Source organism: Hyperolius riggenbachi, chromosome 5 (assembly GCF_040937935.1).
Source record: "Hyperolius riggenbachi isolate aHypRig1 chromosome 5, aHypRig1.pri, whole genome shotgun sequence".
In the NCBI taxonomy this organism is placed as follows: domain Eukaryota; kingdom Metazoa; phylum Chordata; class Amphibia; order Anura; family Hyperoliidae; genus Hyperolius; species Hyperolius riggenbachi.
In genome coordinates, this window is record NC_090650.1 from 400,563,499 (window position 1) to 400,635,587 (window position 72,089).

Here is a 72,089-nt window from a genome sequence, read left to right on the forward strand (position 1 = left end):
ATCATTCGTATGCGTCAAAACGTACGCTATATACTGAATTGGCTACTCTTAGAAAAGGGGAGTTTTTACATTAGTAATTACGCATAAAATTACGCGTAAGTCTTCGTAAAATTACGCATACCTAGCAATTACGGTAGGCAGCGTAATTACGATACCACTTTACTGCTTACGCGTAAATTTGCATTGAATTACGATGCGTAATTACGCTCATGCGTAATTTCGGCCCAGCACTGGTGAAAAGTGCTTAATGCAAGTTTTAGCGTGAAAACGGTTATCACGCGCAAACATTCGCATTCGCGCGATAACGCAAATTTTACCGTTTTGCGTTCGCACTATAAATGTGCGTTATGGTGCAAGCGCAAAGTTTAACGCGCAATACATTTGCGTAATCGCGTGAACGTGAATTTCACAGCCGTGATAACAGTTATCACGGCTTTGTGAATCAAGCCCAGAATGTGTTAACTTGTGACTTACAGCATTCAGCATCAACAGTAAGATCAGTAAAATATGTTGGTTTTACAATATGATCAAAAGAATTTGAAGGGATGCTGTACGTTCCCTGCTGACTGATGGCAAGAATGTATGCTGCTAAGATGGCGATAGCTAAAATAAGAAAAATAAGTCTGTACACTCCACTGGCACTATACAGTAGTCCCTGTCTGCCTGCCCCACACAGACTCCTTCAGCACCAGATAGTATTCAGTAAATCTTTTATTAAAGGACCACTATGGCAAAAAAATGTAAATACATGTACACTCATACAAATAAGTCTGTACTGTCCAGAATAAAATGCACTGTAAATTACTTTTCTCCTGTGCTGTCAGTAGTTAGTAGAAATCTGACGGAACTGACAGCTTTTTGACTAGTCCATCTCCCCATGGGGGATTTTCAGTAGTTCATGTATTCTTTACAAAAGCACTCCCTGGAGAGGATCTAGGCAAAGATGCAGGCCGTCCTCTCTACCAGTTTGCACACTATTCTGGCAGTTGGACGGAGCAACTGTCATTCGCCAAGTGCTTTTGAAAATAAAGAAAACCCTGAGAATCCCCCATGAGAAGATGGACTAGTCCAAAACCTGTTGATTCTGTCAGATTCCTACTACCTACTGTAAGTGACAGCAACATAGGAGAAAGGTAATTTATGCCTCATTTTACTCTGGGAGAAAAGTAATTTTTAGTTATGTGTTTTCATATATTTTACATTTATAATTTTTTTCATTATAGTGGTCCTTTAAGTTTGACTATCATGTGACGGAGCAGCCCCTTCCACCGTGACAGTCTGGGTACCTCCAGGTCCGCTTCGTGCCTTCATCTACTGTGTGTTCTCCACACTCCCAAATACGTTTTCCGGCTATAGTTTCAGAAATCCTTTTATTTCAGATTTTTCTCTTTGACGGGAAAATCTGCCTTTGTGTGAGCGGAGAGCCTCCGGGCATTCTCAGATAAGCAGCTTTCTTCTTACTTAATCTAATTAGGGGCCGGATACCGCTTCCTATCCAAATGTTCCTCCTCTGTGACAGGTTCCCTTTAATACACTCTGCAGATAAGCTGCTTTGTTAGGGGGGAAAGAAAAGCGCGGAGTAACCCTCGTCCTCTCGCCCTCCTCTGTACTGGAGCCTTGGTTGGTGGATAAAGCTTGTGGTTGTCATGACTACATCAATCTCTGGAGCTAAATGTGGCTACCTCGGCCAATAATGAAGCTATGTTTGAAATGCGATCCTTCGCAGTAAGAGCTCCGACAGACCGGCAGGATGTTGCGTGTCAACACAAATAAAAGAAGCATCTCTCTCCCTCCTTCTCTGGTTCTCTTTCTCCCACTCTCTTCCTTTGTTACTCTCTTTCGCCCTTTTCTTTCTTTCCATATATCGTACTCTGTCGTAAAAAAAAAAAATTCAGATCCAAATGGGCTACATTGGCAGGACAAATTACATTTTGCCGTAGCTCGGGAAAAAAACGAAGCAGGTGGTTTTGGTTTACGGCGCTCAGCACCAAACGCCGAAACTAGGGACCGCCATAGCAGTAATGCTATAGTGCGTGGGGCGCATAAGGGTAATTCGGAGTTTCGGCTATCACTGGACCCCGAATTAAATAGTATTTTACACTACCAGGGATTTTAGCCGCAGCAGGGTGAGCTGTTGTTATTTGGCTCACCCTGTGTATACGTACGCCAAAAGAAAATTTGGTTAATATTAGGGATGGTCAGACATTTCCGCTGGATCTAAAATTTCCAATTTTCCGATCAAAAATCAGCTTTCTAATTGGAAAATCAGAAACGGCATAGGTAAAGCAGATTTCCACAAAAATTTTAGGCTAATCACAGCCCTCAGAAGGATTCCACCAATCAGAGAGTGCAGAATTTTCAAAATGGAAATCGGATTACTGTGGTAATATAAAGCAATCAAAAGACTCGGATACTACTGAGTATTTTTGAGTTTTTTGATTGGCCTAAAATTTTTGTGGTTTTCCGATTCTCACGGTAAATCGTTGCATTCTCTGATTGGTCTAATACTACCGAGTATTTCCTATTTTCCGTTTTCCGATTTACCAGGAAAAATCAGAAATACTCAGTAGTATTGAATCAATCAGAGGATGCGGTAATTCACTGTGAAAATCGGAAAACCACGGAAATTTTAGGCCAATCATAAGACACGACAATACACGATTTCAGCATTCTCAGATTGTTTAAATGCTTCCAAGTACAGTGGGTTGCAAAAGTATTTGATTCCCTTGAAGTTTTCCACATTTTGTCACATTACTGCCACAAACATGAATCAATTTTATTGGAATTCCACATGAAAGACCAATACAAAGTGGTGTACACATGAGAAGTGGAACGAAAATCATACATGATTCCAAACATTTTTTACAAATTAATAACTGCAAAGTGTGGTGTGCGTAATTATTCAGCCCCCTTTGGTCTGAGTGCAGTCAGTTGCCCATAGACATTGCCTGACGAGTGCTAATGACTAAATAGAGTGCAATCTAATGTCAGTACAAATACAGCTGCTCTGTGACGACCCCAGAGGGTGTCTAGGAGAATACTGGGAGCAACAACACCATGAAGTCCAAAGAACACACCAGACAGGTCAGGGATAAAGTTATTGAGAAATTTAAAGCAGGCTTAGGCTACATAAAGACTTCCAAAGCCTTGAACATCCCACGGAGCACTGTTCAAGTGATCATTCAGAAATGGAAGGAGTATGGCACAGCTGTAAACCTAACAAGACAAGGCCGTCCACCTAAACTCACAGGCCGAACAAGGAGAGCACTAATCAGAAATGCAGTCAAGAGGCCCATTGTGACTCTGGACGAGCTGCAGAGATCTACAGCTCAGGTGGGGGAATCTATCCATAGGACAACTATTAGTCGTGCACTGCACGAAGTTGGCCTTTATGGAAGAGTGGCAAGAAGAAAGCCATTGTTAACAGAAAAGCAAAGGAAGTCCCGTTTGCAGTTTGCCACAAGCCATGTGGGGGACACAGCAACCATGTGGAAGAAGGTGCTCTGGTCGGATGAGACCAAAATGGAACTTTTTGGCCAAAATGCAGAACGTATGTGTGGCGGAAAACTAACACTGCACATCACTCTGAACACACCATCCCCACTGTCAAATATGGTGGTGGCAGCATCATGGCATCATGCTCTGGGGGTGCTTCTCTTCAGCAGTGACAGGGAAGCTGGTCAGAGCTGATGGGAAGATGGATGAAGCCAAATACAGGGCAATCTTGGAAGAAAGCCTCTTGGAGTCTGCAAAAGACTTGAGACTGGGGCGGAGGTTCACCTTCCAGCAGGACAACAACCCTAAACATAAAGCCAGGGCAACAATGGAATGGTTTAAAACAAAACATATCCATGTGTTAGAATGGCCCAGTCAAAGTCCAGATCTAAATCCAATCGAGAATCTGTGGCAAGATCTGAAAACTGCTGTTCACAAACGCTGTCCATCTAATCTGACTGAGCTGTTTTGCAAAGAAGAATGGGCAAGGATTTCAGTCTCTAGATGTGCAAAGCTGGTAGAGACATACCCTAAAAGACTGGCAGCTGTAATTGCAGCAAAAGGTGGTTCTACAAAGTATTGACTCAGGGGGCTGAATAATTACGCACCCCCCCCCCCCCCCTTTTGCAGTTATTTATTTGTAAAAAAAATGTTTGGAATAATGTATGATTTTTGTTCCACTTCTCACATGTACACCACTTTGTATTGGTCTTTCCCGTGGAATTCCAGTAAAATTGATTCATGTTTGTGGCAGTAATGTGACAAAATGTGGAAAACTTCAAGGGGGCCGAATACTTTTGCAAGCCACTGTATTTAGCCGATTAACTGTTTACAAGTACCATATATTGCACTTAAAGGGAAGGTTCAGGGAGGGGATTAAAAAAATAAAAAATAAATTTCCACTTACCTGGGGCTTCCTCCAGCCCGTGGCAGGCAGGAGGTGCCCTCGCCGCCGCTCCGCAGGCTCCCGGTGGTCTCCGGTGCCCGACCCGACCTGGCCAGGCCGGCTGCCAGGTCGGGCTCTTCTGCGCTCCATTTCCTGGCACTTCTGCGTCCCACGCCGGCGCGCTGACGTCATCGGACGTCCGCCGGGCTGTACTGCACATGCGCAGAACTACTGCGCCTGCGCAGTACAGCCCGGCGGACGTCCGATGACGTCAGCGCGCCGGCGTGGGATGCAGAAGTGCCAGAAAATGGAGCGCAGAAGAGCCCGACCTGGCAGCCGGCCTGGCCAGGTCGGGTCGGGCACCGGAGACCACCGGGAGCCTGCGGAGCGGCGGCGAGGGCACCTCCTGCCTGCCACGGGCTGGAGGAAGCCCCAGGTAAGTGGAAATTTATTTTTATTTTTTTAATCCCCTCCCTGAACCTTCCCTTTAAGTAAAGTATTGGTTTTAAAAGGAATATGTAATATTTTGCGGATGTCCTTTTGAAAACAATACATTTACAGAATTGGCAAATTGCATTACCAACGGTATACCGCAGAAACGAAAATTGGCATTTACAAAATCGGAATTTCCAACCATATGGGCAATATAAAAGATTTGAGGCTCAACATGTAAAAGGAGAAATAGATGTAGGCTGGGTAAGTAGTCTATAACATTAAAGTTAATTTATGCGTCTCTCAGTCTATAACATTAGAGTTAATTTATGCTTCTCTCTGTCTATGGCATGCTGTGAAGGGGGTGAAGCAATAATGTCTGCAGAGTCCTTTGCTCTGAGCTGAATGTAGATTCTTTTCTTCCAAGGAGCTGAAATCTGGGATGAAGTCCAACAGCTTCTTGAAGTGGGTGTGTCTGATTGTTGTATGCTATGGTCCATGCAACAGGAAGTGGGCCTCATCATCCAGGGCCCCCTGATCACAGGGCTGCCACAGTCTGTTCCAGGGCTGCCATCAAACCTTTTGGGCCTCCCTACTAGGAAAACTTCCTTGGGTTTTTTTCCCCCCACATAGGCTGGTTTTACATCTATTTTTTGCATTGCGGTGGGATGCTATGCCCATGCAGCATCTCACTGCAACGTAAAACAAATGATAAACATATGGCCCTGCAGCAGAGTGCACTGACAGGGTCATATGCATAGTGCTGCCCCCTGCTCAGTGACGTACTCTCTGCTAGGCTAGAACTTCTCTCCCGCCACGGCACCACCTGCCACCGATAGCGAGTATGGCCAGTAAAACACCCCTCCTCCCTCTTACTCAACCATACCAGCAGGGCCGGAGCTACCATAGGAAAAAATGGGCAATTGCCCCAGGGCCCCAGAGCCTGTAGGGGCCCCAAGGTGTCCCTCCTCCAACTTTCCCAGGGACTCTGTAGAGTCTTTGGCAGAGTAGCGTCTCATCTGTGCTGGCGGGCAGGTGAGACACTACACTGACATAGACACTGCAGAGGTCCTAGGGAGCACAGTTAAGTTGGGAGGTGATTGTGGGAGGGTCAGCACACAGCTAAGGGGCCCAGGAGGGAAACTTGGCGTTTTAACAAAGGGCCCCTAATGACGCTTTTTGGTCAGGGGGTGTCTGTTGAGGGGCCCCGAGGCTAATTTTGCCCTAGGGCCCAATTGTTACTTAAACTGGCCCTGCATACAAGGCTACATCCCATACACATAGGGGTGGTACCTTGTCAACATCACTTAAAGGGAATAGGAAGTGAAAATAAAAAAATGATATAATGGCCTCAATTCATGCGGTAATGCAGAAAACAGCGCTTTCCACGCACTTAGGAAAATGTCAATTCATAAAGGCTGTTACCACATGGCAAGCTGAAATTACCAAGCAGTGAAGTAAATTACCGACTTGTGCGGTAAACACCTCAAGTCAACACATGTCAGTAAATGTCTATTTATTTAGATTAAAGCCAGAAACATTACTGGTAGCTCTGATGTGTCGGAAACTGTGCGGGAGCCGTGACTCACAGAAGCAGAGAGGAATAACCCATGATGGGCAGCACGGTGGCGTAGTGGTTAGCGCTCTTGCCTTGCAACGCTGGGTTCCCGGTTCGAATCCCAGCAAGGTCAACATCTGCAAGGAGTTTGTATGTTCTCCCCGTGTCTGCGTGGGTTTCCTCTGGGCACTCTGGTTTCCTCCCACATCCCAAAAACATACAGATAAGTTAATTGGCTTCCCCCTAAATTGGCCCTAGACTATGATACATGCACTACACGATACATACATAGACATATGACTATGGTAGGGACTAGATTGTGAGCCCCTCTGAGGGACAGTTAGTGACAATATACTCTGCACAGCGCTGCATAATATGTCGGCGCTATATAAATACTTAAATAAATAAATACAAATAAATGACTGACAGGAGCAAAGAGCCAATAGAAACATCCTTGTCTCCTGCAAGTCCCGCTGATAGGCTGCAATGCCTTCTCGGGAGGAACAAGTCTCTACCCCTTAGGCAGCCGAAGAGAGAGAGAGACAGAACAAAAGAGGTTTCCCCTGCAGCCCTTCAGACGTTTAACCCTTTAGGTTCCTGTTTCAAGATGCAGAGGAGCCAGGGCCAGCGCTTCCACAGAGGCAAAGAGGGCAATTGCCCCAGGGCCCCAGAACCTGAAAGGGTCCCTCAAGGTGTTTTGCCTCCTCTCCAGCTATTGTGATTCTACTCATGTCTGCATGGAATGAGGAAAAGATGACGTCCAGAGCATAGAGCACGATGCTCCCTTCTGTGTCCTGTCTGGATCAGATAAGACTCTGCTATGTGTACACTCTGCATTTGTAGGGTAAAAGAGAAGGGGAATAATGGGGACCCCAACAATGCTTTTGGGGACATATGACGGACACCTACTGATATTGTGTGACTGGTGGTTGCGGCCTGGCAGCCAGGTCAGGGGTGCAGTGTGGTAAATTTGCCATGGGAGGTGGGTAGAGTTGAGCTGAAATTTTCGAAATTTCGCATTACTATAATTACGCATGCGAAATTCGCGATTACGATGCGAAATTGCGGTAGCGTAATTGCCATTAAAATCGTAATTGAAAATACCGTAAGCGTAATTTTCAATGCGAAATTTCGCGTTTCGTTCATGCCGTAATTTCGCATTAAACGCTACCGTAATTTCGCGTTAAACCGTAACGCTCCGTATAATCTAAAAAAGCCGCCGACTTTAAGGGTTAATAGCAAAGTCCCCTTAAATGCTAAGAGCCTCAAATTTGGAGAATATATTAAGGAGATCAGGAGGAATAAGAGGAAAAATTTTTTTTTCAAAAAGACCTTATAGTTTTTGAGAAAATCGATGTTAAAGTTTCAAAGGAAAAATGTAAACATTTAAAAACCCGCCGACTTTAACGGTTAATAGCAAAGCCTGCTTAAAGTTTAGGAACACCAAATTCCCAGGGTATATTAAGGGGATCAGTGGGAATAAGAGGAATAAGAGGTCCCCCCTCCCAGACCTCTTTAACCCCTTGTCCCCCATGCAGGCTGGGATAGCCAGAATGCGGAGCACCGGCCGCGTGGGGCTCCGCACCCTGACTATACCAGCCCGCATGGTCCATGGATTGGGGGGGTCTCGGAAGGGGAGGGGCAGCCAAGCTTTCCCCTCCCCCTCCGAGCCCTTGTCCAATCCAAGGACAAGGGGCTCTTCTCCACCTCCGATGGGCGGTGGAGGTGGAGGCCGCGATTTCCTGGGGGGGAGGTTCATGGTGGAATCTGGGAGTCCCCTTTAAAAAGGGGTCCCCCAGATGCCCACCCCCCCTCCCAGGAGAAATGAGTATAGAGGTACTTGTACCCCTTACCCATTTCCTTTAAGAGTTAAAAGTAAATAAACACACAGACACTTAGAAAAAGTATTTTAATTGAACAAAAAACATAACCACGAAAAAAGTCCTTTAATATTCTTAATTAACCATTAATACTTACCTGTCCCTTTAAAAGCCAGTTCCCACGCAATATCCTCGGAAATATACTAAACAGTTACAATATAACAAAGTTATTACAATGTAACAACTTTGTTACATTGTAACTACGCCGCACCCGACGCCACTCGCCGCTCAGCCGCCGCACCCGCACGCACCCGACAGAGCTCTGAGCTATATAGCTCAGAGCTCCCTAAGCATCTTTGTATTTGGGCTCCAAGGAGCCCCATTGGTCCTTAGCAGACCAATGGGGTTCCTTTAAATCAGAAGGAACCCCATTGGTCTGCTAAGGACCAATGGGGCTCCTTGGAGCCCAAATACAAAGATGCTAAGAGAGCTCTGAGCTATATAGCTCAGAGCTCTGTCGGGTGCGTGCGGGACGCTAAGTCCCCGCCGCCTCCCGCTGTCCACCCCGCCTCTCCCACATGTCACCCACATGTCACTCACATGTGGGTGACATGTGGGTGACAGATGTGGGCGGGGTGGACAGCGGGAGCCGGCGGGGACTTAGCGTCCCGCACGCACCCGACAGAGCTCTGAGCTATATAGCTCAGAGCTCTCTTAGCATCTTTGTATTTGGGCTCCAAGGAGCCCCATTGGTCCTTAGCAGACCAATGGGGTTCCTTCTGATTTAAAGGAACCCCATTGGTCTGCTAAGGACCAATGGGGCTCCTTGGAGCCCAAATACAAAGATGCTTAGGGAGCTCTGAGCTATATAGCTCAGAGCTCTGTCGGGTGCGTGCGGGTGCGGCGGCTGAGCGGCGAGTGACGTCGGGTGCGCGTAGTTACAATGTAACAAAGTTGTTACATTGTAATAACTTTGTTATATTGTAACTGTTTAGTATATTTCCGAGGATATTGCGTGGGAACTGGCTTTTAAAGGGACAGGTAAGTATTAATGGTTAATTAAGAATATTAAAGGACTTTTTTCGTGGTTATGTTTTTTGTTCAATTAAAATACTTTTTCTAAGTGTCTGTGTGTTTATTTACTTTTAACTCTTAAAGGAAATGGGTAAGGGGTACAAGTACCTCTATACTCATTTCTCCTGGGAGGGGGGGTGGGCATCTGGGGGACCCCTTTTTAAAGGGGACTCCCAGATTCCACCATGAACCTCCCCCCCAGGAAATCGCGGCCTCCACCTCCACCGCCCATCGGAGGTGGAGAAGAGCCCCTTGTCCTTGGATTGGACAAGGGCTCGGAGGGGGAGGGGAAAGCTTGGCTGACCCTCCCCTTCCGAGACCCCCCCAATCCATGGACCATGCGGGCTGGTATAGTCAGGGTGCGGAGCCCCACGCGGCCGGTGCTCCGCATTCTGGCTATCCCAGCCTGCATGGGGGACAAGGGGTTAAAGAGGTCTGGGAGGGGGGACCCCACGTCGTTTTTTTTTTATATTTCCCACACTCAGAACGAAGTAAGTAAAACTCTTCCCACTTGGGGGAATCTATGAAAATAATACACTATTGTTACCTGTGCAAAAAAAACTGACATTTTCCGAATTTAAAAGACATTTTCGCCCTTGAAACTTAAAAATCGATTTTCTCAAAAACTATAAGGTCTTTTTGAAAAAATTTTTTTCCTCTTATTCCTCCTGATCTCCTTAATATACCCTGAGAATTTGGTGTTCCTAAACTTTAAGCAGGCTTTGCTATTAACCGTTAAAGTCGGCGGGTTTTTAAATGTTTACATTTTTCCTTTGAAACTTTAACATCGATTTTCTCAAAAACTATAAGGTCTTTTTGAAAAAAAATTTTTTCCTCTTATTCCTCCTGATCTCCTTAATATATTCTCCAAATTTGAGGCTCTTAGCATTTAAGGGGGCTTTGCTATTAACCCTTAAAGTCGGCGGCTTTTTTATACTATACGGAGCGTTACGGTTTAACGCGAAATTAGGGTAGCGTTTAATGCGAAATTACGGCATGAACCCACTGTAATGCGAAAATTACGCGAAAATTACGCTTACGCGAAATTTCGCGAAATCCTTCTTTATTACGATTATGTACTTACGGCCATAATCGTAATTACACTAATTACGCGAAATTTCGCGAAATCGTAATTAGGTCATTACGCTCATCTCTAGAGGTGGGCCAGTGCTAGGGGGGTCACCCAAGTTACTTTTGCCACGGGGCCCCATTGTATCTAGAACCGTTGTAATATGCAGAGATGCAGCCCGGAAGCAGCCTTCCTCGCTGAGTATCACGCATGCTCAGTGGGAAGTTAGAGATTATTTACCTGAAATATCTCCGCTTCCGCAACATGTACACTCCCAAAATTTTCAGTGTGGGGAGGGGACCCCCGGATCTAGCTCTGTGCCGAACTGCAGCCCCCGAGCCCCGCTGGTTCCTGAAATAGATTACAGAAAATCTATCTCAGGAACCAGCGGGGTTCTGGGGCTGTAATTCGGCACAGAGCTAGATCAGGGGGAATGGGGGGCCTCCCTACCCTGAAAAGGGGCCCTCGCTATCCTGAAAAATTCGGGAGTGTACACGGTGCGGAGGCGGAGATATTTAGGACGTTTTACGTGGCAGCACAATTAAATGGGATGCAGGCTCCTACTGTGCATGCGGGGCTGCACAACGTGCGGGGCTGCACTATCTGTCATTACACCGGCCCTGAGAGGAGCTAGTGGGGAAATCACCTAAGCATGGCATGTTTAATGCTTCTTGGAAGTTCAACTAAACTGTGGCAATAAAGTAAAATGCTAAGAAAGACTAATGAACAGATTCAGAGGGAGCAGAAGAAGTATAACAAACGTACATAAAGGGATGTCGGGATGCCTCTTACTATTGTCACTGCACAGGACAACATGTAACAAAACAGAGACAACTCCACACTCTCCTGCTGTTACCAAACAGGTTTTTGTGAATTAAGGACACTTTTTTTGCTAACTTACCAAACTTCTACCGCAGCTGTGAATCTTTATAAATTAACAAACAAAAGTCTAAACTATCGAATGCAGTATTTTTTACCAACATGATTTTTTCTATCGCACAGCCCTTATGAATGAAGGCCAATGAACTGTATGTGTAGTACAGCTAAGAAATAGAGTATTAGTAGTAATGTTAGTAGCAAAAGTAGGAGTCTCATATTGTTTCCCATACAGGAAGAGTTAAGAAACTTAAGTTATTATCTATGCAAAAGAGCTTCTCTGAGCTCTCTGACCCAACTATGGTCAGAGAAAGTCAGATTTTCTTTTCAGATTTTCATTATCTCTGCTCTGTTTCATAGTTTAACCATTTCAGCCCGTGGGGATTCTAAATGCATCTTCACAGGAATATTAAGAAGAAAATGGAAAACATTTATTATTTCTCCGTTTTCAGGCATTATAGCTTTAAAATAATACATGCTACCATAATTAAAACCTATGTATTCTATTTGCCCATTTGTCCCGGTTACTACACCATTTAAATTATGTCCCTATAACAATGTATGGCGCCAATATTTTATTTAGAAATCAAGGTGCATTTTTTCAGTTTTGCGTCCATCACTATTTACAAGCTTATAATTTAAAAAATGTTCTTAATATACCCTTTTCACAAGCATATTAAAAAATTAACTATTTATTATTATTATTTTTTTAACTGTAATTTTTTCATTAAGGTAAGGAGGTAAACAGTTAATTTGAAATGTAATAATGTGGGTTTATTTTATTAAAAAAATGTATGTAGATGCACTTTTACTATTTGGCCACAAGATGGCCACAGTGAATTTTTTTATAGCCCTGGAAGCGAAGTGCTCGCTTCCAGGAAGCATATGGAGGACGGGAAACTTTTCTTTTGCTCAGAAAGACCACGGCCTCTGATAAGAAGCCGTCGGTTTTTCTGCCAGGGATTTAGATCAATGAATGGAAACTAATCACGTCCAGGTGGCAGGAATGGTTAAAATAGTTTAAAATACAGTGTAGTTTGTAAACTGCAAATATTAGAGAATTATGCAATGTTATAACTTAGATAAAAATGAGAATATTTTCTTTGCTACTAATATTCTATTAATTATATGTACTACACATACAATTCATTATATCATAAGTTATATCATACCAGATTATACAACCACATGCATGTAAGAAATCCACGACCGTCTGACTGCAGTTCAACCGCAGCCAGCCATAGGTGAATTCATGACAACATCCTGGGCTACTCTGAACTGTAGTGTGCTTGCAAACAGCAAAGACTCTCATGGCAAATGCAAAAACCAAGCAACCAAATGCAGGCAGAAATATCAAAGCTGCTCGGCTCAGCTCCTCTGCAACCAGCAGGAGGGTTCCTTACATTCATGTTTAGTAAAGGACAGAGGCATAACTACAACCCATTGATGTCCCAGGAAAAAGTAGCATGGGGACCATCACATATCCAGCATAAAACACTAGCCCTACCCCATGAGTGTGACCATGATAAATGACCCCATCCATTCCCTTCAGGCATCAGAATCTGTTCCCCTGGCACCCCATTCACATTTTGCAGAGTAGCACATCGGAGCATTATGTTTACCTGCTCCAGTGCAGCATTGTGTCTCCTCTGTGCTTCCTGGAAGCTGCACATTCAATGCTGCACACCACTGACTTACATGGCATGCATAGAGAAATGGAGACATGTATGGAGCATAGAACGTGCAGCTGTAGAAAAGAACAGAGATCTGATGCAACGCTGGAGCAGGTACATATTACAGTGCTCCACTACTCTAGTTTGCAGAAGCGGGAAGGAGCGGGACTCCATAACCACCCCTTCCCCCTCACGGTCAAGGGGTTATAGATACGCCCCTGGTGAAGGTGTTGATGGAGCAGAGTAGTCTGTACACGCAGATAGGTACCCAGTATAACCAGTTAGAACTCTTTTACTGAAGAAAAACATGCAGAGATAAAACATACACCACCATCGGGTAATGCAGCTTACTTAGAAGAGAGAGGAACACAAGGTGAATACAGGAACTAACAATACCATAGAGGTCATCATCACATTTTACAGACAGTGACATCTTGTGGTTGTTTTACTATACTGTTGTTTAAGTAATATTCCTCTTGATACTTTCAACAGGTTTTAGGTTTGGAGAAACCAAAGGACAATGCTCTGTAATGGAAAGGGCACAAGGTTGGGTAAGTTAAACAATCTCCAAACAGAGAATGTCTAAAGAAAAGTCTGAAAGCAAAGTATTGACTAAAAAATATGAAGTTACTCTCTGTAATCTTGACAACGGGCCTGGAAAGAATGAAGGAAAATTGACTGAAATGCAGCAGAGTTTCCATCTGATGCAGCTGACGTTGCTGCAGGTGTGCCAACCTTCTGTAATTTAACAACAGTGCTGACATCGGCCCATTGGAGGTTTTTGCTGATGCAGATCTGAAATATAAGAGAATGTGATCTGAAAATAGAAAGAAACAAAAAAAGATACGTCCTTGTAGACAGAAAATAATGCATTGTGCAGTGATATATAGCATCCTAGCACAGCCGCTAATGCAACTGTACTGTTCCAAGAGATCTCTCCCTGCCATGTCTGCCTGAAGTGTCAAGAGGACATCTATTACCCATAAAGCCTCGTACACAATCTAAATGGCAGTGGGGTAACTACAATTCATAGGGGACATCTACAGTGGCTTGCAAAAGTATTCGGCCCCCTTGAAGTTTTCCACATTTTGTCACATTACTGCCACAAACATGAATCAATTTTATTGGAATACCACGTGAAAGACCAATACAAAGTGGTGTACAGGTGAGAAGTGGATCGAAAATCATACATCATTCCAAACATTTTTTACAAATAAATAACTGCAAAGTGGGGTGTTCATAATTATTCAGCCCCCTGAGTCAATACTTTGTAGAACCACCCTTTGCTGCAATTACAGCTGCCAGTCTTTTAGGGTATGTCTCTACCAGCTTTGCACATCTAGAGACTGAAATCCTTGCCGATTCTTCTTTGCAAAACAGCTCCTGCTCAGTCAGATTAGATGGACAGCATTTGTGAACAGCAGTTTTCAGATTTTGCCACAGATTCTCGATTGGATTTAGATCTGGACTTTGACTGGGCCATTCTAACACACAGATATGTTTTGTTTTAAACCATTCCATTGTTGCCCTGGCTTTATGTTTAGGGTCGTTGTCCTGCTGGAAGGTGAACCTCCGCCCCAGTCTCAAGTCTTTTGCAGTCTCCAAGAGGTTTTCTTCCAAGTTTGCCCTGTATTTGGCTCCATACATCTTCCCATCAACTCTGACCAGCTTTCCTGTCCCTGCTGAAGAGATGCACCCCCCGAGCATTAAGCTGCCACCACCATATTTGACAGTGGGGATGGTGTGTTCAGAGTGATGTGCAGTGTTAGTTTTCTGCCACACATAGCGTTTTGCATTTTGGCCAAAAAGTTCCATTTTGGTCTCATCTGACCACAGCACCTTCTTCCACATGTTTGCTGTGTCCCCCACATGGCTTGTGGCAAACAGCAAACGGGACTTCTTATGCTTTCTGTTAACAATGCCTTTCTTCTTGCCACTCTTCCATAAAGGCCAACTTTGTACAGTGTATGACTAATAGTTGTCCTATGGACAGAGTCTCCCACCTGAGCTGTAGATCTCTGCAGCTCGTCCAGAGTCACCATGGGCCTCTTGATTGCATTTCTGATCAGCGCTCTCCTTGTTCGGCCTGTGAGTTTAGGTGGACAGCCTTGTCTTGGTAGGTTTACAGCTGTGCCATACTCCTTCCATTTCTAAATGATCGCTTGAACAGTGCTCCGTGGGATGTTCAAGGCTTTGGAAATCTCTTTGTAGCCTAAGCTTGCTTTACATTTCTCAATAACTTGATCCCTGACCTGTCTTGTGTGTTCTTTGGACTGTGGTATTGCTCCCAATATTCCCTTAGACAACCTCTGAGGCCCTCACAGAGCAGGTCTATTTGTACTGACATTAGATTACTCACAGGTGCACTATATTTAGTCATTAGCACTCATCAGGCAATGTCTATAGGCAACTGACTGCACTCAGCTCAAAGGGGGCCGAATAATTATGCACACACCACAGTTATTTATTTGTAAAAAATGTTTGGAATCATGTATGATTTCGTTCCACTTCTCATGTGTACACCACTTTGTGTTGGTCTTTCATGTGGAATTCCAATAAAATTGATTCATGTTTGTGGCAGTAATATGACAAATGTGGAAAACTTCAAGGGGGCCGAATACTTTTGCAACCCACTGTATTACCTATAAAGCCTCGTACATAACCTAGATGGCAGTGGGGTAACTACAATTCATAGGGCCCCCCAGCGAAACTTTGGTGGGGCCCACCAATGCTCACACCCCTTCCCTTGCCTCCCCTTGGTGATCTTTACAGCCTTGGGGCCCATCTCACAATGGTCATAAAACACACTTGGCCATTGTGATCTTTACATCCATAACAAGTGTAGCCACAAAATCACCTGATCTGAAGTATAGTCCCCTGTATCTGAGGAAGGGAAGGTTAGTATTCCCCCCTCCTCCCCCTGACAGCTCTGTCCCCCCCCCCCCCCCTGTAATCCCAGGGGCTGTGCTTTCCTCTAGTTACACCCTTGCTAGATTGTTCTTGGCTTAGGCAGTTGGTTGGGGCCACATATGCTGAGAATCTATCATCGTAAGAGAACAGAGGCGCCAGCAGGATAAAAGGTAATAAAAATTTTAAAATTTGCTGGGAGGCGGTGGTGAACTTACCTCTGGAAAGCAGACTCAAAATACTGTCTGAATTAAACAAATACATTTATTATTGGTTCCCCAAAAGATGCAACACGTTTCGCAGGCACAGCCCGCTTCATCAGGCAATAAGATAGGGGACAAGCAGCAGCTCGTCAGTAGCACGAATAGCGTAGCGCCTCTGGGAATCTAGTATGTGTACGGCAGCCCTGATTCTTCGCTGAGAGGTCCAGAGTGCAGGATCATGTCGACCGGGAAGTGGCCAAACCTATTGTTCCCCTACTCACCCTGCCCACTCAAAGCTTCTCCATTGTGCAGTGGAAACTAATTACAAAAGCTCCCGGGGCTCGTACTCTTCACTTCCTGTAGCTGCTTTACTGAATCTGCCTTGTATGACTCCCGATGCATGCATGCGACTCGATGCAGGTCAGGTGACACAAGGACACAACAGAACAGCAGGAAGCTGTGGAAGTGAAGAAGACCGGACCATTTATACGTGGTTTCTGTTGTGCACTCTTCTTCAGAATGATAGAGGCACACCCCCATACGGGGGCACAACTATAAATCATGCCCCCCCCAGCAAAACTTTGATGGGGCCCCCCAAGGTTTACACCCTTTCACTTGCCAACCCCCTGTGACTCTCACAGCCTGGGGCCCATCTCACAAGGGTCACAAAACAAGTGTGGCCAGCTGGCCATCATGATTTTCACACCCATAACAAGTATAGCCAAAAATACACCTGATCTGAAGGATGGACCCATTTATTAGAGGGTGTAGGTGGTGCTCCCTTACAGCTCTGGGCCCTCCTGCAGTCGCAGGGACTGCTCCCCTCTAGTTACGCCATTGCCCCCATAATTCCCCCCATTGACCTCAACCTTAGTTGAGACTTCCACATGGTTGAGTTCCAGGTAACCGGCAGGACTTTACTGTATTCCACACAACAGGCGTATGAAAAGAAACTTTTGCCTGAACTATGGCCTTAAAGAGTAACTGTCAGGCTGCAGAAGCTAATTTAAACCTCTATTCTCCTGTGTTAAACAGTTTAGAAGGAAGCTCAAAAGCCATTAGTGAAGATAAACATTTCAGTTACCTTTGATGTGTGCTTATCTTAAAGTCTGTTATAGACCCATAAAGACGCAAGCCGCAGCTAAACTGCAAAGCATTCTGGGGCCCTCCCCTCGGCTGCTAATGAGACGGTACAGGAGCTTCTAATCAGTCCAGTGCGAAGCACTGATAAATCTCGGGCAGACTACACTGCAGGAGTCAGCTATTGTTCCTAGCCACATGGCTCATTAATATTCACTGCACACCGTGTTGTTCAAGAACGAGCTGTTCTGTGATCAGAAGCAGGCAGGACATGATGACGACACATTTGGCTTCACAAACATGGAGCCTGCCATGAGCTGTCAGGAGCGCGTACGTTAAAAAGGGGCGATGGGAAAAAAGGGCGCCGGGTTTTTAACGGTAAACATGGATTACGTTTAAAAATGTATTTCGTTTAAAAGTAATGTTTTTAAACGTTATAAATCATTAAATAATGTGTATTAAATTGGCAATTGTAAAAACGTTAATCTTTCGTTTAAATAATGAAACGCATAATAACGTTTAAAATTTTTTTTACTAAGTAACCCTCCCTGTACCTACCCCTAACCCCTAGACCCCCCTGTTGATGCCTAAACCTAAGACCCCCCCTGTTGGTGCCTAAGTAACCCTCCCTGTACCTACCCCTAACCCCTAGACCCCCCTGTTGGTGCCTAAACCTAAGACCCCCCTGTTGGTGCCTAAACCTAAGACCCCCCTGTTAGTGCCTAAACCTAAGACCCCCCTGTTGGTGCCTAAACCTAAGACCCCCCTGTTGGTGCCTAAACCTAAGACCCCCTGTTGGTGCCTAAACCTAAGACCCCCCTGTTAGTGCCTAAACCTAAGACCCCCCTGTTGGTGCCTAAACCTAAGACCCCCTGTTGGTGCCTAAACCTAAGACCCCCCTGTTGGTGCCTAAACCTAAGACCCCCCTGTTGGTGCCTAAACCTAAGACCCCCCTGTAATTGTTTTCGTTTAAAAATAATGTAAAAAAAAAAAAGTATAAAAAAAAAAGTAATGTTTTTCGTTTAAAAATAATGTTTGGGAAAAATATTGTACTGGTTTTCGTTTAAAAATAATATTTAAACATGTATAAATCATTAAATAATGTGTAATCATGAGAAACAGTAATAAAACATTAAGTCTCCGGGCGCCGCTTTTAAAACGTTAGTTTTCTCCGGCGCCCTTTTTTCCTACCGGGCGCCCATTAAACGATATTTATTATAGAAGTGAATGGCGGCGCCCGATTTGTCCACTAGCCTCAGGCGCCCGAATTTACTGTTTCCGTCAGGAGCATCTATCTCTGCATATACTATATACAAAATCTGTGAAATCCAAACGTGGACAGTGAAATGCATATGTAATGTAAGTACAGCCAATCTTTAGCTACTGATATATGTGTTTATTTTCTCTGAGACCCTATACCTAACAGCTCCTCTTTAACAATTCAGCTAATTATCATAATACATTCCATAAGATTCCACCCTTAGGGAAGGACACTTGACGTTACCCATAAACAGCAAAGAGACAGGGAACTGCTCACTGGCATTCAGCTTTACCCAGGCTTTAATAAATATGGGTTTTTTTTTCCCATGATGAATTATACGGCCACTTTCCAGCTGACATGTGAGGAAATATCTGGTAAATGTCAGCCCACGATGCTCAGTATACTGTAGACGTCTAGTTTCACCTTCACCTCAACTGACTGGTTGCTGCAGGAATTGGACAAACTCCAGGCCTCTGTCATAAAGCTGTTTAATAGAAATCAGATCAATAAAGGGAAGGAGAGGGAGAGGGGACTCGTATTCTGCATGACAAACATTTGGGAAAAGGAAGCCCATTTTACGCTAAAAGCTCTTTAGCCCTGAAGAACTAATCCACCTTTGGTCCTGCAGAACGTTCTGGGACTGGTTCCAAAGCAGAAGAGTCAGCTGCACAGGTGAAACAACAACTGGCATAACTAATCAATCACTGAAGAGCAAAATTCTTCATATACTTGAAAGGTTATGTTTCATCAGAATCAGTTTTCGACAAGTATGAAGTACAACTGGGTCGTACCCAGACAGTGGCGTAACTAAAATTCATGGGCTCCACCCACCGAAACGTTGATGGGGCCCTACAAATGCCCACACTCCTTCCTTTGCCTCTCCTTGATGCCCTTCACTGCCTTGGGGCCCATATCACAAGGGTCATAAAACCAGCGTGGCCATCATGATCTTTACATTCTTAGCCACAAAAACACGGGTCCAAAGTAAAGTCCTCTGTATTAGAGGAATGAAAGGTTAGTAGTTGGGCCACCCCCCAAAGCTCAGGGCCTCTCTGCGATTGCAGGGGCTGCTTTCCTCTAGTTATGCCCCTGTACCCAGAATTGGTTTTGGCACATACAGCGAACATACAAGACTTAAAGTAGGAAGAAAAGAATACTCAATCACAGCAATGTGGCAGGATAAGTGGTCCATCAAAACAAGAAGCAGGGGATCTCCAAATAAAAACATCCTTGGTGACGCCTAACCGTAACCCCCTGCCCTTAGTCAACCGACTTACCCCTCAACAATAACTCCTGAAGCCTAAACTTAACCTCTGTACTTTAAGTTAGCACATTACTGATGCCCCCTCTAAAGCAAACCTGAACTGAAAGATAAAAGTCAAGATAAACCTACACGTCATACTTTCCTCCCGTGTAGTCTACTTATTAATCTCTTTCTCCTCTCCAACATCCTGTTTGTCTACTGTGATTTATGGAATTCTCCATCCTTCATTTTAAAAATGGTGATGACCCCGTAACAACTTTGGGGTCAGCACTCTGTTAACCTGTGATATCGCTTGAGCCATAGGAAAACGTAGACATTGCATAACTTGTCTTATCAAGGAAAAAGCAAAATTTATGTGTGGCACTTCCCAAAATATTCAAAAAAAATAGCAGGTGAAAAGTGTATTGTGGCAAAAATGCTAAAAACCGTCTCCCTGTGGTACCTGATGCTGCGTAGTATGACTGCAGCCACTTGTAGACGTGTGCTCTGCTCAATTGAAGAGGAAAGGGTACAAACTACGCAGTCACAAGAAGAAAGAAAAAGCATGCACCATCTTTCACAAAATTTACTAGCGTGAGTATAGCAGTCCTTATCCACAGTGATACATTGAAACATCAAAGTACAATCAACAGTGCATTAAATGCAAACCCGGGTAATATCTTATATATCCGGATCCGACAGGGTGGACGGTGCAGGAGGTGGGTGGAGGTTCACCGCAGTTGGGTGATGGCCGTTTCGCGTCTCACAGACGTTTGGTCAAGTGTACCACTTCACGCTTACCACTTGAACCTCCACCCACCTCCTGCACCGTCCACCTTCGGATCTGGATATGTAAGATATTACCCGGGTTTGCATTTCATGCACTGTTGATTGTACTTTGATGTTTCAACGTATCACAAGGACTGCTATACTCACGCCAGTAAATTTTGTGAAAGATGGATGGTGCATGCTTTTTCTTTCTTCTTGTGACTGCATGAAACGTAGACATTACCTTGTATATCGGTTGTCCTTCGAGTTATAATTGACAGCAACTGATATAGTGGAAAGGGCCCTAAGGCTTCCAGCTCCAACTAGATCTAGCCAAAACTGGAAGGAATAGTTGTTAGAGGAAAATGGTGAGCTTCTGAGAGAGGAACTGATGGCATGTTAAGCATGTAATATTAATTTGCAGGTTCATCATGTTTCTGTTTTAAATAATTTTACTCAGCTCAGGTAACAGGTTCCCTTTAAGCTAATCCCTCTCTGATGCCTAAGTATAGCCTATTTTTATGTTTATTCCTTTCTGAAACTAAAAGGTAACTTCCTCCTTATATTAACCCCTTCCTGTTTAACGTCAACCTCCCCCTTTAACCTTAAAGAGACTCTGTAACAAATTTTTCAGCCTTAGTTCTTCTATCCTATAAGTTCCTATGCCTGTTCTAATCTGCTCTGGCTTACTGCAGTCTTTCCTAACTGCACTGTCTCTGTAATAAATCAATGTATCTTTCCTCTGTCCTGTTTGTCGGGCTAAAGCTTGATTGTGTGGAATGTGCAGGGCTGCTTGTGATTGGTAGAAGCGATACACACCCTCTGCAGGCCCCCTGCACACTGTGAATGACTCACACACTATGCTTAGCTGAGCCTATTAGAAGCTGGTTAGTTTGTTTGTAAACACTGCCTAAAACTGTTAATTACAAGCCAGGATTGCAGCAGAGAGTGGCAGAAACAGCACAGAGGGGCACAGGAGAAAATAATGAATAGAATGGTATGCTTTTTATTGTAAGAATATTAGAGTGCAGATTCTCTTTAACACCCTCCAGTAACCCTTTTCTGGCACCTCACCTTAAAGAGGAACTCCAGTGAAAATAGTGTAATAAAAAAAAAGATTAATTTTACAATAATTATGTATAAATGATTTAGTTAGTGTTTGCCCATTGTAAAATCTTTCCTCTCCGTGATTTACATTCAGACATTTATCACCCGGTGACATTTATACTGCTGGAAGGTGATGTCTGTGGAAGGAGATGCTGCTTGCTTTTTTGGCCGTTGGAAACAGCTGTTATTCCCACAATGCAACAAAGCTCCCACTGTGATGTCAGGACCTCAGTGCTGTGAGGCGCTGACATCACACTGTGGGAGGGGTTCCACCACAATATCAGCCCTACAGAGCCCCCTGATGATCCGTTTGAGAGAAGGAATAGTTTTCTCATGGGAAAGGGGGTATCAGCTACAATTTTTGGTTACGGTTTCTCTTTAACATTCTAACTGAGATAAAACTAACCATCTATTACCATATCCTCTAATCCTCCTAATCTACACCATACCTTAACCAGAAACTCATACCAATACTCACCTTTTTGTCATCTTTCATTTGACAACCATTCTACTGTCTTTCTGCAGATATATTCAGTAATGCATTTGGGCCCCTTGGTGATTTCCGGGCCCTATACCACACCTGTTAATTGATACATTCAGCATCAGCAACGATATTTTAGCTATATAGTAGCCCAGCTCCAGTCCACCAATTGCATATCTGATCTCAAGGCCGTCTCTGTCACCAGGCAACTATAAATTGTGGCCTGGAGCGCCGTGGGTGAAAATGGGCACTCTTTCGCCACGCTGTGTATGTGTTTATTTATTTTTTTCATTATCAGGTCGGCGCCTGCTGTGACAGGTAGCTCAGCCTGTGCCCGGTGCCGCCTACTGGTCCGCCCCCTTCCTCTCCCTTCAGAGCGAGCAGCCGCACCTTACTTAGTTTATACGTGCGGTGCCGCCGCCTACTGGTCCACCCCTCTCCGTGCAGAGCGAGCAACCGCACGCTAATTTGTCTATACGTGCGGCGCCGCCCCTAACTCCGCCCCCACCTGTCACAAACGAATGAAGGCACCATGTGATGCACCAGGGACCAGTGCCACCGCCGGCTGGCTACAGGAGTCTGCCCACATCAGCATAATTTCCTGGTGAACGCTGTCCACATTACGATTATTTTCTGGTGAACGCTGTCCACATTACGATTATTTTCTGGTGAACGCTGCCCACATCAGCATAATTTCCTGGTGAACGCTGCCCACATTACGATTATTTTCTGGTGAACGCTGGCCACATTATGATTATTTTCTGGTGAACGCTGGCCAGTGCCACATTACGAATATTTTCTGGGGAACGCTGGCCACATTACGATTATTTTCTGGTGAAGGCTGCCCACATTACGATTATTTTCTGGTGAACGCTGGCAACATTAGCATAATTTCCTGGTGAACGCTGGCAACATTAGCATAATTTCCTGGTGAACGCTGGCCACATTACGATTATTTTCTGGTGAACGCTGCCCATATTACGATTATTTTCTGGTGAACACTGCCCACATTACGATTATTTTCTGGTGAACGCTGGCCGCATTACGATTATTTTATGGTGAAGGCTGGCCACATTACGATTATTTTCTGGTGAACGCTGCCCACATTACGATTATTTTCTGGTGAACGCTGCCGCATTACGATTATTTTCTGGTGAACGCTGCCCACATTACGATTATTTTCTGGTGAACGCTGCCCACATTACGATTATTTTCTGGTGAACGCTGCCCACATTACGATTATTTTCTGGTGAACGCTGCCCACGTTACGATTATTTTCTGGAAACCGCTGACCACATTACGATTATTTTCTGGTGAACGCTGGCCACATTACGATTATTTTCTGGTGAACGCTGGCCACATTACGATTATTTCCTGGTGAACGCTGGCCACATTATGATTATTTTCTGGTGAACACTGGCCACATTACGATTATTTTCTGGTGAAGGCTGGCCACATTATGATTATTTTATGGTGAATCATTGCTGCGCTAAGGTTATTTTCTGGTGAAAGATTGCCGCATTACGATTATTTTAAGTGAATCATTGCTGCGTTATGAATATTTTCTGTTGAAAGATTGCCGCATTACTTTTATCTTATGGTGAAACATTGCTGCGTTACGATTATTTTACGGTGAAACATTGCTGCGTTACGATTATTTTCATCAGGGGGCACCACACGAGGGGGAAGGGGGGCACCACAGGTTTTCTCGCCTGGAGTGACGAAATGGCTAGAGACGCCCCTGTCTGATCTCATGGGTTTCCTTTTAATACTCTGTTGCCAAATTGAATTCTGACCCACAACCCCCTATTTAGAATTTAGGTAAATGGGGGTGGATGGCTTAACATAAATAGGAGATCCATCGGGTCAGGATGACAGCTGAGGAACCTCATTCTGTATTTTTTTTCAACCGCTCACCCTCCCTGGTTAGCTAAACTAAATCCTAATGACCCAGGGTTAGATTAATTATGGTGGTAGTGATGAGTCCTAAAATACCAACATGGTGTAGATCATTAGTTCTTGTGGCCTAATTGATCACTGTCCTGTTATAACTTCCATAGCAGACTTCTAACCCTAGGCTGGTGACCATAAGTATGGTTAGAAACCAAGATAGTGGCAGCCAGAACTTCTTTTTATAACACTATCAATATGCCTCACTACAGACGTTCACAGACCCCTTGGTAATGTATACTGGGAGCTCTTTAGGATACTACTAGGGTCAAAACAATCTCCCCTGTTGGCAGAAGCCATATTGGAGTCATAAGTCTCCTTTCATGAGATATTAACCCCACGGCCAGGACTTCAGAGCAGAATAAATCATTGGATTGCCCCCCTCCCCCCATTCACAAGTAAGCCACAGATAGGAAAGGACACCCCATCCAACCTGTGACGTACTGTATTTTTTGGACCATAAGACGCACTTTTTTTCCCCCACCAAGTGGTCCGAATGTTACAATTGCCTGCCTTCCGATGCGCAACATTTGTGCTGCCCTCTGTGTCATGTGTCCACCTCACTCACTCACCCATTGTCCCGCAGTTTAATATCCAGCCTTCAGAGAACTAAACTTCCAGGCATGCTTCTGCCAGCCGGGCACCACGTTGTTGTAGAGGTGTGCGCTGCTCCTGCCGTCATCAGCCATGCCTAAAGTGCGAGTGGGATGCATTACCAGAGTCAGGTTGCATGTTGGACACTGTAGCGCCGCTCTCTCCTGTCATTTCTGCATCGGTCCCGCGGTGAAGCCCATCAGAGAGGGATATGCAGCACTGTTGCTGGTCGTCGTATCACTTCCACAGCCAGCCATTTGAGCCCTGAGGCCAATCAGATGGGGGCGCTGTCAATCATGGCTGCTGTGTGCCCAATGGTCTTGATGGCGGGATCAAGGCTCCATTATTGGGGCCCATCACTGCATCACTGTGCAGTGATGTTTTTTGTCCACTAAACCTAGGTGCATCTTATGGTCCGAAAAATACGGTAGTTATGAATACAGAAGCCAATCAAAGCCTTATTTTATTGTCTAAAAGCTTTAGGCACCTTTTACACTTAATCAGTTGCTCTCAGTTATAACTGAAAAAAAAAACGGATTTTAAAAGTAATGCCCATGTTTTCCTATGGCACAGTTCCCACTATACGCGTTTTATCTGAAAGTATTTTCACAATGCACTGCTATGGAAAAACACGTACTAACGCATACTAATGCACACTAACACATACCAACGTATTAAGTGTAAAAGGGCCCTTACAGTTCAACACTACACCTAGACTAGCTGATAGAGAAGATGGTGGCATTTTCCTATCCAAGCGTTGTTCTTTCAGCTCAATCACACCCATACATGCTCTCTCTTTTCTTTTATTTGAAGTTCACTCAATTCAAGTTAACTTCCTGGACCGCCTCTCTGTCTGGCTGCCCTACTTCCTGTCTACTAAGATTCCAGCAACCATCTAAGGGGACTTTGACATACTAGTTGATACTGACAGCCTGGCTGCCACTTAGACTATCTCACTCACCTTTTCTTGTGGTCTCTCAGAATAGGCCTCTGCCTAGGCTCACTGCAATGGCCACAACTTCACTTTAGAGCAGGATCATCCACCAGGCAACCTAGACAGGTGCCTGGGGCCTAGTGGGTGGCAAAGGGCCCACCTGTCACCTTCACTGACCCCTCTCCACTTCAGCTAACCAAAAGGACCACATGGGGGAGCAAAATCTACTACTTTACCTAGGGCCCCATTACAGCGTACGTTAGAAAAGGGCGTCGGGAAAAAAGGGCGCAGGGTTTTAAACGATAAGCATGAATAACGTTTAAAAAAAAAATTGTGCTATATTTCGTTTAAAAATAATGTTTTATTGTGATGATCCGCTCAGCTGGCTGCACAGGCAGACAGCTGTTTGTCCATTCCTCTAGTCTGTGGGCTGCAGGTCTCTGGAACAGAGACCTGTCTTTCCATTGCAAGTTTCTGGTCTGTTCTCTTGCTGGGGAATTTGCATGCATTCGTTATGCAAATCCCCTACCTGCCTTCTTTGATGACTGGCACTATAAGAGCTTTATGTTTCCCAGAAGGCTTTGCTGGTCATTTCCTTTCCATGGTCTGTTCCTGATGGACACTGCTGGAGTGTCAGCCATTGCTATCTAGTATAGTTAATTCCTGGGGGTTGCTTTAGGCTCCCCTTCTAGCCCAGTCAGGTTATATTATCTGTATTGGCAGTTCTGTCTTGTCTTGCCTGTTGCCATTGTCCAGTCCCAAAGGTGGTCGACAGGAAATGGTTCTGATCTCTGTTCTTGGAGTATAGCTGGTGCAGCGGTTGCTACCAGCTATCTCTTTTGTTCTGTCTCCTGGGATCGCGCTAGCTACTTTTCGCTAGCGCTGGGGATCCTTCTGTTCTGTCTTCTGGGATCGCACTAGCTACTTTTCGCTAGCGCTGGGGATCCTTCTGTTCTGCTACTCTGTACCTGGATCGCGCTAGCCACTTTTCGCTAGTGCTGTGGATCCTATCTCTCGCTTGTCCCTGTTTTCGTGTGTCTGTCTTGTCTGCTACGCTTGCTGGAGGCTCGTGAGGTAACCGTTAAGCAAGCGCTCGCGTCCTCTGTTTCATGTTTGTCTGTCGATGGTTAGTTAGGCGTCCTTGTCTCTATTGTGCTTATCACGTGGAGACCGCGCATAACCGCGTGCACTGTTGCGAATGAGTGCGGTGTTCGCGGTTAGCTAGCGTTTGTTATTTTCCATATCTCCTTATTGTATTATTTGCTGTGCCTTTGCTACCCTCGTATTCTATTCTGATCTGCCTTGTGTCACGTCTGGCGATCGCACCTCTCGCGATCGCGTTCCTATTTTATATCTGCTGTTGTGTGTGCGCGGTCGCGGGGTGGCGACTGGATTGGCGCACACACATACAACCTGTCCCTTTGCTCAATCTCATTCGCAATCGCCTCTCTTGCGATTGCGTTCTGCACTTCGTACAATTCCTGTCTGGCACTTGTGGAGGTACAGAGGATTGGTTCCTCTGCACTCCCCAGCGCCATCTGCCGACAGGAATTTCCCTCTACAGGTGCGTAGCACCTTTTGCTGGGTGCCTGCAAATATACGCTTGTGGAGGTTTTCCGCCGTGTCAGTGCACGCGTTGTGCACTGATCACGGAGAAAGTTCCACAATCGTTACATTTACAAAGTTATAAATCATTAAATAATGTGTATGAAATCGGCAATTGTGAAAACGTTAATCTTCCCTGTTTAAAAAGTGAAATGTATAATAACGTTTTATAAAAGATTAATAAGAATTTTACTAAAACTATACCTAACCTTACTCTCACACAGAACCCTCCCTGTACCTACCCCTAACCCCTAGACCCCTCCCTGGTGGTGCCTAACCCCTAGACCCCCCTGGTGGTGCCTAACCCCTAGACCCCCCTGATGGTGCCTAAACCTAGACCCCCCTGGTGGTGCCTAAACCTAAGACCCCCCTGGTGGTGCCTAAACCTAAGACCCCCCTGGTGGTGCCTAACCCTAACACCCCCCTGGTGGTGCCTAACCCTAACCCCCCTGGTGGTGCGTAAAACTAAGACCCCCCTGTGATAAGCATTAATACTGTTTTAAAAAAATATTGTGCCGTTTTTCGTTTAAAAATAATGTTTTAAAAAATATTGTACTGTTTTTCGTTTAAAAATAATGTTTAAAAAATTATAAATCATTAAATATTGTGTAATCATGAGAAGCAGTTATAAAACATTAAAAGTCTCCAGGCGCCGCTTGTAAAACGTTATTTTTCTCCGGCGCCCTTTTTTCCTTTTGGGCGCCCATGAAACGATATTTATTATGGGAGTGAATGGCGGCGCCCTTTTTGTCCACCTGCCTCATGCGCCCAAATTTCCTGCCTCCCCCATTACATCTTAACCTCCCTGGCGGTAAGCCCGAACTGAGTTCGGGCTATGCCGCCGGGAGGCACCGCTCAGGCCCCGCTGGGCCGATTTGCCTAATTTTTTTTTTGTTACATGCAGCTAGCACTTTGCTAGCTGCGTGTAACCTCCGATCGCCGCTGCTACCCGCCGATCCGCCGCTATACGCGTCGCCGCAGCCGCCCCCCCCCAGACCCCGTGCGCTGCCTGGCCAATCAGTGCCAGGCAGCGCCGTGGGGTGGATCGGATTCCCCTTTGACGTCACGACGTCGATGACGTCGGTGACGTCATCCCGCCCCGTCGCCCTCCAAGAGATCCCGTTCTTTGAACGGGATCTCTTGATCTCCGATCGCCGAAGGCGATCGGAGGGGCTGGGGGGATGCTGCTCAGCAGCGGCTATCATGTAGCGAGACATGGGCCCTGATTCACAAAGCGGTGATAACTCAGTTATCACGCCTAAAAGACTTTAGGCGTGATAAGCCGTGCAAAGCTGAGTTATCACCGATTTGTGCTGCTCTTCATGCGAAGCTCCCGCGCGCAAAGTCCCATAGGGCTCAATGGACGCTGCGCGCGAAGCACGGTACACTACGCGCGCAGCGCGGTGCGCTACGCGCGCAAAACTTTGTGCGCGGGAGATCGTGCGAGTTTCTTCTTATCACGCCTAAACTGAGTTTAGGCGTGATAAAGGGCTTTTCACAGGCGTGCAAACACTTTGCACCGCTTTGTGAATCAAGCCCATTGTCTTGCTACATGAAAAATAAAAAAAAAAATAAAAAAAAAAACGTATTTGCTGCCCCCTGGCGGATTTTAATAAACCGCCAGGGAGGTTAATCCTCTTAATTTGCTTGACTTTAGCCACCTCTGCTACCTCCACACCTTCTGTAAGTCTCCTTTTCCACTATCTGACAACAACCTCTTGAAATTCACCCTCTTTTTTATCCTTCACAGCTTGCCCTCCAATAAGGAATCTCAAGTACAAACACAAAAATGCACATAGCCGAGGCCTTCGATCACTTACAGGGTCTTTACAACTTCTGCTAACTTTGCCTTTCTTCTCTGACCGTTAAGTTAGCTACAGCTCATTACCATAGTATTATTACACTTATCCTTGACATCGGGCCTCCGTGCCCTACTGTGCTAATTGACAATCCTTCCTGGCACAATAATCAGCATAGAGTCTATGCCATAGACTGCTGAAATTTCAGTCTTGGGTTTCTAAGCAGTGTTAGCAAAAGACCAAATCAAATGCTAATTTCCAAAATTGCAGATTTTCCCAATCTATGAAATATTTGATCTGCTATCAAACAATCAAACTTCTCTCGTATAACACCACAGTCCCATAACCTGCTTAATAAAATTAACTCTTTACTATTATCGATGTAGCTAGGTGTGTTACGTGTTAATCCTGGCACCAGTGCTACCTATACTGAGTGCAACTAGACCTGGCTAACCTATACTGCGGGCACCTAAACCTGGCTCCATGGGGGCAATTTTTACACCCTCGCTTTGGGTGCTGCCCTGCATTTCACTATGTGACATGTGAAGGTAACTGGTTGCACTATGACTTTTTAGGGGCTTCATGGCAGTGGCTGGACAGTGTAATGGTTAAGGGCTCTCCCTCTGACACCTGGGTTCATATCTCAACTCTTCCTGTTCAGTAATCCAGCACCTACTCAGCAAGCAGTTCTTGGGTGAGACTCCCTAACACTGCTACTGCCTACTGCGTGCGCTTAAGTGGTTGCAGGAGAAAAGCGCTATACAAATACAGGACTTATAATGGCAAAGGGGGTAAATACATGTGCCAATTTTCAGTTTATTATTTTTAAATATTTTATATACAGTATATTTTTCTCATCTGCACAAAATTGTATAGAAATATAACAATTATGGATTGGTAAATAGGTACAAGGCCGAGAGGGTAAGAAGTTGGGGGGTGGAGAGATTTGTTTTGCAAGGCACTGTCGGTGGGGTATGGCCACTTTATATACAGTGATGTGAAAAACTATTTGCCCCCTTCCTGATTTCTTATTCTTGTGCAAGTTTGTTACACTTAAATGTTTCTGCTCATCAAAAACCGTTAACTATTAGTCAAAGATAACATGATTGAACACAAAATGCAGTTTTAAATGATGGTTTTTATTATTTAGTGAAAAAAACCCCTCAAAATCTACATGGCCCTGTGTGAAAAAGTGATTGCCCCCCTTGTTAAAAAATAACTTAACTGTGGTTTATCACACCTGACTTCAATTTCTGTAGTCACCCCCAGGCCTGATTACTGCCACACCCGTTTCAATCAAGAAATCACTTAAATAGGAGCTATCTGACACAGAGAAGTAGACCAAAAGCACCTCAAAAGCTAGACATCATGCCAAGATCCAAAGACATTCAGGAACAAATGAGAACAAAAGTACTGTAATTGAGATCTATCAGTCTGGTAAAGGTTATAAAGCCCTTTCTAAAGCTTTGGGACTCCAGCGAACCACAGTGAGAGCCATTATCCACAAATGGCAAAAACATGGAACAGTGATGAACCTTCCCAGGAGTGGCCGGCCGACCATAATTACCCCAAGAGCGCAGAGAAAACTCATCCGAGAGGCCACAAAAGACCCCAGGACAACATCTAAAGAACTGCAGGCCTCACTTGCCTCAATTAAGGTCAGTGTTCACGACTCCACCATAAGAAAGAGACTGGGCAAAAACGCCCTGCATGGCAGATATCCAAGGCGCAAACCACTTTTAGGCAAAAAGAACATTAAGGCTCGTCTCAATTTTGCTAAAAAACATCTCAATGATTGCCAAGACTTTTGGGAAAATACCTTGTGGACTGACGAGACAAAAGTTGAACGTTTTGGAAGGTCCGTGTCCCGTTACATCTGGCGTAGAAGTAACACAGCATTTCAGCAAAAGAACATCACACCAACAGTAAAATATGGTGGTGGTAGTGTGATGGTCTGGGGTTGTTTTGCTGCTTCAGGACCTGGAAGGCTTGCTGTGATAGATGGAACCATGAATTCTACTGTCTACCAAAAAATCCTGAAGGAGAATGTCCGGCCATCTGTTCATCAACTCAAGCTGAAGCAATCTTGGGTGCTGCAGCAGGACAATGACCCAAAACACACCAGCAAATCCACCTCTGAATGGCTGAAGAAAAACAAAATGAAGACTTTGGAGTGGCCTAGTCAAAGTTCTGACCTGAATCCTATTGAGATGTTGTGGCATGACCTTAAAAAGGCGGTTCATGCTAGAAAACCCTCAAATAAAGCTGAATTACAACAATTCTGCAAAGATGAGTGGGCCAAAATTCCTCCAGAGCGCTGTAAAAGACTTGTTGGAAGTTATCGCAAACGCTTGATTGCAGTTATTGCTGCTAAGGGTGGACCAACCAGTTATTAGGTTCAGGGGCAATTTCTTTTTCACACAGGGCCATGTAGGTTTTGAGTTTTTTTCTCACTAAATAATAAAAACCATCATTTAAAACTGCATTTTAACTGCTGGGCCGATTTTCATCAAATAAAAAGGTGCACACGCAGCTGGCACTTTGCCAGCCGCGTGTGCTACCTGATCGCCGCCGCAGTGCGGCAATCCGCCACGTGCAGCGGCGAAAGAGGGTCCCCCCAGCCTCCCGAGCCCAGCGCAGCCGGACTAAACAGTTCCGGCCAGCGCTAAGGGCTGGATCGGAGGTGGCTGACGTCAGGACGTCGGCTCATCCATGACGTCACTCCGCTTCTCGCGGCCTTTCTTGTTACTTCTGATCGCCGGAGGCCATCAGAAGTACGCAACAGGAGCGCCCTCTAGTGGGCTTTCATGCAGCCAAGTTTCAGTTGGCTGCACGCAATAGTTTTTTTTTAATTAAAAAAAAAAAACGTCCGGTCGCCAGCCTGGCAATCTTAATAGAACGCCAGGCTGGTTAAATAGGTTTATCATTAAGTAATAGGCAATCAGAAGTGCCCACTAGCATTAGCAGTGGCGTAGCTAAGGAGCTGTGGGCCCCAATGCAATTTTTACATTGGGGCCCCCCAAGCACTCTACATAACAATTGATACGGCACACCAAAACCTGCCAATGGCAACTACAGTGTCAGAGGTGCAAGAAGGGGATGGGGAACAGTTTGTTGATTACCACTATTCAAAGTATCTATAGAAGTGATTATTATGAGCACAGGTCCAATAGAGAGCTAATACTGTAGTTGAGGGTGGGCCCTTCAGGGCCCCTCTGGCCCAAGGGCCCCAATGCAGTTGCGACCTCTGCACCCCCTATTGCTATACCCCTGAGCATTAGGTAGTCAGAGGTAGCCACCAGTATCTCCCCCCTAAGAATTAGGTAGCCAAAAGTAGCCCCCACCCCAGTATTAGGTAACCAGGTGTGCCTCACAGTATTGGGTAGCCAAGGGTAGCCCCCACGCCAGTATTAGGTAACCAGTTGTCTCTCCAGTATTGGATACAGCACAGGGCACAGCACACCATCTTATTGTTCTGATGCCCTGTGCCTTTCCACAAACCTCTGATTTGGCTCCTGCCACCACACCTTATAAACTGTTCCTTTCTTCAAACCTTTACCCTAGTTCCTCCCACCACTCTTTATCTGCAGCTCATCTCTGCAGATCTCTGTGTAGGCTCCGCCCCCACTCTTCATCTGCAGCTCATCTCTGCAGATCTCTGTGTAGGCTCCGCTCCCACTCTTCATCTGCAACTCATCTCTGCAGATCTCTGTGTAGGCTCCGCCCCCACTCTTCATCTGCAGCTCATCTCTGCAGATCTCTGTGTAGGCTCCGCCCCCACTCTTCATCTGCAGCTCATCTCTACAGATCTCTGTGTAGGCTCCACCCCCACTCTTCATCTGCAACTCATCTCTGCAGATCTCTGTGTAGGCTCCGCCCCAGTCCAACTAGACAAATTCAGCAATCATGAGGCCCCCAACAAATCAGGAGGCCCCCACCAACACAAATTCAGCAGTCATGAGGCACATAAATAGACAGCATTTCGCATATAGCTCCCAACTGTCCCTCTTTTGGAGGGACAGTCCCTCTTTGGGAGCCCTGTCCCTCTGTCCCTCTTTCTTCCTCATTTTCCCCTTTTTCTGGACTGATGCACAGATTTATGTAAATATATCTACTGAAAATGTGTTTAATTGACTCTAAACTTTATTCCCATTCTTTAAATGGATATATTTCTTACTTTCAAATGTTAATATCAAGAAAAATGAACCAGGATAGAAAGGACCAGTGTGGATTGAATTACCCATATTTTTCGGACTATAAGATGCTCCCAGGTTTAGAGGACAAAAATCAGGGGGAAAAAAAATATATACTAAACCAGGTGTGTCTATGGTCCAGGAGCATCTTATGGACCTTTTCCCCCAAACTGTCCCTACCTAAGCTACACTGCCCAGCTACTCTAACCCTTCTGCTGCTCCACTAGCTAAACTACCTAACATTAACCCTTTCTGTCCCAGCAGCTACACTAACTAACTCCTGCTGCCCCACTAACTACACTACATTAAACCCTGTTGCCCCCACTACCTACTTTAAATGCCCCCATTACATAAACTAAACTACAGTGTCCCCACTACCTACACTAAGCAAACAATACATTTTTCATACCTACCGATCCTAGGGGAGAGGGCTTACTACTAGGATCCTGGGATACAGGCGATGGGGATGGCATCTTCTGCAGTCTGGCAGGGTCATGCTGTAATGTCCGGGCAGATATTCCTCATGGTGCCAGAGCCATGCCACAGCCACTGCAGGAGCTGGAGGCTGGATGTCCTGGTGGCAGCAGCGGTTCAGTAGGGCATCAGTGGCAAAGACTGGAGCCGCTGCGGGAGATGGAGTCACGTGGGCAGTTCCAGCTATTGGCCTACGTGACTCATAGCCGCTGATGTCCCGGTTCCCGTTGCAGCAGAGGTTCAGCAGCAGGGCATCGGCGGTGAAGACTGAAGCCGCTCGGGAGATGGAGTCACGTGGGCAGTTCCAGCTGATGGCCCACGTGACTTATAGCCGCCGAATCGCCGATGTCCCGGTTCCCGTTGCAGCAGAGGTTGAGCAGCAGGGCATCGGCGGTGAAGACTGGAGCCAAATCGGGGGATGGAGTCACGTGGGCAGTTCCAGCTATTGGCCCACGTGACTCAAAGCCGCCGATGTCCCGGTCCCGATGTCCGCCGATTCAGCGCCAAGGATGAAAGAGCTTGCCGGGTACAGAAAAGGAAGGGAGACTGTGGCCACAAAAGGAGGAAGCAGGATGCAGGACTCAGAGCCCGCGGCTGAATAGGTGAGGGCTTCCAGTACGTCCTGCACCTGCTTGTAGGGGACATCTGCCTGCACATTCGGACTATAAGACGCAGGGACTTTTTCTCCCCACTTATAGTCCAAAAAATACGGTATAAAAGATCATAATTTTTTTAATGAAATCTTTATAGTGTGCGTGATTAGGGGTGTGGCAGGTGTGTGGCTTAAGTGTCCCTCTTTCTGATCTCAAAAAGTTGGGAGGTATGCCCCACTCTGCATCTGCAGCTCATCTCTGCAAATCTCGATGTAAGCTCTTCCTACCACTCTTTATCATCTTTTCTTTGCTCATTTTCACACTGAAGCTGCAATGTTTTAATGCAGTGCCCAATGCTGATTCAATGGACAGGTTTCTTCTTAACCTCCGAGCTAAGCTGGGGGTATGTCGAGCAGGAGGAGTTCTCAGGCCCTGGTGGGCCGATTTGCATAATTTTTTTACATTTTTACATTTTTTGTTACACGCAGCTAGCACTTTGCTAGCTGCGTGTAACTTCCGATCGCCGCCTACCCGCCGTGCCGCGCAAACCCCCCCCCCCCCCTCTCCCTGACCCCTTGCGCAGCCTGGCCAATCAGTGCCAGGCCCAGGGCTCTCTACATGATTTAAAAAATAAAAAATTAAAAAAAAAAGTGCTGCGCCCCCTCCTGGGCGATGTAATTATATCGCCCAGAGGGTTAAAGAAGAACTGTAACGACATATACTAGAATGCAGTAAATCATTCATGATACCCACCTTTATGTTAAATATAATAGTTTCAGCATCAGAGACACTTCCTATAGCTAAATATTGCTGTATTTTGGTACGTAAGCCCACCCTTCTCCACCTTCTTCACAGCATTCTGGGAGACCAGATATATTTTGTACTGGCTTTACAACTCTCAGTAAATGATTATTCCGCAGTAATCACCTGCCAGCACTAAATATGTTGAAACCTGTGATAAATTTCAGAAAGTAAATTAGGGAGTGAAAACATTTTGTAACGAGCAAACTCACTAAATAATTTTTAAATGAATATTGTAAAAAACAAAATAAGTATTTTTCTTTATTGTGTTATTTTGACTACAGTTCCTCTTGAAAGGGTACCTGAGAACAATGTAAAGGGTATATTGACACTTACCTGGGGATTCCTCCTGCCCCATGAGGTCCACGAGTCCCCTCGCCATCCTCTCCGGCCTTTCCATTATCGGTAGTTGGGCCCAGGGCCGGGCCGAGGCATAGGCTGGAGAGGCTCCAGCCTCAGGGCGCAGTGTAGGAGGGGGCGCACAATTCATTCAGCTGTCATTCCTAATTGTCTATGAAGCAGAAAGAAATAAGAAAAGGGGATACATGGCAGTGACTGCAAGCCAGATAACTAGATATTAAGGTGTTGGAGAGGTTGTGGGCCCTGTGGCGCCTCTTAGTCTAATAGCAATCTGTGTGTGACGGATGGGGTGGAGGGATGGAGGGGCGCACTTTGGTGTCTCAGCCTTGGGTGCTGGAGGACCTTGTCCCTGCTCTGGTTGGGCCGGCCATGCTCCCATCCCAGGTAGCGTTCTGCACCTGCACGGTAGTAGTGCACAGGAGTAGAACGCTCCCGGGCACAGGAGCACTGCACGCTGCCGGCCGAGCCACGCATGCACAGAATCCCATGACTGGCTGCTACTGGCTGCTACAGAGCATCCGGAGAGGACGGCAAGGGAGCCCATGGACCTCGTGGGGCTAGAGGAAGCCCCAGGTAAGTGGAAATATACCCTTTACGTTGATCTCAGGCAGAGCCGGTTCTGGACTTTTTGCTAACTGTGGCAAACTTGCCCGCCCTTTCCCGATTTGGAATGATTGCACAGAACACAGCAATTTACTCTGCTTCTCACATGACATGCTGCAGCTCAACACAATAGCCCACTGGCTGGCTGTGAGTCTGTGACAAACAAACAGCTCACCCTCAGCCACTCCATTCCTCCTCAGTCAGGACAGCAGTGCCACCTCCTCCCTTCTGCTGTGCAAGTCATATGAAACACTGCAGAAAGGATGTGTGAGCTAGTGTAGCTCAAAACATGTCAGCGATTTGATGCTTGTACCCATGTTTGTCATATTGCATATGCCCTAAAATAAAGATTTGGAATCCTGGACAGGTGTGGACCTTCCTTTTTCGTATCATATGAAACACTGCTGTTCTCCTGCCGCCCCCTCCTCACTCACTGTCAGTCTCCTCACACAGCACAACAAGCTGCTTTTTCCCCAATGATGACCTCTTCACCTCGCTCTCCTCCTACTCTGACTGCATGCTGTAAGTTTAAACACACATTACAAACCTGCTGCCCCTGTAATCTCCCTGTCTGATGCCAATGTTTCACCTTGCTTCATGAGAGAACCGGCCCTGATCTCAGGTACTCTTGAAGATTCAGTATTTTCTTTTGCATTTTTCTTTTTTTTACTTACAGTTATCTATTGCCAGCATGCGTCAAAGATGGTAAAATAGTTTCACATTTCCCCTGTAAATTGTTACTAGGTGTGTTGAGAAGCGGCACTTAGTGGATTTATGAGATATCTAGATGAACCCCCCTGACCCTTTTCCATCTGACTGCCTCTACAGACGGCTGCAGCATCTGGTGTGACTTGGAATAATGCATCCCTGCAGGAAGAGGAGAGCGAGGCCTGGATTGTATCACCAGCAGACGCCACATAATCAAGAACAGGAAATGATAACTTGTTAGTAAGCATCGCTGCAGCATCAGATGGGTGATTTAGGGACATGTTTACACCCAGGTGCTTCCATAGATCTCTACAGTATGCTATGAACATGATTGAATCAAGGGGAGGTCCTCCTGTTCTCATTGCCAGGCAATTACGCTCGCCTGCATCCTCTGTGATTACACCATGTGCAAGGCCCAAATATAGCAGGCATCCTTGGCATGGCCTAAATGTCACATTCAGGTGCGTAACTAGAAATCACTGGGCCCCCCTCCGAAACTTTGGATGAGGCCCCCTCCTGCCAAAAGGAGGGGTAGAAAGGCTCGGGGTAGAACAGCGCTGTTCACAAGACACTTCTGAACACTGAATAGAGACTGTCTGCAAATCTTTGTCTACAAAAATTTGTATGATCCCTTATCACTGGCTGAGCAGATGCAGTCATTAGAACAATTGTGCAGAGAGCAGAAAGTTTTTCCTCTCTGTACCCTTAGTTGTCAGTCTCTCCCGACTGGCCCCCCTGTGGCTTCAGGGCCCCCCTGCGGCAGTATCCCTTACAGGGTCTATTATTACGCCCCTGGTCACATTACTCCATTATTATTAATTCTATACCTTAAACTTAAACTGAACTTCAGCCTAAACAAACATACTGTCATCAAGTTACATTAGTTATGTTAATTAGAATAGATAGGTAATATAATCTCTTACCCACCCTGTTTTAAAAGAACAGGCAAATGTTTGTGATTCATGGGGGCTGCCATCTTTGTCATGGGGGCAGCCATCTTTTTGGTTGAAAGGAGGTGACAAGGAGCAGGAGACACAGTTCCAACTGTCCTGTGACCTGATTACCCCTCCCATCTGCACACCCTAGGCTTCAAATGTCAAATTCAAAATGTAAAAAAAAAAAAAAAAAAAATTGCACCAAAACAGCAGAACGAGAACAACAACATCAGAAATCCCATCATGCTTTGCACAGCATCAGGGGCAAAAAGCCCGGGCAGTTTTCTTCTGTGCAGCTAAAAATGAGGCTTGTATAAGAGAAACAAAGTTCTGATGCTATGAAACTGTTAAAGAAACACCAGGCCTTTTCAGTGCTGCTGAGTCGATTTTTAGTCCGGAGGTTCACTTTAAAGTGTACCTGAGAGGAGATTTACTAAAGCACCTATCTATACCTCCCAACTTTTTGAGATGAGAAAGCGGGATGCTTATGCCACGCCCCTGCCACACCCCTGATCACGCCCCGGCACGCCCCTAGTCACGCAGACCATGAAGATTTCATAAGAAAAATATGTTGTTTTATAATTTAAACCACACTGGTCCTTTCTATTCTGGTACATTTTCCTTCATATTAAAGGGGAACTGAAGAGAGAGGTATATGGAGGCTGCCATGTTTATTTCCTTTTAACCTTCCTGGCGGTAAGCCCGAGCTGAGCTCGGGCTATGCCGCGCAGGAAGATATCTCAGCCCCTGGTGGAGCGATTTGCTCCATTTAAAATGCTGTACGCGCAGCTAGCACTTTGCTAGCCGCGCGTACAGCTTGATCGCCGCCGCTCTGCGGCGATCGCCCGTACGCAGCGGCGCAAGAGGGCCCCCCCCCCGCCAGAGCCCTGCGCTGCCCGGACCAATGAGTTCCGGGCAGCGCTATGGGCTGGATCGGAGGTGTCTGACGTCAGGAGGTCGGCTGACGTCCATGACGTCATTCCGATCATCGCCATGGCGACAGGAGAAGCCAAACAGGGGAGCGCGTTATATACGCGTTCCCCTGTTTGCTATTGATGCCGGCGACGATCGCACTAGAGGGACAAATGCGCCCTCTAGTGGTGTTTCATGTAGCTACCACTCTGGTAGCTTTACATGAAACACAAAAATTTTTTTTTTAAAAAAAAGGATTTTTGCCATTTTGGCAAAAAAAATTAACCGCCAAGAGGGTTAAGCAATACCAGTTGCCTGGCAGCACTGCTGATCCTCTGCCTATAATACTATTAGCCATAGCCCCTGAATAAGCATGCAGCAGATCAGGTGTTTCTGACTTTAACCACTTCAGCCTTCAGTCGTTTTCACTTTATGCATCCGAGCAATTTTCACCTCATATTCATTAGCCTATAACTTTATCAGTACTTATCACAATGAACTGTTCTATATCTTGTTTTTTTTCCGCCACTAATTAGGCTTTCTTTGGGGGGTACATTTTGCTAAGAGCCACTTTACTGTAAATGCATTTTAACAGGAAGAATAAGAAAAAACTGGAAAAAAATTCATTATTTCTCAGTTTTCATCCATTATAGTTTTAAAATAATACATGCCTCCTTAATTAAAACTCACGTATTGTATTTGCCCATATGTCCCGGTTATTACACCGTTAACATTATGTCCCTATCACAATGTATGGCGATAATATTTTATTTGGAAATAAAGGTGCATTTTTCCGTTTTGCATCTATCACTATTTACAAGTTTAAAATAAAAAAAAAAAATATAGAAATATTTCATCTTCAAATTAATATTTAAAAAGTTTAGACCCTTAGGTAAATATTTACATGTTTTTTTTTTATTGTAATGTTTTATTTTATTTTTTTATATTAAACATTTTATTTGGGTAGTTTTGGGAGGGTGGGATGTAAACAATAGGTTTATAATGTAAATGTGTGTTGATTTTTATTTTTTTTTAGTTTTAGTTGTACTTGTAGTATTACTTTTTGAGTTTGTTTACATGACGTCGCTCTAAGCGTAACATACGATTAGAGAGACACATGGGGGACACTACAGCCAGAAAAAGCGCAGATTCCGAGAGAAGCTGTCGCTTTTTCAGCGGGGGAGAGGAATCAGTGATCGGGCACCATAGCCCGATTCACTGATTGCCAGGCTAACGAACCGCGGCCGGGAGCGCGCGGACGCGCACATGGCCTCCTGGGCGTAGCTGGAACGTCCAGGAGGCCAAAGTAGTTAAAGTCAGATCTGACAAGACTAGCTGCATGCTTGTTTCTGGTGTTATTCAGATACTACTGCAGAGAAATAGACCAGCAGGGCTGCCAGGCAACTGGTATTGATTAAAAGGAAATAAATATGGCAGCCTCTATATACCTCTTACTTCAGTTCCCCTTAAACATTTTAAAATTAGTAATATATCAATTTAAACGATGGGAATAAAGTTTAGAGTCAATCAAACACATTTTTTAGTAGATAAATATATATATTTACATAGAAAGAGGGACAAAGTTTTCAAAGAGGGACGAATGAGGAGGAAAGAGGGACAGAGGGACAGGGCTCCCAAAGAGGGACAGTTGGGAACTATGCGTATCCTTACCTGGGGCTTCCTTCAGCCCCCTCCGTGCTGTTTGCTCCCTCGCCATCGTCCCAGGCTGCTCCAGTCATCCACTGGCCAGCCCAGTCTCTCCCTCCAGTCGAGAAGCACTGCGCATGTGCAGCCCGCCCTGTTGCCTGGAGCATTCTGCTGCTAAGCAGTAGTACTGGGCAGGAGCAGAACATTTCTGATGATGGGAGCATGATGGGGATGTGCGAGTGGCCAGGACGTGCATGTGCAATACTGCAGGACTGGCAGCGACTTGAGGAAGACACAGGCCAGACAGCGGACGATTGGAGTGACCCACGAGGACAGCGAGGGAGCCAATGGCCTAAAGGGGGCTGAAGGAAGCCCCTGGTAAGGATACATGCTTTAGTAATTTAAATTTTATCTCAGGTTTCCATTAAAGCCAACCTGTGGTGGAGAGGGGGGGAAAATACTTACCTCAGCTTCCTGGGTCCTTCTACAGTCCACCGTTCCAGTGCACAGTCCCTCTAAAAATATTCAATAAAAGCAAAAGTAAAGTCTGCACCAGGACGTAGCAATAGCACCTTGACGGCTGCAGGAGGGGGGATCAGCTCCTGTACGTAATGCAGAGTGGCAGCTACCTCACTACCTCCTTCCATTGGCAAGACAGGTCCTCTTCACTTTTCATTGTACAAACGTTTTAAAGCCAATCACTTTGCAACATGACATGCAACGATGGAAGCTGCAGAGTGATTGGCTGTATGGCTACCGCTGCTGTTCTGTATGATGAACGCGGGCGAGGCCCGGACGAAAGATATCTGTGATAGGGCGAGGCACAGTGTAGTTACACCCCTGGTCTGCGCATGCCCAAAAGGACAAACCGCTAATGCACAACTTTATTCCTTTGTACTGGGCATGCACAGAACTTACTCCCACATGCCCAGTCCGGATGCGGTTGTAATAGGGCAGTGATGGCTAACATTGTCACGCCAGCTGTGGTGGAACTACAAGTCCCATGAGGCATTGCAATACTCTGACAGCTCTAAGGGGAGGTAGAGGCATAATGGGATTTGTAGTTTTGTCACAGCTGGAGTGCCAAGGTTAGATATCACTGGAATAGGGGTATGAAAGGATCTGAGAAGCACGATTCAGGGCTGGTGCACAGGGCAGTTCTGGAAAGTTTTTAAAAATGCTAGAGGTTTGAAAACCGATTGGGTAATGTATTTCAATGTGATGGTACACACCAAAGCTGTTCTTTTTTTCCCCAAAACACAAACTCGAGTCCTGCAGCATTTTTAGGATGTCTGAGGCGATTCTTCCTCAATGTTAAGTATAGGAAAGTGGAAAACTGCTCTGAAAAACGCTAGATCAGAGCGGTTTTCCAAGCATTTTTGTTACAGTAGCTGTTCAGTTACAGCTTTACTGCAACAAAATATCAAATCCGCTACACAAAATAACGCTCCAAAAAACGCTAGGCGTGTTTAGAAAATCTCTCTAAACATGCCTAGAATCGCTTTGAAAAACAGCTTCAAAAACAGCTAGCGTTTGTGGATCCGCTAGCGTTTTTTGGTGTGCACTGGCCCACACTCTAACGTTTCCTCCTCCCAGCTACAGATTTGCTTTGCTTTAATATACTTAAAGCAAACCGGAAATCAGAATTTCTCTAAAAGATAACCAACAGCATAATAACCTTTAAAAAAAACCATTTCTTTGTAACAGCTGATACAAATATTGCAATAAATCTGCAGTGCGTCTACTTCCTGTTTTCATGGAAGTAGAAATAGGGTTAACATCCTGTGCGTATAAATTAGCTGCTCTGCCAAGGCAGAGGAGATTCCTGAGATGACACAGCTGAGCGATCACATTACAAGTGTAAGTAGTTACAGATGAGGGGGAATTAGACAGGCTAAACTCTCTAAATACATACAGGGTGTGTTTCTCTGTGTTCAGGTCCACTTTAACACCTTTTTCTGTTTAGTATAATTTTGTGGTAATATTAATCTGTTTTTTTTTTTTCATGTATCTAAATTTAATATAGTTATTTACCACTGAATTCATTATCTCCCTCTGTGCAATAAAACAAATAGAAGCTCATACGTGCTTCCAGAATAGAGCATCTGCACAGCCAGGAAGCTCGCTGTTTCTCCGTGTGCACCAGCCATCTGTTTATTATTGTGGTTATTTTTGATCATATAGCCCCATCGTCTTGCAAGGCACTGTACAGTCTACAATACAGACAACGTTAAAAAGAAATCAGGGGTGTAACTAGAAATCACCGGGCCTGCAAAAATTTGGATGCCAACCTCCCCCCACCCGGTCCCGCTCAGGGCCGTTTTGGGGGGCAGGAAGGGTCGCAGCATGAGGGGAGAGCTTGGCCACACATCGGCCAGCTTCAATCAGTGTCTGCAGAGCAGGCAGGAAGGCTAGGTCCACACTAGACACAGTTGCAGGACGGACACTGCAGTCCGGATCAGGGGGAAGTACCACCGTACTGCAAACTGATGAAAGTGCATCAGTTTTGCATCAGTTTCCGTTCAGTTTTTCCCTGACAGAAAACGTCTCTATCATTAGGAAGGAGTGGGAGGATTTTTTGGGCCAATCATAAAGCTCAGGCTATCCGTTTTCAAATCAGTTTTTTGCCTGTGGAGCTGGAGATGCGTTTTCTCATTGCTTTTCACTACCCTTGCGTGTATAGGATCACAGCAGATCCGGACCTTCCGTTCAGGTTTTGAAAACGGGTCCCCGCAAAAGCAGACGGATTCGTTTTTTACTTGGGTGAGGCTGGCTGCTATTATCAACATTAGTATCCGGGACTCCGTTTTTCATCAGGTTTGAAAAACGCAGCCACGGATATGTTTCCGGACCTAGTGTGGACCAGGCCGAACACATACCTCCATCCACCATGGAGGTCCGATCTCTTAGTGCCTCACGCTACTTCCTGTTTAAACAGGAAGTAGCATCAGACACTTAGAGAGAGCAAACTCCGGCGGTGGAACGCAGGAAGGTATGTGTTTCTGCCCGCTCTGCAGACACTGATTGAATCTGGAGGGGAGCGTTTAGGGGAGAGCCCGAGGTGATGTGTAGCAATGCTCTCCCCTCGTGCTGCGACCCCTCCTGGCCCCCAAAACGGCCCTGAGCGGGCCCCAGTGGGTGCAGGGGTTGCAGCCCCTATTTTTACGTCCCTGAAAGAAAACATTGTGCATTGCTTGCTAATTTCATTTTTGTTTTTTTTTGTAAGGGTGAACTGGAGTTTTAAAATGTTGTACAAGTATACCTGCAACAAAGCAGTAACATCTCCCACAGGGGAAGAAACAGCTCAAAAACTACCATAGAGTACAGCACATAACATAAAAGGAACCCAAGGTGTGAGACCTATGGAATCTGGCATATTTATTTCCTTTTAAACAATACTGTTAGTGCTGCTGATCTTTCTGACCAGTAGGGTCTAAATCACACACCTGAAACAAGCATTTAGCTAACCTTGTCAGATTTGTCACAGACATCTGATCTGCATACTTGGTCAGGGTCTATGGCACATGTGTCAAACTCCAGGCCTGGAGGGCCAGATCCATGCCAGTGTTTAAGATGGACTGAGAAAGAAAGGAATGTGTTCTACCTGATGGACTACCCGTCTGCTAATCCAGACCCTTCAATTAATTAGAGCAGTATCAAAAATGTGTGAGGATCTCGGCCCTCGTAGGACCGGTTTGACATACCTGGTCTATGGCTTAACCCCCTTGCCGGTCCAATTGTTGCGGCAAGGGGGCAGCGCAGCACTTTTTTATTTATTTTTTTTAAAATCATGTAGCTAGTAGAGATGTATCGAACGGTTCCCGAACCGTTCGCCGGCGAACATCTCTGAATACATGGGGCTTTTACTACTTCCGGGTCGCTCTGACCCGGAGTAGTACGCCTGCGCTGCCCGGCGAAGCGCGTCCTAGATCGTGCTCCTGTTGCCGGGCACTCTCTGCGCATGTGCGTGACGTCATGAACGACTTCACACACATGCGCAGAGAGTGCCCGGCAACAGGAGCGCGATCTAGGACGCGCTTCGCCGGGCAGCGCAGGCGTACTACTCCGGGTCAGAGCGACCCGGAAGTAGTAAAAGCCCCAGAGATGTTCGCCGAGCGAACAGTTCGCAACATCTCTAGTAGCTAGCCTAGCGCTAGCTACATGATAGCCGCTGACAAGCGGCATCCCCCTATCTTCTTCGATCGCCGCCGGCGTTCTGCGCAAGCAGGAAATCCCGTTGAGAATGGGATTTTCTGCAGGGCTTCCCCCATCGCCATGGCGACGGGGCGGGATGATGTCACCGACGTCATGGACGTCAGAGGGAATCCCGATCCACCCTTCAGCGCTGATTGGTCAGGCTGCGCAGGGGTCTGGGGGGGGAGGGGGCGGCTCGGCACGGCGGCTAGTGGCGCATCGGCGGGTAGCACCGGCGATCGCGTAACACACGCAGCTAGCAAAGTGCTAGCTGCGTGTAGGATAAACAATTATGAAAATCGGCCCAGCAGGGCCAGAGCAATCCTCCTGCGCGAGTTACCCCGAGCTCAGCTCGGGATAACCAGCAGGGAGGTTTAATTATTTGATGCAGAGTATTAGCAGGACAGCCAGGCGATGTGCATTATTTAAAAGGAAATAAACATGTCAGCCTCCATATCCCTCTCAACCTGGGTTCCCTTTAAAGAGAATCTGTATTGTTAAAATCGCACAAAAGTAAACATACCAGTGCGTTAGGGGACATCTCCTATTACCCTCTGTCACAATTTCGCCGCTCCTCGCCGCATTAAAAGTGGTTAAAAACAGTTTTCAAAAGTTTGTTTATAAACAAACAAAATGGCCACCAAAACAGGAAGTAGGTTGATGTACAGTATGTCCACACATAGAAAATACACCCATACACAAGCAGGCTGTATACAGCCTTCCTTTTGAATCTCAAGAGATCATTTGTGTGTTTCTTTCCCCCTGCAGTTCTCATGCACTGAAGTTTCAGGCTGCTCTTTTCTTCCTGCAAACATGCTTTGCCCTTATGCAATTCCTCAGTATGTGAAAGCCCAGCCAGCTCAGAGAAGCTGCCCTAATCTAAATAATACACAGGCAGTGTGCATAGAGGGGCCTGGAAGGGGGAGTTCATAGCAGAACCACAACACTGAAGAACTTGGCAGCCTTCCAGACACAGGCCGACAAGTCTGACAGGGGAAAGATACATTGATATATTACAGAGACTGTGATAGTAGAAAGTGCTGCAGTAAGCCAGGGCACATTAGAATAGCTTTTGGAACTTGTAGGATGATAAAAAACAGGATGCAATTTTTGTTACGGAGTCTCTTTAAAGATGCTCAGTAACAAAATGCACAGTGTCACCTTGTGGCCATTTATAATGCACACAGTTTAATGAAAGGATACCAGAGCCAAAATAACCTAGAGAAGCGGGGAGAGCAGGTATATATTGTCACCTCTCCTGATGCCTACCGCTCCCCCATTCTCCTCTCTGCCCCCGCATCCTAGCTAAATGCCCTTCCGGCAGCCTTTTTCGGGTCGCTGGAGTCGTGCAGTACTGCGCAGGCGCTGGCTGGGCTGCGCGCGTCCTACATGCGCACGTCCTGGGCATGCGCTCCTCGCATGTGTACGACATCATTCACATGACGTCAAAATTAAGTGAGAACCCTGCCTAAATAGATACTGAAGTACTCGTAACTGCTTTGATAAAAGTGCCCCATAGCGTGTTTATAACTCAGCAGAACTTTTAAAAGAAATGAGCATTACGTTTCTATTGCTAGTGATGGAACGCCATTGTCATTGACCCGGATAAAGCAGAAGCTGACGTGTTTCAGAGGATCTGGTGACAAAGGCTTCCATAGCAACGCAGTTACCAGAATGCAAGGTCAGATTCACAATTTACACTTACCGCGGGGGAAAGAAATCCCCGGCAGCCTCTTCCTCCGCAATGTCGCTAATTAGAGGGAGGGCGGCTGGAGTCAAACTTTACATACCGACATTTCAGGTTATATTTAACATTCTGAGTTTTGTAACAATGTGTGAAGACTTCAGCCCTGCATGATTCATGTTTATTAGCTGTCAATTTGTTACTAACCCGATTCTTCTTTTTCTTTCTAAAATAAATCTTCGTATGCCGGGAGAGGATAATAATGTTCTGCCTTGTTGCATATCCACTTTCCAAACACTGGTACATAGAGTCAGGGCCGGATTTAGGCCAAGGCCACCTAGGGCCATGGCCTAGGGCACTACAGGAGCAAGGGCACCAAAGCAGCAGGCAAGACTGGTGCAGTGCAGGGAGATCAGGCGAGCACCTGACTGCGGTACTCTGCTGCCAGCCACCTATGCAGCGGCCACCTTGCTCTCTGTGCACATTGTCGTTGTGGCAGAGGGTTGCAGACTTGGGCAGCATTGGAGATGAAGGGGAAAACGAAGCTTTTGCACTGGAGCCGAGCTTAAAAGTGAGCGACACTGATGGCTGCTGCGGTGTGGAGGTGAGCTGGCTACCTATACTGAAAGGGGGGGGGGGGGAGGGAGGGATTAAGGAAGTTATCTGGCTACTTATACTGGAGGGGGAGGGGTCCTCAGGCTACCTCAACTAGAGGGATAATACATCGATTGATCAACTAGAGGGAAAGTGAGGAGGGGCCATGTGGTACTGGCTACCTATTCTGGAGGGAAGGGGGAGGGGTCATTTCGCTACGTATACTGAAGGGGGGCGGCTGGTGATAGTGGCCTTGGGCGCTAAAGAGAACATGCTTAGACTTCAGATAAAAATAAAACAAGAAAAAACCACAATAAAACTATGTATACAATAAAATAAAGGGGCAAAACATTGTCAGTCAGAGAAAGGCAAGGTGTGCTTTAAGTAGCTAACTCAGTACTGCACTCCCTGATTACATGCTCCATTCCTTAAAGGATAAATGAGGTGACATGTGACATTATAGGAAACACATGTGTATGTACAGTGCCAAGCACACAAATAGCTAGGCTGTGTTCCTTTTTTCTTTCTCTGCCTGAAAGAGTTAAACTTCTGGTTCGCAAGTGACAGTTTCTATACAGGTCAGGACCGGGTCGGACTGGGTCCGACTATAGCATAACCCTCACTGTTAAGTAATTACAGCCATAAAACACTTTCCTGACAGTAAATGGCTTCTGAGAGCAGGAAAGTGATAAAAAGGGTCAATAATTCATAGATTTGAGCTCTGGCATACTTCAATGAAGGTGTCATTGAGCAGAGACAATGAAACAGTAACAACTTAAAAACCAGATATGAATATAAAATAAAACTGTGGGATATCTAAAAAAAGTCATTTTTAAGAGAAGGAGGATAGACACACTTGTTTTTCTCATTAGTTTATTATCACCTTGGATGTCTTTTAAGTCCCTCAACTCTTTAGCAGCCAATTTATTTAGATTTTTTTACATTTCTGATGTCTTACATTTCCGTGCTACCAATTAGTACTACTGTAATGCGTATTTATGGCCACTTGTCACTAGGGGGCAGTGTGAGACAATAACAGAGGACTTTCAGTTTCTATATCCTCTACTAGCAGAGAGACATCAAAGCATTCCAAGAATTTACAGCACAAGTTCTGCTGGCTGAGGTCAAAAGCAGTGCGCTATCTCAAATGATAATTCCTTTGAAGCTGTGAATGGGTTAAAGGACCACTATCACAAAGAATTGTAAGATGTTAACTATATGTGTGTACACATACTTATAAGAAGTGCATATCTCCCAGAGTAAAATGCACTATAAATTACTTGTTTCCCATGTAGCTGTCAGTTATACAGTGGCTTGCAAAAGTATTCGGCCCCCTTGAAGTTTTCCACATTTCGTCACATTACTGCCACAAACATGAATCAATTTTATTGGAATTTCATGTGAAAGACCAATACAAAGTGGTGTACATATGAGAAGTGGATCGAAAATCGTACATCATTCCAAACATTTTTTACAAATCAATATGTGCAAAGTGGGGTGTGCGTAATTATTCAGCCCCCTTTGGTCTGAGTGCAGTCAGTTGCCCATAGACATTGCCTGATGAGTGCTAATGATTAAATAGAGTGCACCTGTGTGTAATATAATGTCAGTACAAATACAGCTGCTCTGTGACGGCCTCAGAGGTTGTCTAAGAGAATCTTGGGAGCAACAACACCATGAAGTCCAAAGAGCACACCAGACAGGTCAGGGATAAAGTTACTGAGAAATTTAAAGCAGGCTTAGGCTACGTGTGTATGTAGCTTAAGGGATGTTGATAAGAAGGCACAAGCTAAACACCAGATCCTTGTCATAAATCTCTGGCTGTTAAAAAAGCTACATTCCTTTCCCCCATATCCTTTCGGGGAAAAAGGATCCAATGCCCTTTTATAATTAACCTTGAACTAAAAAAAATGGTAATTTTACTCAAATAATCAGATTTTAATAGATGCTAGCCATGTCAAGGTTAACAGACAGGTGCTAAACCCGAGAGCTGGAGGTATTTGAACCACAAAGCGTCTGTCTACCACTTTCTCTGACAGAGATAGGGTTTTATCTGAAATGAAATATCGTTATATACCCGAGTTTAGACACTAAGAAAACCAAAGAATTCCAGGAATACGCCTGTATCATTAGCATAGGGTTCCGATCAACTGACGCTGAGACATGATCATTTCAGGTATTTTATATTCTTTACTGACTGATGTCACAAAGGGTGGAGCTGGATCATGTGGCAGTCAATGCCCATCTCCCCTTACAATCTCCACCCTCTAGCAGAGAAAAGGTTAAATGGCTGGACACAAAGGCTGTCAACGAAGAGTCCTTCTTTTGCCAATCCATATGCCATCAAGGATTTGGACTTCCATCTTGGACTAATTACACCCAGAACTTTATATCTTCTGTTTGGACTTACAATTCCGAAGGACATACGGTAATTTGACTAGTTGTTCAAGACATTATACTTATTTTCGCGTTTTATTCCTTTTATTTTTACTGTATCGATTTGTTTCAATTGCTGTGTTTTAGTTTATGCATTATTTGATTTTAAAATAAATGATTAAAAATTGTTTGCTTAAGTGCTTATTCTGAAAGCTCCGCAAAGAACTCCCTGTCTTCTAAGGAAACCATTACCATGACCGTTTTTATTAATATTATCTCTAGAAAGGTTGTTGAATTAACCCTACAGGATTTAGCTAGAGTTAGATTTGCGTATCCACACGATTATTGCGAATTGGTAGCAGCGACCTGGTCTCTATATGAGATCACAGATTGTATCAATTGTACATACAATCGAAATTAGACTGTGTGTGGACTCAACAACCAATCCAACAGGTTACTTTGCCTGCAGTGCTGAATGCCTTCAGGATTCCCTCTGGATCTGAGCCTGAATTTTAAACTGCGGCAAAGGGAACAGGAACTGGAGAATGACTTTGCATTCGGTCACAATCTACTCATGGGGAATTCCATAACCCCTGTTATCCATAGTAAAATGTTGGTAGTGGGGAGGGGGGGGGGGGGCTGGGAAGTTAGGGTTAGGCATCAGGAATAGTGTCTGTTGGGGGGGGGGGGGGGGGGAAGAGGGCGATTAGGCTTAGGCATCGGGGTGGGTGGGGGGGGGGATTTCTGTATGAGAGTAGGGTTAGGTTTAGCTACAATAAAATATCGATATTTAAAACTAATATTTTACGTTCTTTCTTTACACTTTAATAGGGGAATATCTGTAAATTTACTGATATTCTAATATTGGCTTTCCTGGGTGCGCAGTGGTGTAACAATAGGGGCTGCAAGCGGTGGGGGGGGGGAAACCTTTTGGGGGGCAGGAGAGGTCGCAGCACGAGGGAAGAGGATTGGCCAAACATCGGTGGGGAGGGGGGACACTCCCCCCCTCACCTGGGCTCTCCCCTCAGCGCACCCCTCCAGCATTAATCAGTGGCTGCAGGCGGCGGGCAGGAAGGAACACATACCTTCATGCGTTCAACACTCTACGGAAACCGTTCTCACTAAGGTTGCCAATGACCTCCTAGTTGCTAAAGCCAAAGGCAGATTTTCGGTACTAATACTCCTAGATCTGTCCTCTGCCTTCTACACTGTTGATCATACCCTGCTTCTCCAGACCCTCTCAACACTGGGAATCAAGGGCCTAGCACACTCCTGGCTCAACTCTTACCTGTCTGGACGTTCTTTCATGGTCTCCTATGCCAATACCAACTCCTCTCAACGCCCACTGTCTGTGGGAGTACCACAAGGGTCCGTCCTTGGACCCCTCCTCTTTTCCCTTTACACCCATGGCCTGGGACAGATAATAAGCTCTTTTGGGTTTCAATACCACCTCTATGCTGATGACACCCAAATTTATTGTTCTGCCCCAGACCTCTCCACACTACTATCAAAAGTCCCCAAATGTCTATCCGCTGTATCTACATTTATGTCATCCCGCTTCCTTAAACTCAATATAAGCAAAACGGAGATTGTGATATTTCCACCTTCGCTCTCTGTTCCACCTCCCATTGTCACAATCAATGTAGAGAACACCCCAATAGCATCAACCCCCAAAGCTCGTTGCCTAGGGGTAACTCTGGACTCTGAGCTCTCCTTTAAACCACATATTAACACTTTAACTACCTCCTGCTACTTCCATCTCAAAAACATTTCCAGAATCCGTCCCTTCCTTTCACAAGAAGCAACTAAAATGCTTGTGCATGCCCTAATCATCTCCCGTCTTGACTACTGCAACACCCTACTCTGTGGTCTACCAAAAAGCAGACTGGCACCTCTCCAATCCCTACTAAACTCTGCGGCCCGTCTCATCCACCTCTCTTCTAGATCCTCTGAGGCAGCCCCTCTCTGCCAATCCCTCCATTGGTTACCAGTTGCCCAAAGCAGTGGTGCTCAGCAGAGCTCGAATATTCGAGTAGCTCGAATATTCGAGCTCTTTTTCAGCTATTCGAGCTCGGTATTCGAGCTCCGAATAGCTGGAGCTATTCGAATGGGCTATCCGAGTACACTCGAATAGCCCATTCACTATTCGAGCTATTCGAGCAACCCGGCGCTATTCGAGCTCGGTACCGAGCTCGAATAGCGTCATAGCCCAGATTGATGTCCTTAGAGCCAATCAGAGGGCTCCCAGGCCCTCTGACGGCAGCCAATCACAGAGGGGGACCCTGGCCAGCCCCTACCCTATAAATAGCGGCCGCCATGTTACGTTTCTCCGTGCTTGCCTGAGACTTGTACAGAGAGAGAGTTGCTCCTTTGTGCTTTGGCTTAGCAAGAGCTCTATTGTGGTCATTTAACTAGCGTTTTTGCTCACATACACCTCCTATACACACCTATATTGTTGTTAGTTAGTTAGACATTGTATTTTAGTTAGTAGCTTGTGTGTTACATTAGAGACAGGCAGCTGCTGCAAGCTTACAGGTTTAGGCCTCAGGGGGGCCTTGCCTCTGTGGGCAGCTGTCCTCTGTTTATTTCTCTCATCTATACCAGTATTTCTGCTGTCCTTTACTAATAGTATTGTAGTTATACTGTACTAGGAGTAGGACACTCACTGACTGTCACTGTTTATAGGCTACTAGCTAGCTCCTGCGTGTGTGCACTCACTCACTGTCTGTGTGTACACACACTCTATTTCCTTCTGATTACTGATAGATTATTGTTAGTTGTACTTACTTACTACTTACTCTTACTGTACCCGTAGGCCGTAGGGACACTCACTGTCACTGTTCATATAGGCTACTAGCTCCTGCGTGTGCGCACTGCACTCACTGTCTGAGTGTACACACACAACACACACTCTATTTCCTTCTGATCGCTGATTGATTATCGTAATTAGTTAGTTCTACTTACTGTTACTACTTACTCTTACTGTACTAGGAGTCTAGGACACTCAGTCACTGTCCATAGGCTACTAGCTCCTGCGTGCGTGCACTCACTGTCTGAGTGTACACACACCACCCACACTCTATTTCCTTCTGATCGCTGATTGATTATTGTAATTAGTTAGTTCTACTTACTGTTACTACTTACTCTTACTGTACTAGGAGTCTAGGACACTCAGTCACTGTGTTCATAGGCTACTAGCTCCTGCGTGCGTGCACTCACTGTCTGAGTGTACACACACAACACACACTCTATTTCCTTCTGATCGCTGATTGATTATCGTAATTACTTAGTTCTACTTACTGTTACTACTTACTCTTACTGTACTAGGAGTCTAGGACACTCAGTCACTGTCCATAGGCTACTAGCTCCTGCGTGCGTGCACTCACTGTCTGAGTGTACACACACCACCCACACTCTATTTCCTTCTGATCGCTGATTGATTATTGTAATTAGTTAGTTCTACTTACTGTTACTACTTACTCTTACTGTACTAGGAGTCTAGGACACTCAGTCACTGTGTTCATAGGCTACTAGCTCCTGCGTGCGTGCACTCACTGTCTGAGTGTACACACACCCACACTCCATTTCCTTCTGATCGCTGATTGATTATTGTAATTAGTTAGTTCTACTTACTGTTACTACTTACTCTTACTGTACTAGGAGTCTAGGACACTCAGTCACTGTGTTCATAGGCTACTAGCTCCTGCGTGCGTGCACTCACTGTCTGAGTGTACACACACAACACACACTCTATTTCCTTCTGATCGCTGATTGATTATCGTAATTACTTAGTTCTACTTACTGTTACTACTTACTCTTACTGTACTAGGAGTCTAGGACACTCAGTCACTGTCCATAGGCTACTAGCTCCTGCGTGCGTGCACTCACTGTCTGAGTGTACACACACCACCCACACTCTATTTCCTTCTGATCGCTGATTGATTATTGTAATTAGTTAGTTCTACTTACTGTTACTACTTACTCTTACTGTACTAGGAGTCTAGGACACTCAGTCACTGTGTTCATAGGCTACTAGCTCCTGCGTGCGTGCACTCACTGTCTGAGTGTACACACACCCACACTCCATTTCCTTCTGATCGCTGATTGATTATTGTAATTAGTTAGTTCTACTTACTGTTACTACTTACTCTTACTGTACTAGGAGTCTAGGACAATCAGGCACTGTGTTCATAGGCTACTAGCTCCTGCGTGCGTGCACTCACTGTCTGAGTGTACACACACCCACACTCCATTTCCTTCTGATCGCTGATTGATTATTGTAATTAGTTAGTTCTACTTACTGTTACTACTTACTCTTACTGTACTAGGAGTCTAGGACACTCAGTCACTGTGTTCATAGGCTACTAGCTCCTGCGTGCGTGCACTCACTGTCTGAGTGTACACACACCACCCACACTCTATTTCCTTCTGATCGCTGATTGATTATTGTAATTAGTTAGTTCTACTTACTGTTACTACTTACTCTTACTGTACTAGGAGTCTAGGACACTCAGTCACTGTCCATAGGCTACTAGCTCCTGCGTGCGTGCACTCACTGTCTGAGTGTACACACACCACCCACACTCTATTTCCTTCTGATCGCTGATTGATTATTGTAATTAGTTAGTTCTACTTACTGTTACTACTTACTCTTACTGTACTAGGAGTCTAGGACACTCAGTCACTGTCCATAGGCTACTAGCTCCTGCGTGCGTGCACTCACTGTCTGAGTGTACACACACCCACACTCCATTTCCTTCTGATCGCTGATTGATTATTGTAATTAGTTAGTTCTACTTACTGTTACTACTTACTCTTACTGTACTAGGAGTCTAGGACACTCAGTCACTGTGTTCATAGGCTACTAGCTCCTGCGTGCGTGCACTCACTGTCTGAGTGTACACACACCCACACTCCATTTCCTTCTGATCGCTGATTGATTATCGTAATTAGTTAGTTGTACTTACTGTTACTACTTACTCTTACTGTACTAGGAGTCTAGGACACTCAGTCACTGTCCATAGGCTACTAGCTCCTGCGTGCGTGCACTCACTGTCTTAGTGTACACACACCACCCACACTCTATTTCCTTCTGATCGCTGATTGATTATTGTAATTAGTTAGTTCTACTTACTGTTACTACTTACTCTTACTGTACTAGGAGTCTAGGACACTCAGTCACTGTCCATAGGCTACTAGCTCCTGCGTGCGTGCACTCACTGTCTGAGTGTACACACACCACCCACACTCTATTTCCTTCTGATCGCTGATTGATTATTGTAATTAGTTAGTTCTACTTACTGTTACTACTTACTCTTACTGTACTAGGAGTCTAGGACACTCAGTCACTGTGTTCATAGGCTACTAGCTCCTGCGTGCGTGCACTCACTGTCTGAGTGTACACACACAACACACACTCTATTTCCTTCTGATCGCTGATTGATTATCGTAATTACTTAGTTCTACTTACTGTTACTACTTACTCTTACTGTACTAGGAGTCTAGGACACTCAGTCACTGTCCATAGGCTACTAGCTCCTGCGTGCGTGCACTCACTGTCTGAGTGTACACACACCACCCACACTCTATTTCCTTCTGATCGCTGATTGATTATTGTAATTAGTTAGTTCTACTTACTGTTACTACTTACTCTTACTGTACTAGGAGTCTAGGACACTCAGTCACTGTGTTCATAGGCTACTAGCTCCTGCGTGCGTGCACTCACTGTCTGAGTGTACACACACCCACACTCCATTTCCTTCTGATCGCTGATTGATTATTGTAATTAGTTAGTTCTACTTACTGTTACTACTTACTCTTACTGTACTAGGAGTCTAGGACACTCAGTCACTGTGTTCATAGGCTACTAGCTCCTGCGTGCGTGCACTCACTGTCTGAGTGTACACACACCCACACTCCATTTCCTTCTGATCGCTGATTGATTATTGTAATTAGTTAGTTCTACTTACTGTTACTACTTACTCTTACTGTACTAGGAGTCTAGGACACTCAGTCACTGTGTTCATAGGCTACTAGCTCCTGCGTGCGTGCACTCACTGTCTGAGTGTACACACACCACCCACACTCTATTTCCTTCTGATCGCTGATTGATTATCGTAATTAGTTAGTTCTACTTACTGTTACTACTTACTCTTACTGTACTAGGAGTCTAGGACACTCAGTCACTGTCCATAGGCTACTAGCTCCTGCGTGCGTGCACTCACTGTCTGAGTGTACACACACCACCCACACTCTATTTCCTTCTGATCGCTGATTGATTATTGTAATTAGTTAGTTCTACTTACTGTTACTACTTACTCTTACTGTACTAGGAGTCTAGGACACTCAGTCACTGTCCATAGGCTACTAGCTCCTGCGTGCGTGCACTCACTGTCTGAGTGTACACACACCCACACTCCATTTCCTTCTGATCGCTGATTGATTATTGTAATTAGTTAGTTCTACTTACTGTTACTACTTACTCTTACTGTACTAGGAGTCTAGGACACTCAGTCACTGTGTTCATAGGCTACTAGCTCCTGCGTGCGTGCACTCACTGTCTGAGTGTACACACACCCACACTCCATTTCCTTCTGATCGCTGATTGATTATCGTAATTAGTTAGTTGTACTTACTGTTACTACTTACTCTTACTGTACTAGGAGTCTAGGACACTCAGTCACTGTCCATAGGCTACTAGCTCCTGCGTGCGTGCACTCACTGTCTGAGTGTACACACACCACCCACACTCTATTTCCTTCTGATTGCTGATTGATTATTGTAATTAGTTAGTTCTACTTACTGTTACTACTTACTCTTACTGTACTAGGAGTCTAGGACACTCAGTCACTGTCCATAGGCTACTAGCTCCTGCATGCGTGCACTCACTGTCTGAGTGTACACACACCACCCACACTCTATTTCCTTCTGATCGCTGATTGATTATTGTAATTAGTTAGTTCTACTTACTGTTACTACTTACTCTTACTGTACTAGGAGTCTAGGACACTCAGTCACTGTCCATAGGCTACTAGCTCCTGCGTGCGTGCACTCACTGTCTGAGTGTACACACACCACCCACACTCTATTTCCTTCTGATCGCTGATTGATTATTGTAATTAGTTAGTTCTACTTACTGTTACTACTTACTCTTACTGTACTAGGAGTCTAGGACACTCAGTCACTGTGTTCATAGGCTACTAGCTCCTGCGTGCGTGCACTCACTGTCTGAGTGTACACACACCCACACTCCATTTCCTTCTGATCGCTGATTGATTATCGTAATTAGTTAGTTGTACTTACTGTTACTACTTACTCTTACTGTACTAGGAGTCTAGGACACTCAGTCACTGTCCATAGGCTACTAGCTCCTGCGTGCGTGCACTCACTGTCTGAGTGTACACACACCACCCACACTCTATTTCCTTCTGATCGCTGATTGATTATTGTAATTAGTTAGTTCTACTTACTGTTACTACTTACTCTTACTGTACTAGGAGTCTAGGACACTCAGTCACTGTCCATAGGCTACTAGCTCCTGCGTGCGTGCACTCACTGTCTGAGTGTACACACACCACCCACACTCTATTTCCTTCTGATCGCTGATTGATTATTGTAATTAGTTAGTTCTACTTACTGTTACTACTTACTCTTACTGTACTAGGAGTCTAGGACACTCAGTCACTGTGTTCATAGGCTACTAGCTCCTGCGTGCGTGCACTCACTGTCTGAGTGTACACACACTAAATTTACTTGTGATTACTACTGATTATTGTAACTGCTAGTTGTACTTCCTGACTGTTACTACTTACTTACTGTACTATGGGACACTCACTCAGTCACCTCACCAACCAACCCACTCCATTAAAGTACCCCACTTTTCACCCGCCCTTTTAGAAAACTTTTGTCTATACGCCCAAAACATTGAAGATGTCTGGAAGTGGCAGCCAGCGCGGTTTGGGCAAGGGCAAGGGCAGCAAGGGAATCAGGAGGAGAGGGAGCAGCATTGTGGCAAGCCGCGGGCGCGCCACCATGCACAGTTCCGCAGCAGCAGCGTCAGTGGCTAACATTCCTCCCATAGCCACTGGCCGTGGACGCCTTGGGCGCCGCCCAGCAGGAGCATCTGCAACTCACGCTGCAGAGACACAGCAGCAGCAGCGTGTAGCACCTGCTCCCATTTTCCTCCAGCCGGGTCGGAAACGTCCCATTGAGGAAAAGGATGCAGACACTGTGGTGCAACTCATGACGGAGGATGAGCAGCCCGCCATCAGCTCTGCATCCGAGGCCTCCACCCTCACCACCACCACCACCACCCCTGTTCGCAGCAGCCGCCCAGCAGGGCCTGGGGAGGAGGCCAGTTCACCGTCAGTTGGCGACCTGTCATTCAGCAGTCTTTTGACCCCAGGCATCATGAGTCAATTGTCTGCTGTTGTTAGCGATTTTGAGGAGGAGATGCTGATGGGCACTTTGGGGGATGAGGGATTGGACAGCAAGACTGTGGCGACAGTCAAGCAGCCCATCCATGCATCAGGAGAGGAGTTTGGGGGGTCCTCATCCCAGCAGGACATGTTTCAGGAGGGGGAGGATGATGATGACCCGGTGACAGACAGAGACTGGGTGCCACCACCTCCAGGGGATGTCGTCCTCAGCAGCTCTGAGGAGGAGGAGGAGGATGCTCTTGTGGGCCTTGCAAGGAGGCGCATCATTGCAAGCATTGGCAGCAGCAGTAGGCAGGTCCCACAGCCTGCTGGTGTCTCAGGCTCAGCAGCAGCAGCAGCAGCAGCATCTGCCAGTACCACCACCAGCCGCACCCAAGCCCCCCCGCCAACCACCACAGGGAGACAGGCAGCAGCGCTTCCATGCCGTAGGGGGATGTTTAAGTCACCAATCTGGCGATATTTCACCATGCCCACTGTGTACAGCAAGTACGCCACTTGCAACCACTGTCAGCGGAAGTTGAGCAGAGGTGAAGACCCCTTAAAGTTCTGCACCAGCTCGCTCATCAACCACCTTGTGGCTAAACATTTCCACCAGCATGAGGAGTTCCAGAGGCTGAAGGCATCTGGTGCTGGCAGTGGCACCACACCCATCACTGCACAGCCTTCAGCAGCAGCAGCAGCAACAGCAGCCACCCGCCCTCCTGCTCCTCCAGCAGCACCAGCAGGAGTGCGGAAACGCACTGCTCCTCCCCCCTCTGCAACTCCTGCCGCCGACACTGAGGCCTGTTCTGGCAGCCAGTCCTAGTGGCCTCCTCTGCTGTGTCTGCTGATTCCCGTGTCAGCAAAAGGCCACGCCAGAGCCTTTTGAGCGAGTCCTTCCAGGGGGTGGTTAGGGCTCTGCCTCCCAGCAGCCGTCGCGTGCGGCAGCTGAACGGCTTGCTGGCACGGGCCATGTGCTCCCAACTCCTGCCGTACACGCTCGTGCAGGAGGGGAGCGACATTCGTGCGCTGCTTGCTTGCGCAGCCCCAGACTGGCAGCTCCCCAGCAGACACTTTTTCTCCCGCAAGGCCATTCCTGCACTGCACCGCTTTGTGATGGCCAATGTGGAGCGAGGGCTGGAGCACGCGGTTGGTGAAAGGGTCCACGTCACCATGGACTCCTGGAGCAGCCGCTTCGGGACAGGCCGCTACCTGTCCTTCACTGTCCACTGGGTCAGCTTGGTGGAAGGGGGTGAGGATGGGAGAGCAGCAGCGGGCACAGCAGCAGCAGCAACACAGTGGGTGGTGCCACCCCGCAGGGTCAGGGGAACTGCAGCAGGTTCCTCCGATCCTCTGCCATCCTCCGGCACACCTGGCCAAACCTCCCGCCTCAGCAGCAGCGTGAAGGCCCGCCACTGCCAAGCGCTGCTGCACTTGGTCAGCCTTGGGAAGACCAAGCTGACGGCAACCCATGTGTTGGCCAAACTCCAGGAGCAGGAGAGGATTTGGCTGACCCCCAGAGGCCTCAGAGTCGGAGAGGTGGTGGCCGACAATGGGGCCAATCTGGTTGCCGCAATAGACAGGGGAAACCTGACCCACATCCCCTGTCTTGCCCACGTGCTGAACCTGGTGGTGCAGAAGTTCCTGCGCACCTACCAGGGGATGGGCGAACTGCTGGAAACGGCAAGGAATGTTGTGCGTCACTTCCGGCGCTCGGCTGCAGCCTGTGCGAGCCTGGAAGACGTGCAAAAGGAGCTGGATCTGCCACGCCATCGGCTGATCCTTGACGTTCCGACTCGCTGGAACTCCACCCTGGCGATGTTGGAGCGTCTAGTTGAACAGAAGCGCGCTGTCAAACAGTACCTTGCCCTGGCCACTGTTTCCGCCGCTCAGAGAAGGGACAAGACCAGCAACATCCCGTCCATCGTCCCCGATGATGACTGGAGGCACATGCAGCAGGTGTGCTTTGTGCTGGCTCCCTTCCTGCAGGCCACAAACATGGTGAGCAGGGACCATGCTATGGTCTGCGAGTGGGTGCCCCTGGTTTCTCTGCTGAACAGGGCCCTCGATGCTTTGGTGGAACAGGGAGCAGCAGCCTTGGACCAGCAGGAGCGGCAACCAGCTGCGCAGTCCACCTCTGAGGGGGAGGAGGAGGAGGACTTGGTGGAGGTCCCTGACCTGGCTGCTGATGAGGGGGATCAGCACAGCGCAGCTGAGTTGGTGCGGGGGTGGAGAGAGGATGAGGCGGCAGAGGAGGAGGATGAGGACAGCACTGACGTCGATGTGCCAGCAGACGTGGCCCGCCTCTTCCCAATGGCAGCGCACATGCTGACGTGCCTGCGCAGGGACCCCAGGGTGATCCAGATGAAGCAGAGGGAGGACATCTGGATCAGCATGATGTTGGACCCACGCCTCAAGGGGAAGTTGAGCCAGTTCCTGCCGCCTGCAGGAGGAGACCCAGCGCAACAAATAAGGAGCTTGCAGCAGGCCCTTGTTGAGCGCTTGGAGGAAGCCTTCCCCCAGCCTTCCACCCCCACTGTCCAGCAGCCAGCACAGAGGCAGCAGCAGGTGCCTGCATTTAGCAGCAGCAAGCGCCCCACAGACCTGCTGTCTCTCAGCCACGAGCTCTACAGGACTGTAGAGGCTCCGGCAGCAGTGACTAGAGAGGAGATGCATGCAGCAGCATCCTCCTCCGGTCACAGCCAGCGCCTGACCCGCATGGTGGCTGACTACATGGGGTCGTACAGCGGGCTTGACAGCGATGCCCCTGTTGATCCCATGGAGTATTGGGTCAAGCGCATGGAGATCTGGAGCGAGCTGGCGCAGTACGCCCTGGAAGTGCTGTCCTGCCCCCCTTCCAGCGTGCTGTCCGAGCGCTGCTTCAGTGCAGCTGGTGGCGTGGTCACCGAGAAACGCTCACGTCTGTCTCACAAGTCTGTGGACAGACTGACGTTTCTCAAGATGAACCAGGCGTGGGTGGAAGGCGAGTTCCTGGCCCCTGTTGTCGGCGAGAGGGGGACATGAACTGGCTGCCGGAACCATCGTTAATGTGCCTTACCACCCTTTACCACCTCCTGGCTCCTGCTCACTAAGCCAGCCTGGTTCACTTTGACTATTACGTCGCCTGCAGCCACACATTTTACACCTACAGTGGGCTGCTGTGTACTGCCCTTCTGCTGTCTGTCTGTGTTTCCCACTGCCAGGGTACACAGAATTACCTTCTTCTGCTGCCACTCTGCCACCAGCTATTCTGTCAAACAATAGCTATATTGGTTGTAAAACCAAAAACCAAAAAACCATAAAAAAAAAAAAAAGGTTTAATTTTTCTGAGGTGCCCGGGTTGAAAACTGTGTTGTCCCAGTTGTGTATTGGACACAATGTGGGCTGCACGACCGCTGTCTGGGACCTCCTGTTGTGTTTATTTACAGCCCTGGTATCACCGCTAGGTACCAGGGCTATTATGTCACGCTGCCTACCTGCTGCCACACTCACACTGCTCCTCCATACCTCCTCCTGCTGCTGCTGCTGCTGTCTGTCTGTGTTTCCCACTGCCAGGGTACACAGAATTACCTTCTTCTGCTGCCACTCTGCCACCAGCTATTACGTCAAACAATAGCTATATTGGTTGTAAAACCAAAAACCAAAAAACCATAAAAAAAAAAAAAGGTTTAATTTTTCTGAGGTGCCCGGGTTGAAAACTGTGTTGTCCCAGTTGTGTATTGGACACAATGTGGGCTGCACGACCGCTGTCTGGGACCTCCTGTTGTGTTTATTTACAGCCCTGGTATCACCGCTAGGTACCAGGGCTATTATGTCACGCTGCCTACCTGCTGCCACACTCACACTGCTCCTCCATACCTCCTCCTGCTGCTGCTGCTGCTGCTGCTGTCTGTCTGTGTTTCCCACTGCCAGGGTACACAGATGATTTACCTTCTGCTGCCACTCTGCCACCAGCTATTACGTCAAACAATAGCTGCTCGCCTACTCCTCCATTCCTCCTCCTGCTGCTGCTGTCTGTCTGTGTTTCCCACTGCCAGGGTACACAGAATTACCTTCTGCTGCCACTCTGCCACCAGCTATTACGTCAAACAATAGCTATATTGGTTGCAAAACCAAAACCAAACAAACCATTAAAAAAAAAAAAAAGGTTTAATTTTTCTGAGGTGCCCGGGTTGAAAACTGTGTTGTCCCAGTTGTGTATTGGACACAATGTGGGCTGCACGACCGCTGTCTGGGACCTCCTGTTGTGTTTATTTACAGCCCTGGTATCACCGCTAGGTACCAGGGCTATTATGTCACGCTGCCTACCTGCTGCCACACTCACACTACTCATCCATACCTCCTCCTGCTGCTGCTGCTGCTGTCTGTCTGTGTTTCCCACTGCCAGGGTACACTACACAGATGATTTACCTTCTGCTGCCACTCTGCCACCAGCTATTACGTCAAACAATAGCTGCTCACAACTCCTCCATTCCTCCTGCTGCTGTTGCTGTCTGTCTGTGTTTCCCACTGCCAGGGTACACAGAATTACCTTCTGCTGCCACTCTGCCACCAGCTATTACGTCAAACAATAGCTATATTGGTTGCAAAACCAAAACCAAACAAACCATTAAAAAAAAAAAAAAGGTTTAATTTTTCTGAGGTGCCCGGGTTGAAAACTGTGTTGTCCCAGTTGTGTATTGGACACAATGTGGGCTGCACGACCGCTGTCTGGGACCTCCTGTTGTGTTTATTTACAGCCCTGGTATCACCGCTAGGTACCAGGGCTATTATGTCACGGCGAGCTGCCTGCCTCATTGACTGCCTGCTGCCACACACTCATCCTCCTCCTCCTGCTGCTGAATTTACCTCCTGCTGTCTTTGTGTTTCCACTGCCAGGGAGCACATACAATGGCGCTTCCAACATGCGTGCGCCCACCAGCTATTTGTTACGCTCAAAAATAGCTGCATTTCTTTAAAAAAAAATTGAAAAGAGAAATACGTGAAGAAGAAGAAGACGATATTGAAAAAGAAGGAGAAGATGAAGATGAAGAAGAAGATGAAGAAGAAGATGAAGAAGATGATGAAGAAGAAGATGAAAAAGAAGAAGAAGATGAAGAAGATGAAGAAGATGAAGAAGAAGAAGATGAAGAAGAAGAAGATGAAGAAGATGAAGAAGAAGATGAAGAAGATGAAGAAGATGATGAAGAAGAAGAAGAAGAAGAAGAAGATGAAGAAGAAGAAGAAGAAGAAGAAGAAGAAGATGAAGAAGAAGAAGAAGATGAAGAAGAAGAAGAAGAAGATGAAGAAGATGAAGAAGAAGATGATGAAGAAGAAGAAGAAGAAGATGATGAAGAAGAAGAAGAAGAAGAAGAAGACAATATAGAAGAAGAAGAAGAAGATATAGAAGAAGAAGATCTAGAAGAAGAAGAAGAAAGATAAAGAAGAAGAAGAACAAGTATATACAGTAACACTACTGAACAAAATTAAGGACACAACTTCTCTTTCCACATTTTTTTTTAAAGGAACATCCCCACATAATCACTTGCTGTTGTTACTTGGAAAAAAAGATGTTTCTTGCATCATTCACCCTCAAAACAAGTGTTGGAAGCTATTTAAGGCCAATTCAAATAGTCAGCTCGAATAGTGAGCTCGAATACCGACTCGAATAGTGAGCTCGAAGTCCGAGGTCGAATCGAATAGTAAAAATTATTCGACTCGAATATTCGACTGACCTCGAATAATTTACTATTCGAATTCGACCTAACTCGAATTTTGAAAAGGGGTATTTGAGCATCACTAGCCCAAAGGATCCAGTTTAAACTTCTCACACTTGCATACAAAGCTCTACACAAGCTGTCGCCTCCATACATTTCCTCTTTAATCTCCAGATACCTCCCCGCTCGGACCCTCCGTTCCTCACAGGAGACCCTTTTGTCCTCCAGCCTAGTCACCTCCTCTCACTCTCGCATCCAAGACTTCTCACGGGCGGTCCCTCTCCTTTGAAACTCTCTCCCTCAGCCGGTTCGTCATGCCACGAGTCTGGAAACCTTCAAACGTACTCTGAAAACACACCTGTTCAGACAAGCCTATAATTTGCTATAGGCAGCACTGAAGGCACACTGGCTCACCCACTAATCCTGGTGTTTCCTTCCGCTTTGTTTCCTCCCCACTACCCTCTAGATTGTAAGCTCGCAAGGGCAGGGACCTCCTCCTAGTGTTTCTCATACTGCTGTAATTTTAACATATGTATATGTACCAACTACATATCAACTATGTATGTATCTGTATTTATTCTATTCAATGTCATGACTGTACAGTGTCTTGTATTTCTTATGTATATTTGTTCCCCATTATTTGTTTGTACTATGTACAGCGCTACGGAAGATGTTGGCGCTATATAAATAAAAAATAATAAAATAATGCGTTCTTCGCGCTGGAGGTTCCATTCTCTAAGTGTCTGATGCTATTTCCTGTTTAAACAGGAAGTGGCGTGAGGCACTTAGAGATCGGACCTCTGCGGTGGATGGAGGTATGTGTTCCTGCCTGCCATCTGCTGCCACTGATTGATGCTGGAGGGAGAGCACTGAGATGAGAGCCCAGGAGGGGGGGTGCCCTCCCCCCCCCGCCGCCGATGTGTGGCCAATGCTCTCCCCTCATGCTGCAACCCCTCCTGCCCCCCAAAATGGTCCTGACCGGGGGGGGAATCCAAATTTTTGCAGAGGGGCCCAGGGATTTCTAGTTACGCCCTTGTGGGTGCCCAAAAATGTGGGCACCCGTTTATCACGCAAATGCATTGGCCGCCCTCCATTCCATGTGTAGCCCTCTCTTCCATGACACCACTGGCGTAACAATGGGGGAAGCAGCTCATGGTCGTTTTAGGGGGGCAGGAGGGGTCGCAGCATGAGGGGAGAGCTTGGTAGCACGTCTTCCCCCCCTCACTTTTAAGTGTCAGCAGCGGCGGCGGCAGCAGCTATAATTACCTCCATTCATCACGGAGGTTGCCGATCTGCTAGGGCTTCACATTACTTCCTGTTAAAACAGGAAGTAATGGGAAAGTAATGTGAAGCCCTTGCAGATCAGCGACCTCCGGTGGTGAATGGAGGTAATTATAGCTGCTGCCGTCGCTGCTACCACTTACATAGATGCAGGAGGGGAGCGCAGAGGGGAGAGCCCGAGGTGAGGGAGCGGGGGACCGTCCCCCCTCCCCACCAACGTGCTACCAAGCTCGCCCCTCATGCTGTGACCCCTCCTGCCCCCCTAAAATGGCCATGAGCGGCTCAAATTCTTGCAGGTGGGCCCGGGGACTTCTAGTTACGCCCCTGCATGACACCAAGAACTGAAACTTCTGCAGACAAATCAATGGTCAATTTATACTTTTTCCAGCCCTTGTCCAACTTTCTTGTGCCCCTCCCATGTGCAACAGCCCCCCCCCCCATTCCATGTGTAACAGGAATGTGCAGCAGCCGCTCTGCTTCATGTACGGCTCTGTTGGGAAACATCAACTTGCAGCCTCCTCTTCCATATGCAGCTCCCCCCCCCCCCTCCCCAGCAGCTGCCCTAGGACACTGCCTGTGCGGCCTTTTTTTAGAAATCTGGCCCTGGACGGCACACCAGACACTTGGTACAATCTGCTATACTGAAGCCAGGAGACGTGGATTTTTGGGGGCGGTGTCTTTCCTCCACTTTTATCCAAAACACATTTTGTTTCCTGGCTCCAAATACTGTAACAGATTTCTCTATGCCTGTGGCGTGCCGTCTCCTCCAGTACCTGGTATAGAACTTCTGCCTACATTTTATTTATCTTTTTTTGCTGCGTTATCTTGCTCCATCGCTATAGCTGGTCTTATTCTTATATTTAGCGTGGCATGTAATGCTCTGCTGCGCACAGCTAATAGTCTGCTACTGTTTTTTTACACTTTGTTACTTGAGAAGTCGGGCTTGTAAAAGATATTTCACAGCTGCTGTAAGTGTGACTACAAGTGACTTCTTACCTTCTAATGAAGTGATGAAGAAATACCTGCTCAGCCAGCTATTTCTGTTATATCGGGATGATAGCTGCAGAAATGTTATGTAGAGGAGACTGAAGAACATCCTCTCCAGAGGGATCTACATCTGCAGCCTGAATACATCCTCTTACAACCATATGAAGACTGCAGACGTTGTGCTGACAGAAACAAACATCTCTGAAGCGGCGCAAAGGGGCACCAAACCTCAGGCCGGTTTCACTGCAAACTGGCGGTGCGGCAGCCGTTCGCACAGCACCAACTAAAACAGGCTTTCGTGGAATCGGCTTTGGGCCAAGCAGGAAGTGATGTGCACTTGGGGTCACAAATACAATAACATTTACAATACAATACAATAACATTTCTATAGCGCTTTTCTCCCATAGGACTCAAAGCGCTTAGGCTCTCTAAGATTCAGTAATTCGTAGGATGAAGTATTCACACAACAAAAGTTATATTTCTGCAAATGCCAAACTGAACAGGTGGGTTTTCAGTCTGGATTTAAACACGTCCAGGGATGGAGCTGTCCTGATCTGTTGAGGCAGTGGCGGACATACGGCCGTGCAGGCCGTGCCGCCGCACGAGGGCCCCTGAAGTTCTGCTGCTTCAGGGGCCCATTAAGTATTGCAGGTTTTTTTTTTTTTTTTTTTTTTTTTTTTTTTTACCTGGGGGGCCCAACTCCTGTCCTCCCCCCTCACCTCGCCCCCCCCCCCTCATGCGGCGGGAGAGCGGAAAATACAAGAAATCTCCAGCCGGGGCGGCAGCTGCCGCTTGGTCTCCAACTTTGGAGACATATCGGAAACTAAGCAGCAGCTGCCTCTAGCGTCTGCTGCAGCCCCGGCCGGAGACTTCCTGTATTTTCTGCTCTCCCGCCGGCTGCAGCGCATACCGGGAGGGGGGCCCCGAGGTGAGTGAGGGAGGATAGGAGTCGGGCCCCCCACCCGGATAGCTACCCACCCGGCTACCTTACCCACCCACCCGGCTACCTACCCCGCTACCTAACCATCCACCCGGCTACCTACCCGGCTACCTAACCAGGCTACCTACCCACCCACCCGGCTACCTAACCACCCTGCCGGCTATCTACCTGGCTACCTACCCACCCGGCTACCTAACCACCCTGCCGGCTATCTACCTGGCTACCTACCCACCCGGCTACCTAGCTACCCACCCGGCTACCTAACCACCCTGCCGGCTACCTACCTGGCTACCTACCCACCCGGCTACCTAGCTACCCACCCGGCTACCTGACCACCCTGCCGGCTATCTACCTGGCTACCTACCCACCCGGCTACCTAGCTACCCACCCGGCTACCTAACCACCCTGCCGGCTATCTACCTGGCTACCTACCCACCCGGCTACCTACCCACCCGGCTACCTAGCTACCCACCCGGCTACCTAACCACCCTGCCGGCTACCTACCCACCCGGCTACCTAGCTACCCACCCGGCTACCTAACCACCCTGCCGGCTATCTACCTGGCTACCTACCCACCCGGCTACCTAGCTACCCACCCGGCTACCTAACCACCCTGCCGGCTATCTACCTGGCTACCTACCCACCCGGCTACCTACCCACCCTGCTGGCTACCTACCCACCCGGCTACCTACCCACCCACCCGGCTACCTACCCACCCACCCGGCTACCTACCCACCCGGATACCTACCTACCCACCCGGCTACCTACCCACCCACCCGGCTACCTACCCACCCGGCTACCTAACCACCCTGCCGGCTATCTACCTGGCTACCTACCCACCCGGCTACCTACCCACCCGGCTACCTAGCTACCCACCCGGCTACCTAACCACCCTGCCGGCTATCTACCTGCCTACCTACCCACCCGGCTACCTAACCACCCTGCCGGCTATCTACCTGGCTACCTACCCACCCGGCTACCTACCCACCCACCCGGCTACCTACCCACCTGGATACCTACCTACCCACCCGGCTACCTACCCACCCACCCGGCTACCTACCCACCCGGCTACCTAACCACCCACCCGGCTACCTACACACCCACCCGGCTACCTACCTACCCACCAGGCTACCTACCTACCTACCCACCCGGCTACCTACCAACCCACCAGGCTACCTACCCACCCACCCAGCTACCTAACCACCCACCTACCCACCCACCAGGCTACCTACCCACCCGCCTACCCAGCCACCCACCAGGCTACCCACCCGGCTACCCAGCCACCCACCAGGCTACTTACCCACCCGGCTAAGGGCTACCTACCTACCCACCCGGCTGCCTACCTACCCACCAGGCTACCTATCCACCCAACCACCCATGGGAGCTGCGCGCCGGATGGAGGCTGGGACAGGAGGTCTGCTGCTGCAGGTGAGTAAATGTTTTTTTTTTATTATTTATTTTAGCAGGTGTATGTTCTGGGCAGGTCTGCCACATGATTGCGTGTATGTTCTGGGCAGGTCTGCCACATGATTGCGTGTATGTTCTGGGCAGGTCTGCCACATGATTGCATGTATGTTCTGGGCAAATTTGCTACATGATTGCATGTGTTTTCTGGGCAAATCTGCCGACATGATTGCACGTATTTTCTGGGCATATCTGCCGACATGATTGCAGGTATTTTCTGGGCATATCTGCCGACATGATTGCAGGTATTTTCTGGGCATATCTGCCGACATGATTGCAGGTATTTTCTGGGCATATCTGCCGACATGATTGCACGTATTTTCTGGGCATATCTGCCGACATGATTGCACGTATTTTCTGGGCATATCTGCCGACATGATTGCACGTATTTTCTGGGCATATCTGCCGACATGATTGCACGTATTTTCTGGGCATATCTGCCGACATGATTGCACGTATTTTCTGGGCATATCTGCCGACATGATTGCACGTATTTTCTGGGCATATCTGCCGACATGATTGCACGTATTTTCTGGGCATATCTGCCGACATGATTGCACGTATTTTCTGGGCATATCTGCCGACATGATTGCACGTATTTTCTGGGCATATCTGCCGACATGATTGCACGTATTTTCTGGGCATATCTGCCGACATGATTGCACGTATTTTCTGGGCATATCTGCCGACATGATTGCACGTATTTTCTGGGCATATCTGCCGACATCATTGCACGTAGCAGGTCAGGGGTTTCTGACAATATTGTCAGAACTGAGAAGATTAAGCTGCATGCTTGTTGCTGGTGTAATTCAGTTTATTACTGCAGCCAAATAGATCAGCAGGGCCGCCAGGCAACTAGTATTGTTTAAAAGGAAATAAATATGGCAGCCTCCATATGACTCTCACCCCGGGATCACTTTAAATTACAGTTAGCTCCGCCCTTATCCGGTCATTGCCACGCCCATTTTTTGCCGCGGCGCTACGCGCCGCAGGTTCTATCCACGCCCATTTTTTGCCGCGCCGCAGGTTATAGCTGCACCCATTTTTGGGCGTGGTGGGGTGCGGTAAAAATACCGTACTGCTCCAGTTTGAAAGGGCCTACAATCTATCTCCGCTTTAACTGCTCTGTTTTTATTAGTGCTATGCTGGTAATAATCACCTCTATCAGGGCCGCCTTCTGGGCAACACAGGGGGACTGCTGTATGGGGCCTGAGTGAATCTGGGGCCCGGAGAAGAATGCCACGCATGGGCCCCAGCTGCAGTCTGTTGCTGCATGTGTGTGTCCTTCTGACTGCCCACAAATGTGGGGAGAGGTGCTGGAAGGCTCATCCAGGAGTTAGTGAATAAAATAAACCTGGGAAGAATGAGGAAAAGGATTCTTACTTACCTGGGGTTCCTTCCAGCCCCCTGTAGTCTGTCAGCTCCCTCCATACCCTTCCGGTCTGATCTTTTGTGCTTCTGTAAAGTCTGCACAATCCAGCTGGGTTGTGGAGCTCTGGGCATGCACTGCTCCAGGCCAAGTGCCTCCTTCTTTGTGCTCCAATAGCTGGAAGCGTTCTGTGCAAGCGCAATTACAGTCTTACCAAACTGAGCATACGCAGAACTCTCCCAGTCATGGGAGCGCATGAAAAACTGACATATGGACATTAGTGTGTTAAGGCCTTCAAAGAATGGGAATTGGCATGTGGGAGCAGAGGGAGTGAGGAGGGCCTATTAGGTTTATCCAGTATGGGGTCACATTTTTCTGATGGCAGCCCTGACCTCTATGGGCTTGATTCACAAAAGGGCGCTAAGTGTTAGCGCCCTAGTGAAAAGCCACTTAGCGCATGCAAGTAGCTTTGCGTGCACTAATAGTCGCACAAAACTACATCGGGCATAAAACGTTGCATAAAAAAAAAAACGGGCATAAAACATGATGATGACTGTTTTTGGCCCAATGGGAATATAATTAGTATATTTGACAAAGGGATTATTGTGTAAAAGGTATTTGTCAAACTATTATTAGTTTAGGTATTTGTCATACTAATTATATTCCATTGGGCCAAAAACATCATCATGTTTATTTAATCATTGATTCAATTATTTCCTTTTTCTATATAGTCTATTCTTTTGCCCATTTACAACATGGGCTCCCTTACAGCACTTAAATATCCCTGCGCATGCGCATCTATGCTGCTAAATACGCGGACCAGGGCTCTGTTACGTCAACAGGCGGAATTAAGTTATCATACCCCCACGCGATGCGTCTAAACTGACGCATGCGCTGTTACTCTGTACGCATGGTGCGACGCTATCGTCGCACCACGCTTCTGCACACCATGGTAGCATATCATGTCATTATACCCCCAATACGGACGCATGTGCCGCTACGTTCTATGCGTGGTGCGACGTTATCATCGCACCGCCCTTGTGTACACCAACTGGCAGCGGATTGGCTTTCCGATCCACTGCCGTCACGTCTCTAGGGCGCATACGCCGCTATAACCACCGTTACGCGCTGATTTCGGCGCACCATCTAGATACATACAGATGTCGGCAGCCCATTGGCTGCACATGTCACCATGGTACCTGTACCCGCCCCCCTAACAACCCAACACACTAAACACAGGTGGCGACAGCCCATTGGCTGCTCGCACGTCCGCCCTAACCCCGCCCACCTAACACCTCCCACTCATCTGATTGGCCCCATTAGCCAGTACCTGTAAATTTAAAGAGGTGAGCGTCCTCACCACTTTACGGAGGCGCTACACCTGCTATTGCCGAAATTCTGGTGAGTTCTTTATGCTATTATATTTGCACGTTGTACCTTATATCTTTTATTCCCTGTTTACTTTCTAATGCCTTACTACCCACTATATGACACTTTACTGACATAAATCCTATGTCCTTTACCAGCACCACTCAATGCAAATCTTTATATACAACATCTCATAGCACAGTACTAGCACAAGCACCTTAGCCTCTATCTCCCTATTGTTTACTTGTACATCCAACTTTTTATACCATCCCCACGTAGCAAATTTTTCACACTGTATGCTTTATGATATGCAATTTCTTGATATGCAAGTTGTAACTGCAGAATTCACTATAGTATAATATACTGTCTCTTGTCTACAGTTTGTCCCCACTTTTATTAACTGATGAAGCGGGAGTGGCCTACAAAATGCGTTGCACTTTTGGGGTACTATACAATAAATGTGATTGTTACTATTCAGACAGTCTTTCGTGTCTGCTTTGTGGAGGTAAGTCCACCGCTTCCTGCTTCCTCCAAACAAATTTTAAAGGTTTTATTCACTTTTATCCTGCTGGCGCCTCTGTTCTCCTATTGCCATACCGTGGCCACCCCTGGTGGAGGGGTGATCTACCCCTTTTCTGATCTACAGAGAGGGACTTCTTTTATCCCTGAGTGAGGACAGGTCTAATCTCCTCACCTGCCTATACAGTGGTTGCCTGTGTGGTAACCCACGCTTGTGAGTATACTCTTCTCACTGATTATCTTTACTTTATTTATGCTTAACATACTACACTATATTGGGCTCTCAGTTTCTCCTAATTTTAAAAATGTCATTTTGGTTGCTTGCAATGAAACTTGCGTTTGTGGCGTAAATGGCGCACAAACGGTTTTCTCTGGAACCGTGTGAGCGTCACACCTCCTTCCGAGGGAACATTGCAGAAGGACTGTTCTCACACGAACGAGCAATACCAACTACTTGGGTTCATTACAGCGGGGCAGCCTGGGTTGCCCTTTTTGCGTTGGTCAGTGGTTTAGCCAGGATGCTACAGGGCTTGGCAAACTTCCTGTAGTACCCAGCTGTTCCCAGAGAGGCCTGAACCTCTGTCATGACAATCTGATCTGCGTCTGGTTCAACGGTCAGATTGTCAGCTGACAGCTGTCCTAGTACCAGGGACCTGTGTTCTGTCTGACTGGGCTTCTAACAGATTCACATGGACCATGCTTTCACCTGGGGTGTCTGTTGCATGGGGAATGGGTTCACTGAAGTATTTACCATTCTCCCTGTGCACCTGTAATGGAGCTTCCACCGCTGGCAGCTTGGTGGTCTGGCCACTAAGCACACGCAGGTTGGAGTCGCTCTGTAGTATCCTCACGGATGTGGGACTACAAATCTCAGCCAGCTGCCTAGTGAGATCTGGGGTCAGCTGCTGAAGATCAAACTCTTTGGGGTCAGAGCTGACAGGAATGCCTGTATGCTCTGAGCTCAGGTTACCACCAGTACTGTGTGTGTCTGTCTGCACAGGTACACCACAATAAACATCACATTTTAGGTAAATCACGTCAATATTGACATTGGTCTGGGGGTCATAGATATCAGGGGAAATCGAGACTTCTCCAGATAGTCCTGAGTCCAGACTACCGGTGACACTGAAAGCATCAGCCAGCGTACTCTCATAATCAT